Here is a 72,089-nt window from a genome sequence, read left to right as displayed (position 1 = left end):
AACAGATCTGGAGGGATGGCTATGGCTAAGTTCGAAGTGGAGAAATTTGACGGTCAGAACAGTTTCAGTTTATGGCGCATCAAGATGAAGGCTTTACTGCGACAACAGGGCTTGTCAAAAGTATTAGAGGTGTCGATATCCGAAGATTCTCCGGCTCCTTCGAAAGAAGAAGAAGAAAAGGTACACAGTGCTATCCTTTTGTCACTATCTGATGGAGTATTAAGAGAGGTTGCTGACGAGGAGACTGCAACTGGTCTCTGGTCGGCACTTGAGAATCTATACATGAAAAGATCTCTCACAAACCGTTTGTATTTGAAACAACGGTTATACACTCTAAAAATGAAGGAAGGTACTCTTATTACTGAACACCTAGATGAATTTAACAAAATCATTATGGATCTTAGGAACATAGATATTAAGCTTGAAGAAGAAGATCAAGCGTTAATTATTTTATGTTCATTACCCATATCTTTTGAGAACTTTGTAAATTCCATGTTATATGGTAGAAATTCAATTTCCTTGGTAGATGTAAAGTCTGCTTTGAATTCTAAGGAGTTGAGAAATAAATTGAGTGTGAAGAACACAAATGAACAAGCTAGTGGCTTGTTTGTTAAGGGGTCCTCAAGCAGGGGTAGATCAAATGACAGGGGTTCAGATAAGAATAAGGGGAAATCCAGGGGCAGTTCACAAACAACGTTCAGTAAGAAGAACGTCAAATGTCATTACTGCCATAAGTTTGGCCACTACAAGAATGAGTGTCCAAAACTGAAAAACAGAGAGGACGGCACTAGTTCATCTAATGCCGTCAGTGTTGCTGATGATAGGTCTAACGACCTAGACCTCGTTCTAGCAATTAGCGACTCAAATAGTCGCTTTAGTGACAAGTGGGTCATGGACTCAGCTTGCACTTTCCATATGTGTCCCAAGAAGGACTGGTTCATTAACTATGAATCGGTCAACGGAGGCTCCGTTTTGTTAGGGAATGATATGGCTTGCAGAATTGCTGGAATTGGTTCGGTCCGAATTAAGATGTTTGATGGAATTGTCCGGACATTGTCTAATGTTCGACACATTCCAGATTTGAAAAAGAATCTTATTTCTTTGGGCACACTTGATTCGTTGGATTATAAGTACACTGGTGAAGGTGGAGCTATCAGAGTCAGTAAGGGCTCTATGGTTGTGATGAAGGGAGATAAGACAAATGGTCTTTATTTCCTTCAGGGCTCTACGGTGACAGGTGCAGCTGCAGTGTCTGTTTCAGATGATCCGGATTCAGATGTCACACGTTTGTGGCATATGCGTTTGGGTCATATGAGTGAGAAGGGGATGTCAATTTTGAGTAAGCAGGGTTTGCTATGTAATCAGAAGATAGGGAAACTGGATTTTTGTGAACACTGTGTGTTTGGAAAACAGTGTAGGGTTCAGTTCTCTACAGGAGTTCACAGAACCAAAAGTTCTGTGGACTATATTCATTCTGATCTTTGGGGCCCATCTTCAGTTCCGTCAAAAGGTGGAGCTCAGTATTTGCTTACGTTCATTGACGATTTCTCACGGAAGGTTTGGGTTTACTTTCTGAAGCAGAAAAGCGATGTATTTGTTAACTTCAAACAGTGGAAAGCTTTGATTGAAAATCAGACGGGCAAGAAAATCAAGCGACTTCGCACTGACAATGGTATGGAGTTCTGCGGAGGTGAGTTTGATGAATTCTGCAGGAATGAAGGTATTGCCAGACATCGTACAGTTAGACATACTCCACAGCAAAATGGAGTAGCTGAACGGATGAACAGGACTCTCTTGGAGAGAGCCCGGAGCATGCTTTCTAATGCAGGTTTGGGTAAGGATTTCTGGGCTGAAGCAATCAACACAGCCTGTTTCTTGGTCAATCGTTCTCCAGCCACAGCGATTGGTTTGAAGACTCCGAATGAGGTATGGTCTGATACTCCTGCTGATTATTCGAATTTGAAAGTTTTTGGTTGTCCTGCATATTTCCATGTTAATGATGGAAAACTTGAGCCAAGGGCAAAGAAGGGCATATTCATTGGGTATGCCAGTGGGGTGAAGGGATTCAGGTTGTGGTGTACTGATCCCAAATCACCCAAGTTTGTGATCAGTAGGGATGTCACTTTTGATGAAAAATCCATGCTTATTCCGAGAAAGGAGATTACTGGGTCTACAGGACAAGAACAGGATGTCAGAAAGCAGGTGGAGTTTCAGGTTGAAGCACCACAAGGGCTGCCTCGTGGCGCCCAAGATCATGCTATTGCAGATGAGCATGATTCTGATCCGAGTAGCAGCGCACAAGATGAGCAAGACTACAGTATAGCGACTGGTAGACAGAGGAGGCAGATTAGACCACCTCAGAGATATGCTCATGCAGATATGGTGATGTATGCTCTTACTACAGCAGAGAATATTGTCGGTCAGGAGCCTTCCAGTTATTCTGAAGCTGTCAAGAGCGCAGATTCTGCTCAGTGGTGCGCAGCTATGACTGAAGAGATTGAGTCTCTTCACAAAAACCAAACATGGGATTTGGTTCTGTTGCCAAAGAAGGTGAAGACTGTTGGCTGCAAATGGGTCTTCAAAAGAAAAGAGGGAATCCAGGGTGATACCGATGCAAGATACAAGGCACGCTTAGTTGCTAAGGGCTTTAGTCAGAGAGAAGGCATCGACTTCAATGAAGTCTTCTCTCCAGTGGTGAAACACAGTTCGATCAGATTGCTACTTGCCATAGTAGCATTGTATGACTTAGAGCTGCAGCAACTTGATGTTAAAACAGCGTTCCTTCATGGTGAACTTGAAGAAACCATTTATATGCATCAGCCAGAGGGATTCATTGTTGAAAACAAGGAAGATCATGTGTGCAGATTGAAGAAATCTTTATATGGTTTGAAGCAGTCGCCAAGGCAATGGTATAAGCGGTTTGATTCCTTTATGATTGATCATGGTTATTTGAGAAGTAACTATGATAGTTGTGTTTATCATAAGGAATTATCTGATAAGTCTTTCATTTATTTGCTATTATATGTTGATGATATGCTTATTGCTGCTAGAAGCATATCTGACATAGGTTTGTTAAAGACCCAACTCATAAATGAGTTTGAAATGAAAGACTTAGGTGCTGCGAAGAAGATTTTGGGAATGGAAATCATCAGAGATAGGAAAGCTGGAAAGTTGTACTTGTCCCAGGGAAAGTACATTGAGAAAGTGCTTCAGAGATTTGGAATGTTTGATTCCAAACCAGTAAGTACACCACTTGCTACGCACTTTAAGCTTTCAGCTAGCCTATCTCCTCAGACAGATGAAGAGGAACGGTTCATGGCTAGTGTTCCTTATTCCAGCGCAGTTGGCAGCATCATGTATGCAATGGTTTGCACCCGTCCAGACATTTCACAGGCAGTGAGCGTGGTTAGCAGGTATATGGCTAATCCGGGTAAGACTCACTGGCAGGCTGTGAAATGGATACTCAGGTATTTGAGGGGAACCATGAACTTTGGGTTAATTTTTGATAGAGATGTCGATCTCAGTTCCAAAGTTACTGGTTTTGTTGATTCTGATTATGCTGGAGACTTAGATAAGAGAAGATCATTGACAGGTTATGTTTTCACTCTGTGTGGGTCAGCTATTAGTTGGAAAGCAACACTGCAATCCACTGTTGCTTTATCAACTACCGAAGTAGAGTACATGGCAGCAGCAGAGGCTGTTAAGGAGGCCATTTGGTTGAAAGGCCTGGTCAATGATTTGGGTTTGAAGCAAGATAGGATCTCAGTATTTTGTGACAGTCAGAGTGCAATACATTTGACCAAAAATCAAATGTATCATGAGAGAACGAAGCACATTGATGTCAGGTATCATTTTCTCAGAGAGATCGTTACAGAGGGTCTTATACAGATTCTGAAGATTGCTACTACAGAGAATCCAGCAGATATGATGACTAAGCCAGTTGCAGTATACAAGTTCAAACTTTGTTTGGACTTGATTGGTGTTTGCAGTTTGTTATTCCCGTAAGGGATTTGGTGGTGGGGATTGGTTTTGTGATCAGAGGTTTTTTGTGTTTTTTTTTGGCAGAGTTCAAGCCAAGGTGGAGATTTGTTATGAGGTGGCTTGAATCAGATGGAACAGTGCATGTGTCGTAGGTTCGCTCGAGCGAAGGTTCACTTGGCTCGAGCGAAGTAAGTCAGAGAGTGTTCGCTCGACCCTCGCTCGACACCCAGCTCGAGCGAGATCAAGTCAGAGAGTTTCGAGAGCTTCGCTCAACCCTCGCTCGACATGCCGCTCGAGCGAAATCAAGTCAGAGAGTGTTCGCTCGACCCTCGCTCGACACCCAGCTCGAGCGAGATCAAGTCAGAAAGTTTCGAGAGCTTCGCTCGACCCTCGCTCGAGTGTTAGCTCGAGCGAAGTACAGAAAACCTGCGTTCGCTCGACACTCGCTCGAGTGTTCGCTCGAGCCAATGTTCACAGAAGTGAACATTTCTGTTCCTATAAATATCAAACGGCGCCCACTTCTCCCACAACTTCAGAAAATCACTTTTTGTCTTGTTTTTAGTGTTTTCTTGAGAGAGAAGTTATAGAGTGAGTTTTGAGAGATAACTTCCTTGTGAAGTTTTGTTGTATTCATCTGTACTCCATCTTTGTTGATAGTGAAATCTCCGATACCGACCCCACCAGTGGACGTAGGCTCATTTTGAGTCGAACCACTTAATTCTTGGTGTTCTTTCTGTGTGATTGTCATCTTTTCTTTCGTTTAGTTCCGCTACTTTACTTCGAGTTAGTCTTAGATCTACAGTTTTTCCCAACAATACAAAAGATGAAAAGTAAAGAACGAGACATAGAGTTGTGGATATCCAGAAATGGGCTGAATGATAACATAAAACGGGAAATCATGGCCAATATAAAACGGGTTTTAGAGCACAATATAGATGTTGATGCAAAGAATCCACTTCCTCATCTTCCCAAAGAACTTACAAGGGAGATCAAGTGCCATCTTTGCTTGCCCTTGCTTAAGAAAGTGAGTCCTCCTTCTTTCATCTATTCTTCGAATTCCTTTTCCTGGAAAGATCAGCACTACTAATTAAAAGAAGTTACAATTCAAAATCTTATTATTTGCTTGCAAAGAAATTATAAATGTGAAAAAACTAAAAAATGAAAAAAATCTTAATCAATCAATAATTTTTAAAAGCTTGCTTGACTCGATTTGTATATGGACGTAATTTGCATATAAAAGGACCAAACTTAGTCGAACGTACCCTACCTAGTGTTCATACCAGTTTTTTGTATTAGTTGGCAAATAGTCAGATGGGCATGCAAATAGTACTAAATACTACGTCCAGAAGAGTCCTGCTCATAAATTTATTCGTAAGAGATAACCTGTTCTCCACAGTAAATTGAAATTTTAATTTTTCATTTTGATGTTTTAACCATCAAAATAATTAAGCAAATATTGACAAGAGAGTATTACAATGGCTTATTGATAAGAATAAGATAATTATAAAGAAAGTTTTAAAAAATAATACTCAAATTGAATGAATAAACAGTTTAAAAATGAGATATAAGGTGTTTTTAAATTGGTTTGCCCAAATAGAAAGAAGTTAATTTGTTAGTTAAAATTGGGTGATTTTTTTTTTTTTTTTTTTTATTTTTAAAGAAGGACGTTGACGCTCTAACACCTATCTTTCAAGTCTTTAACACTTTTCTACCGTGATCTTGAACGTGAAGAAAAATATCGGGCAAACATGAAACATAAACACATAACACAGCATCAAGACATCATGACCTTGATATAAACATCTCGATTTTTTGTATATATGCTAGGTGCCAATGCTTGAGACAGAAAGTGAAAGACTCTTGCAATCGCTCTGCTTTAGTCTCAAGCCTGTGTACTACAATGAGCGCTCCTACATTGTCCGGGAAGGTGAACCACTCGATGCAATGCTCTTCATCACGCAGGGAATAGTATGTAACTTTGGAACCAGTACTGTTAGGGGCGATGGGTCTTTCTCCTTAACCGCAGAGTGTATTGAAAGAGGCCATTTCTTTGGAGAAGAACTTTTAGATTGGGGGTTCAGAGGCTCCCCCATTACCAACCTTTCCGATCTCCCCATCTCCACAAAAACATTCAAAACCCATACAAAAGTCGAAGCCTTTGCTCTAATGGCCAATGACTTGAGGACTCTAATTTCCTGGTGGCAGACCGAATCAAAGGCAGCTTCTACTTTACAAGCAGCTTGGCGGCGCTTTCGTGTAAAGAAGAATAGTGAGATGTCCACCCATTTGGCAAGGAGACCAAATTAGCTATCATGCTCTTGATGCTTCACAAGACCGCTTGAAAATCTCACAATGCTCACGTTATTGGCGAAAGAACCTTCGAATTATATGTATAGTGACACTATAGGAAAAGCTTTCTAATCTGCGTGCTTTGGCTATGCAACCGAATACCTAGCTTGTTATCTGTAAATATTCCACATTAGAAAAAAAAATCAATATGTTTTTTGTACATCATGTGAAAAGCCAGAGCATAATAATCTCTCTGTACAAGACGAAAAAATTCTGAAGCCAGCTCTGATCTGTCGCTCCAACGTGCATGGGAACCGTAATTAGGAGGAGCCCCTCCTGGACCTTATCTCATTCTCGATCTCATGTTTTGTGCTTGGCATTTTGTTTTGTTGTTTCTTTTCTTCGTCCTCTTCATTCTTTTCCTTCTACCACCACTCTCGATCCCAACCAGCCAATCAATCTAGCAATATCTCGTGGTCGTCTCATTTTTGTATTTTATAGCTAGCTAGCCAACTGGCCATGCATGTGGGCCCTACTTACAGCTCTAGGTCCGGCAGTGGCCACCACACGCCATCTCATCACCCACCCAAAGCTCCACTATGGTGTTGAGTGGTCTTAGGCCTCTCTCAATTTCATAAGTTAGTTTAAGAAGCAAGACTTTACCTCACATGACTTATAAACTCATGATCTCAATAATCCCTTCAACAATCGACGTGGGACAATCTCAATTATCTTTCCTTCATACATTGGGCTCTAGGTCGGAGTAACGATAACCCGTTTTTCTCGCAGACTATTAAACCTAAGACTGTTAGTAAACTTGGACTCTAATATCAGTATTGGATAGTTTTGGATCTCTCTCAACCTCAAAAACTTGCTCAAAAGGTGAGATTTTTCCTCAGACTATTAACTCATGACCACCTATCCCTTCTACATGGGACAACCCAACACGTGGTAAATCTTATTTATGTTTCTTCCTCTGGCCTGTTGGTTTATGTGGATTGGTCTTCAGCTCCTTGGACACTTTGAAATCCACACACCAGCTTGTAGCTTTGCACCGTCCGCTTCAATATTACTTCCTATGAACAAAAGTGCTACCTATATTTTAAATTTTGTATTTTCAATCACACTATATACATCTTAAATAATTTTATATATTAATGGTTAAATGGCAGAAATTTAAAATATGTCACATGCCAGGTGTTATTAAAAAATATAAGATTTAAGATGAGAAATATCATTTCTCTTCCTAAAATCATCAATCTCATTCATTCTATTTGCTCTGGGTGTGTGTCTTATATTAAAAACCCTTGTAATAGTAAACAAATCATGCAATTTTGATGTGTTTTATTTTTGTTTGTATCTCTTAATTAAACTTTCCCACCTCTTATATTGTACAAACCATTGCATTATAATGTTGTTCTCTTGTTAAAGTAAATTTAATTAATCCCCATATGCATCTTTTGACATTTGTATTTTATTAAAGTCAAATTACCATTAATCTTGATGACCACGTTATTTGTTGAGGAAATATCAACCTTGCATTCGGTTGTGATTTATTGTATTATAAATAGGGAAATACAAGTGTAATGATAAGAGGAAACATAACAAACCGATAAGATGGAAAGTTCAAAAAACAGATTACAACTGAAGCTAAGTTCACGGAAACTGAAATACTAGTTTCCTACTTTTCCTATGTCTTCAACTTGATCCTTATCTTCATTAACTGCATTATCCTTAACACGCCCCCGCAAGTCCAATGAAGTGGCAACTACATTGAGCTTGGATCGAAGAGATGCAAATCTGAATGAAGAAAGGGGTTTTGTAAATATATCAGCTAGTTGATCCTTTGACGACAGAAATTTCACCTCAATTAGTTTCTTGGCTACCATATCCCGTACAAAGTGAAAATCAATTTCGATATGCTTCGTGCGAGCATGAAAGACAGGATTAGATGATAAGTATGTAGCTCCGATGTTATCACACCATAAGATGGGAGGAGCTGTTGTTCTAAAACCAAGTTCCTTTAGTAAGGATTGAAGCCATTGAAGTTCAGCAGCTGTATTCGCAACTGCCTTATATTCCGCTTCAGTACTAGATCGAGCAACGGTTGCTTGCTTTTTGCAACTCCATGATACAAGATTTGGCCCAAGAAAAATACAAAAACCTCCGGTGGACCGTCGATCATCACAGGATCCTGCCCAGTCAGCATCTGAAAATGCTTGGAGGGTTTTGTTGCTTGACTTGCTAAATACAAGACCATGATTAATGGTCTGTTTTAGATACCGAAGAAGTCTTTTTACAGACTGCCAGTGAGCAAGTTTCGGTTTATGCATGAACTGAGATAGTTTGTTGACTGTGAAAGCAATGTCTGGCCTAGTGACTGACAGGTATTGTAAAGCACCAACTGTACTACGGAAGAGTGTTGGGTCACTAAAATCTTCACTATCAAAGGCACTCAGATTAGTAGTAGTGGCCATGGGAGTACTAATGGGTTTTGCTTCATGCATTTTTGTCTTTTGAAGGATATCCATGATATATCTATTCTGAGATAGTATAATCTGCCCATTGGACTTGATGGCTTCAATGCCCAGAAAAAAATTTAGACTGCCCAAATCTTTGATTGCAAAGTCACTATGTAGTGAGTGTAATAACTCGTCAATGGCATGTTTGTCTGAGGAGGTGATCAAAATATCATCCACGTAAATAAGAATGTACAGCGAAGGGTCTGAACGGGAGCCATGAAAACCAAGCTCCAAAAGCCGATTACTGAGGCGTGAGAACCACGCCCGTGGGGCTTGTTTCAGGCCATACAGAGCCTTTTTCAATTTGCAAACGTGATTTGGAAATTGTGGATGTGCGTAGCCTTGCGGTTGTGTCATGAAAACTTCTTCAGTCAGGGTACCATGTAAGAAAGCATTATGTACATCAATTTGTCTAATTTCCCAGCTTGAAGAAATAGCAATAGAGAGAACGGTTCTTACAGTGGTGGGTTTAATCACTGGACTGTAAGTCTCTGAGAAATCCACTCCAGCTTGTTGAAGATAGCCCTTGGCTACTAGACGTGCTTTGTAGCGTTCGACATCGCCATTAGCTTTTCGTTTGATTCGATAGACCCATTTCGAACCGATCACATTTCGGGCATCAGTGGGAGGTACAAGAACCCACGTACCATTTCTGAGGAGAGCATCAAATTCCTGATTCATAGCTTGTCTCCAGTGAGAGTGCTTGACGGCGTTGGTATAGCACGATGGTTCGGTAATGGTTGAAGCAGATTCGGCTATTAGGGCTTTTGGAAGGGGGTATCGGATGGTGCCATCTGTGCGTGTTTTGGGTTTAGAAATATTGTGTTTTGAACGGGTGAGCATAGGATGTTGGGACAGACGAGATTGTGAGGTTGATTGAGTGCAGGGGATTTCAGAGGGGTTCGGCGCAGAAGTTTCGAGTGAGAGTGAGGGAGACGGGTTGGAGAAGACGGGTTGAGAAGGGGAAATATGGGTTTGGGTTGGAGCGGTTGGATATGATGAAGGCTCGGGCTGGACCGAAGAGGCTTGGGCTGGATCTGGCAAGACCGACGCCAACGGGGCTTGTTCTGCTGCACGAGACGAGTAGATCGTGGTCTTTAAGTTGGGAATAATGAATGGGACCGAGTGACTGGTTTGATGAGGAGCAGATGAAGTTTTATACGGAAATGTGGACTCTTCAAAAATAACATCACGAGAAATAATGACTTTTCCTGTGAGTTGATTGAGACATTTGTATCCTTTGTGATTAGGACTATACCCAAGAAAAACACAACAAATAGATCGAGGTTGTAACTTGTGGCGATTATATGGTCGAATGTTAGGCCAACAAGCACAACCAAACACACGAAGAAAAGAATAATCTGGATTTGTGTGAAAAAGACGAATGAAAGGTGATTGATTTTGAGAGACTGTGGAGGGCATTCTATTTATTAAATAGCATGCTGTAGCAAAAGCATCATCCCAGAATTGAAGGGGAATTTGACTGTGAGTTAAAAGAGCCAAACCAGTTTCAACAATATGACGGTGTTTACGTTCAATAGCACCGTTTTGTTGATGAGTGTGAGGACAAGACCTGCGATGGGCAATACCAAGAGAGGCCAATAATGTGGAAAGAGAACGAAATTCACCACCCCAGTCAGATTGGACAGATTTAATTTTGCAATTAAATTGTCGTTCCACATAAGGATGAAATTTTTGAAAAACGGTAATAACATCGCTCTTGCAAGTTATGGGATAAAACCACGTGTACCGACTGTAGGAGTCAAGAAAAGTAACATAATATCGAAAACCATTATGAGAGAGAATAGGAGACGGGCCCCAAACATCACTATAAATTAATTCAAGTGGTGCCGAGGCACGATTACATGACTCGAAAAACGGTAACTGACGACTTTTAGAACTTAAACATGCGGAACAAGATGGACTAGACTTAGACACGGTTACTGGTAAGGAAAATTTTGACAAAACATGACGAACAATTTTAAATGCTGGATGACCCATTCGAGAGTGCCACTGAGGAAGAGAAGCTCTTTCACCAATGAGTGCAGATGGAGAAGGATTTTTATTGGTTATGGAGAAAGGATAAAGTCCATTCTTACTCGGCCCGTGTAGTAGAATTTTCCCTGTTGTTCGATCCTTCACAAAAAAATAAGATGGATGAAATTCAAAAAAAGTATTAGTAGATGCAGTGAATTTTTGAACGGAAATTAAATTCTTGGTAATCTGTGGCACATGAAGAACATTGTGAAGTAAAAAAGAAATTGTAGGAGTGGAAAGTTTTGAAGAGCCGAAATGTGTAATATTCAAACCAGTGCCATTTCCAACGCGAATTGTATCTGGGCCAGTATATTCTTCAGCATTAATATTGAGATTTGAAAGATCTGAAGTCAAATGATGAGTAGCACCCGTGTCTGGATACCAGTCCAAATCTCTTGTTGAGGATGAATCAGTATAATACGCTTGAATAGAAGACGGCTCACGTTCATAAGATTCATCATAACGATGATAACATCTCAAGGCAGTGTGTCCCGGTTTGTTACATACTTGACAAACGGGACGAGATTCAGAGGAATTTTGACTGCGACCGCGACCTCGCCCACGATTAAAACGACCATGGGTACGAGCACCAGAAGTAAAAGTAGAACCACGCCCGGAACTGCGTCCACCACGAGACCCACGCGAACGGGAAGTGAAATTCGCACTACCCAGGGTGAGATCATTCGGTGGATGATGATGCTCCAACCGAATTTCATGCGCGATGAGATGCCCATAAAGATCCTCCAACGAAATTGGGTCTACCCGAGTTGTTACGGATGTAACGAAGGAATCAAATTCTGGTCCGAGACCCGCAAGTAGAAATGAAACTAACTCAAATTCATTGAGTGGTTGATCAACAGCGGCTAGTGTATCTGCAATGGTGGTGAATTTGTGGAAGTAGTCTGAGACGGAAGAGCCACCTTTCTTGAGTGTAGCTAATTGGTAATGGAGATTCATGGATCTTGCACGAGATGTGGAAGTGAACATCCTTTCTAGTGTCGACCAGACTTGATGAGAAGTGTGGCATTTTATAACATGAGCAAGAACCGTTTCAAAGAGGGACGAATTCAAGGCGGAGAGAATTAGTTGATCTTGCATAATCCAGTGCATGAACGCAGGATTAGGAACAGTTTGATTCGTTGCAGTGGTAATCATTGGAGACGGACAAACCGACGAACCGTCGACGAATGAGAAGAGATGCTGACCTTTGAGGTATGGCACAACCTGCGCTTTCCAAAGCAGGTAATTATCCCTTGTAAGTTTGATTGGTGTGAAATTGGGAAGAGATGTAGTGGGTGCAGGATAAGTGTTTGTAAAAATGGGTGGGTGAATAAATGGAGAAGAGACATGAGTCTCTGAGACGGGTGGGGTTGAATCGGCCATGACGTTAGTCTTAGGCTCTTGATACCATGTTGAGGAAATATCAACCTTGCATTCGGTTGTGATTTATTGTATTATAAATAGGGAAATACAAGTGTAATGATAAGAGGAAACATAACAAACCGATAAGATGGAAAGTTCAAAAAACAGATTACAACTGAAGCTAAGTTCACGGAAACTGAAATACTAGTTTCCTACTTTTCCTATGTCTTCAACTTGATCCTTATCTTCATTAACTGCATTATCCTTAACATTATTAGTGACAAAATTTGCCTAGTTTTTTACAATAAAGTACTTTTAAACGAAAAAGTTAAAAACCACGTTTCAACAGAAGCATCAATTTTGATGCTTTTTAAACGTGCTATATATTGTAATGGACAAAATGATCCTCATCGTTTTAACCTAAAGACAGCTTTGCCCATGAATATTTTTCTGACTTCTCCTATCCTCTCCTCTTCAAGAATATGTCCTTTTATGTCATTTCCATCTCAAAAAGTACGTTTTTAATTTATTTTCAAATAAGTAAGCATTATATATAAGAGAGGAGTGCTTATTAAAAATTCTAAAGTTGACATGAAACACATGTGTGTCAGTTTATCTTAAGTTTACTTTTATAATATCGATAACATTTCTCCTAAGTTAACTTGTGGAGGCCGATTCCGTTTCCGTCGCAAAAAGAGCTGAAATTAGAGACCCTTTGAAATAGTTCAATGCAATTTCATCGTACGTAGTACTGTGCACACACATAATGGGTGATGAGATGGTGGACGTTAGAAAGGCAGTAGTATTTAATTCCCTTTTTAAGGAACTATAAAAAATTGAGGTCAGTAGAACATTGATCAATTTCTTTGTACAAGGAACTCTGAGTTTGCATTATAAATAGATCATATTCACGCTTAATCAATTTAAGTACCTCCGCCCCAACATTACAAATTTGATTGGCAATTAAAAAGCAGCTCTTGATAGGAAAATTCGTCTTGGATCCAATTTTAGCAATCACAAAACAATTGTACCCTTCCATTTATTTTATGCTCTATTGGGGCACCAAGTTGGTCTGTTGGGGCAATATGCTCAATACAAGTCATAAAATATTGCACCAAGTTAATTCTCAAAACAAAGCATATATCCTCGAATTGTATTAAGAAAATATGTAAAGCCCAGCCCGTGTGAAGCCCAAGACTAATTTTGAAGTGGGTTTCTCTTTCTTTTTTGTGTGTATGTGTGTTTTCTTTGGTGAAGTTGAGCTCTATATGTTGTTTACGTAAGGGTTTCATTTCGAGTGTGAGAGTATTCAAATTTCGGGCTCAGCTCGTGTAAGTAAGTGGATTGCATGGATTGCGTGGATTGCGTTGAAGTTTAAGGAAACAAATCAGTTAACTGGACGGGATGAGGAGATGATTTGTGGATTGAATTTGCAAAGAAAACAACCAAGAAAAGTGGTGGTGAAACAGGTCGCATGGTCTCATCCAAAAATGGGATGGTTTAAACTAAATGTGGATGGGAGCTCAATAGGAAATCCGAGGTCTTCGGGTGTGGGTGGCATAGTAAGAAATGATCGAGGTGATCTGGTGTGTGGATTTGCATATGCTACAGGTATGAGTTCAAATAATGTGGCTGAGGTGATGTGACTGCTTTATGGCCTTCGACATGTTTGCGACTTGGGTATAACAGATGTGGAAATTGAGATGGACTCATTACTTATCATTCAATGGGTAAAATCTAAGAGGTGTGGGTTATGGTATTTGGAGGATTATTGGGAAGAGTTTTGGAAAGATTGGAAGAAATCAATTACTCAATCAAACACGTTTACAGAGAAATAAATGTAGCGGCAGATGGTTTGGCACACTTGGGAGCTAAGGTCAAAATGGATTTTGGAGAGCTTATTCGGATATTCCTATGTTACTGAAAGGAATAATTAGACTAGATAAGGGAGGTTTCCCTTACCTTAGGAAAGCTAGGTAATGTGTTGTATTGGTTATAAGTGGGTTTTATGGTGTTACTATGGTATTTCTATGCCACAAGTGAGGGTTTTTTAATAAATTTGGGTAGGAATCACTATTGGACATGAGGCCCTTACTATTTTATAATAATAAAATAAAATAAAAAATCATAAGCATAAAACAAGGGCCCAACCCCTCCCTTTATGCTGTGTCGTTCTGACCAAGGGAAAAAAATCCTAAATTTCCTTCTTCTTTTTCCATAGTGCTGCACAAGACTCTCCCTCTCTTCGTATGTTTTTTTTCCTTTCTTCTTTTCCCCTCCGTCTGGTAGAGGCTTTATGCCACCCGTGGCATGCAACACCTCTCCCCATCACCACCACCTCAGCTCCACATGCCAACGTCATTCATGCATCCCCTTCCACCGTCTAACCACCGTTCGCTACCCCCAGTCGAAGCCGAGTTCACCACATGCAACACATGGCTTCTTTCGGTCATGTGAGCATCGCCACTCACGACAACGCATGAAGCCTCTTTTAATCATAGAATATATAAAAATATATATATATACATGATAAAAATATATATATATATATATTTATATATATGATAAAAATATTTGCGTCCATCTAATTTTGGTGATAAAAATGAAAAAAACTGATAATTGCGAAAACCTTCACACGGCCTTTTGCGGCGACGCATATATGTTGTAGCGTGAATTGCAGCTTAAAAACCATCTCATAATATGCATGCTCTTAATTACTCTCTACTTCAAATGTACATTACGTCTAGAAATCACAGATCATGATTCATACTATAATTAATGCCTGAACTGGCCGCTCATCTTAAAAATCCTTGAATCTGCGAATAATAACAACCTCTTGATGAGTGCTTTTTCTTTATCTATATAAATTAACGTATGTGGAGAAAGGGCAAAAAAAAAAAAAAAGGAAAATCAAGGTTCCTGGAATATTCATCGCAACTTCTGATATATTTTTTCTTTTTATTGATCATATTAATTACGATATTGCCGGGAAATTAAGGCCCAAAATTATCTATGTAGCTAGCTAGTTTTCTAAAACCTTGTGCTTCTAATTTCTTCTTCAATTTTTCTCCATCAGAAAAATGAAAAATAATCAACCAGCCGGAGCATGCAGCGATCGATATAATAAATATATATATATATATAATAATAATAATAATGAAAACAGTTGATATATAAATTTTAGCTTTCAGATTTATAAAACTAAATTATATTGTATTCTGCATTATTAATATTTTTAGGTACCGATAATATATATTTGGACGTCCGCAAACAAAATAAAATGATATTAATAGATTTAAAAAAAATAAAAAATAAAATGATAATAGGATAATGTAATTTACTTATATAATCCCGTTATTAACTCGTTAGTTGTTCTTAATTAGCTAAAATGAAGAGAAATTGATACTTATCCTCAAAATAATTAAGGAGATCAGGCTCCCCAATTACGCTGACTGTCCTTATGATCGTACTAGCTAGCCAGTAGAAGTCAAGAGACAATTGGTTGGTCAGCAAATTCTAATTAATTTGATCATGATCATCATCTTGCATGAAATTCTACGCGGCTTTGATTTGCTTTATTTGTATGTATGCATATAATTGCTTCTAGTTTCCACCTTTATTTTCTTGAGTTCCCACGTGGTTTTGCATATATATATATATATATATATATATATATATATATATCTGTAAACGCTCGGTCAATAGGCAAATTCATGTTCTTTTTCTTGTGAGTCGCTTCAACCATGTGCTGGCCGGGGAAGTAGCCTACCTTGTTTGATTTGTTCAATATGCATCTACGTACACCATACTAGAAGTTAAAATTTTGTGTTGGTACAAAAGAAAATAAAGAAAATTTGTAATCAAAATAGAATTTTTGTTTATAAAAAAAACCCTCATAAAAATAAATTTAAATTGATATAATTTGTTAATTAAAGTACACTGGATTACAAAAAAAAAAATTATTATAAAAAAATCTAATATATCAAATATATATCCACATTAATTTATGAACATTATTTTTTGTTAAAATCTATTTATATTTGCAAGAGAACGTAAAGAAAAAGAAGTTGGACTTAATGAGAAGTGTTTGAGGGGGTAGACTGTCGATCGGTAAAGCCTGAGAAGTTACTTAATTAATTATTTATAATGGACTTGACTAGACCAGTTCCTTTAAGTAGACTGACTGGACATGGATGTGGACTCATCAGCTTGCTAAAATCAAGCATTCTGCTAGCTGCTCTTTGCTCAGTACATTTCCTGGTCTGCTCGAACGCACAAGTCTATCAGGTTCAATGAGTTGTTATATGAATATACGTTCCTTTTCAATACCTTAGCTTATAGACATTTAGAATAGTCTGTTTTTGCTTCAGCTCCGGTCGACACAACCGCGGAGAGGTTCCTTTTTCTTCTTCTTTTTCTTCTACCGAGTTTGGGAAAATAAGATTTTAATTTCCTAGTGATAATGTCTTTCAGCTGCAGTTTTTAAACGACCTGTGGATGTTGCACTTAGAATGACAGATCGACCAAGAATGTTACGTTTCTCTAATCCGTTTTCAGCTTTTTCAAAAAGCACAATTCACAGTGTACGGCAGGTACATGAGTTAAGTATGAGCTACCGTGGGCATCGGCAAGAGAACGGGGTGAGGTAAGCTTCTTCTTCCTTCTTCTTCTTCTTCTTCTTCTCCTCCTCCAAAACCACTCCTCCTCCTCCTCCAAAACCACCCTTCCTTCTCCCAACTTGTACCGTTCCTTCAACTCCTCGACAATAAGCATGACAAAGACGCCAACTTCGCCGTCTACTCCAACAAAGGCTTCGCCAACTACGTCTCTTCCCGTCGAGGTGGCGGCGAATCGTTCAAGACCTACTGAACAAACCCGGCGACTCGTTCAAGAAGTACAGCCGAGCCTCCACCACCCACTGCGAAGAATTCATCAACTACGCTAACGATGCTGAGTACTCCAGCTTCATGCACCAGCTACGGCTCAGGAGCCATCGGCTGCTCCGCGATCTAGATCAAGAACTTCCAACAATCTCATCAACGTTCTGAAATGGGCTCTGACGTACGACTCCAATACCGACAACATGGATTGGAATCAAAATTTGGCCTGATTTAAAATCAGGATCGGAACTCAAAATGGCCTCCGACCTACGTCGGAAGTCGGAAGTCGGAATTGACTACTCCATCAGCGTTGGAGCTCAGCTCTACATCAATAATTATAATGACAACATTGATGGGTTCTGACAAATATCTTGTCCCTTGTGGAGAAACTGAATTTCTGACCAAACAACATTTATCATGATCAACTTTCCTTTTACTTTTTCTTTTCCTCTAAATGGTGAACTGAAATATGAATTAATTTGTGACCAATGTTCATATCAACATGATTCCTTGCTTGTTATTTTCTATTCAGGGATGAAGATGTTGGGAAGCATGCTTCCCACAATGATGGAGTAGTACTGCGTGTGACAAAAGAAAAGAAAACAACAAAAATGAAAATTCTTGACCCACATGGGCAAAACCTTCGAATCTGGAGGATGATTTTTGTAGTGTCGTGTGTGATTGCAGTATCAGTGGACCCTTTGTTCTTTTACATTCCCGTGATCAAAGAACATGAGAACTGCCTTGCGTTGGATAAAAGATTACATGTCATAGCTATTTGTTTGCGAGCGGTGACCGACTTGATTTATATGGTGAATATCATTTTGCAATTTATATGTCCATATATAGACAATGGCGCCCGTAAAGTTGGAAGAATTAAAGTTGTTACAGATGCTTGGCGAATAGCAAAGAGGTACATGTTCTCGTGGTACTTCGGAATTGATATTCTTGCTATTCTTCCCCTCCCACAGGTAAGGAGTCTTTAATTTTCTGCTTCTAATAATTAAAAGCATGCATGCATGTGGTCATGGTTTCCTTTCAATGTCTAATAGTTTAAAAGCATGCGATGTGTTTAACTTTTCAATTAACTTAATGTTAATTTATATCAATTTCTGTTATCTTTTTTCTACTGAATTAGTTAAGCATTTAAGTTCGCAAGCTACAAAATGATTCAGATAGTAATAACCACATGATTATTAATAAAGGTAGAAATTTCCACTTCGGGTAGGAGACACCTTAACTTTTTATGATTAAATTTTGACTTCACTTACGATCTCTGTACATTCTTATGTTCGATTATATAAGTATTTAATATACCTCGCTTATGGCGAAAGAATACCATATTACAAATAAATCAGGGGTTACAAAAGTCCCCAAGAAAAGTTTCAAAAAATTTCTATACTAGGCATTACAATATTTAGTATTAACTATTAAGTAATGAAAGCAATAACTATCTACAAAGATCAAGGCTATATAACTCCAAAATTGAAGCTTTTATTTCGATCTAAACTTCTGCAAACCAGATTTATCAGTAACAAAGATATTATAAAGTTGTCGAGACAATTGTACAGTAAAAGAAAAAGACAAAGCAATACCAAATGCTCTAAAGTTAGCTAAACCATTGTCATTCTATTTCCCTCTCTCTCTCTCTCTCTCTCTCTCTCTCTCTCTCTCTCTCTCTCTCTCTCTCTCTATATATATATATATATATATGTTGAATATTAAAGATAAAAAAATTTGCTAAAGTCAAGTATATCTTCCCAGAGATGCACATACCAGGAAGGAGGGCTTTTCATATTTTTATATATACCAGCAAAGCATTTAATTCAACAATGAGAGCACAAAAACCCAATTACTAACATAAAGAGAGGCTAGCCATGTATGATGGAAAACCATGTATGAAATGACGTCCATAGTGATCACAAAGGATTATATAACCAGTAAATTCAGGGCTGCCCTTTGAGATTCTGACAATGTTTATCTAATGTAGAGATAGCGCCATGTTTGGATATGCTCTTTGATGGTTTAATCATCAGATTAAGTTCTTGCAACTATTTCACAACTTACCAAATAATGCACGAGACATATTTTATTACACCTCTTGTTGTAATCTTTCCAGGTGTTAGTTCCAATTATTTTTTCAGAGATGAAAGGATCAAGCTATTTGGACAAAAGAAAGGTTCTGAGTGCTATTGTTCTTCTCCAATATGTGCCAAGAGTTATTCGGATCTACATATCATGGAGGAAACTTATCAGGACTGCTAACATAATTGCTCGAATTGTTTGGGTTAAAGCTGCATTCAATTTCTTTCTGTACATCCTTGCCAGTCATGTAAGTTGATTATCAGTTTCCTGTTCCTTTAAGCTTATATATATATATATATGAGACCAGATCGAGCATTATTATGTTAATGTTCTTAAAATCATTTACCTCTTTTGTTACTTTAATTCACGGAAGCATTATTTTTTTATCTCTTATGTGCAGAATTCTCTCTTTCCTGCTTTTATGTTTCATTCTGCAAAGATATCTGCACAAAATATACTAATCGATCTCTAAAGGAAATTGCTGGCCTTTGATCAGGTACTGGGAGCCTTTTGGTACTTATTTTCTATCCAACGAGAGACCGCTTGCTGGTACAAAGCCTGCAAAAAGCAAACTGGCCAATGCCCAAGTTCTTTCAGTTGTAGCAGCAGAGTTTCCATGTCCACAAATCACACATTTTTAGATGATTTTTGTAGCCCCCTAGAAAAAGCAAATGCAACCCAATTTGATTTCGGAATATTTCTTGAAGCCCTTCAGTCAGGTACCGTGGCGTCCACAAATTATCCGAAAAAGATACTGCACTGTTTCTGGTGGGGACTGCGAAATTTGAGGTTTGCACACATCTTTTACCTTTGTCATTCAACATTGAGCTATTCCCTAATACTGCAAGAAAAATTCTTATTCTAGACCAAATGCTTGGGACGAAATAACTTCTTTTTTTTTTTTTTAACTATATATAGATTTGAGCGTATCATATATATCAATATATTCTGTAATTCTGAGACTACCATATATATATAAATATATATATATATATATCTCATGCATTGTGGTTACTGGAATTTTTGCAGTTCTTTGGGTCAAAACCTTCAAGCCAGCACCAATTTCTGGGAAAACTGCTTTGCGATTTTTATTTCGATCTTTGGCTTGCTGCTCTTTTTGTATTTCATTGGTAATGTGCAGGTTGGTACTCAACATTTCTTCATTTCAGCTTCAAGGCCCTCGTTTATAATTTAAGACGAATCATAGTTATTGTGAGTGGCAGACATATATGCAGTTGACAACTGAAAGGTCCGAGGAAGTTATACAGAAGATGAAAATTAAAGAACGAGACATAGACTTGTGGATAACGAGAAACGGGCTCGATGATAATTTAAGACGGCAGATCATGCCCAACATACAGCGGATTTTGGAACAAAATATGGATGTTGATGCGCAGAATCCGCTCCCTCATCTTCCCATAGAGCTTAGAAAAGATATTAAGCGCTATCTTTGCTTACCTCTGCTAAAGAAAGTGAGTCATTTCCTTCATTAATTTTCCCACTCTTTTGGAAATGGTAAAGAAACCAACTCGATTGAAAATTTTATTGCTTTGCTTTGGATGAAATCTGGAATAAAATATGCACAGCAATATGTTTTTTTTAGGTGCAATGGGACAAGCATGTTTTTGCACTTAATTACCCCCAAATATCACCACTTCTCAATATAATCTCCAGACCATAAAAAAATTTCATTCGCAATTCCAGTTGATCTATGTTTGCAATGTGACCTTTAAACTACCAATTAAAGTTGTGATTTGCACCTGAATCGAATCATAAGTTACAATGTGCACCCTTGTTAGTACCTAAATGGATTGAAAATAGGTGATATGGCATACTCTTCTTGGTCAGATTGAAAATAATAGTTTATATATGAATGGAGTTCCTCACATTTGTCTCGATTGTTTGTGAGCTAGGTGCCAATGCTCCAAACAAAAAGTGAAAAGCTGTTGCAATTGATCTGCGACAGCCTCAGGCCAGTGTACTACAACGAGCGCACCTACATTGTTCGGGAGGGAGAACCACTTGATGCAATGCTTTTCATCACGCAAGGCATTGTATGGAACTTCACTACCAGTGTCAGGGCTACTGACGGAACTGTCTCCTTAAGTGCAGGGTGTATTAAAAGTGGCCATTTCTTTGGAGAAGAACTTCTAGATTGGGGGTTCGGAGGTTGCTCCATACCAAGCCTTTCCAACCCTCCAGTCTCTACCAAGACTTTCAAAACCCATACAAAAGTTGAAGCCTTTGCTCTAATGGCAAAAGACTTGCAGACACTCTCCAAGCGGCCAACAGAAGCAACATCTGAAACGGAAGCAGCATCTGCTTTACAAGCAGCTTGGCGACGCTTTCATGAAAAGAAGACTACTATTGAAACGGACACCACGTTGGCAAAGAAACCAATAACTAGCCGTCGTGCTCGCGCTTCAGGATTTCTAAAAGGACCGACACCCGTCGTTGATGGTGCGCGAAAATTTAATAGTGTCTAGTGAAAGTCAAATTTAAGCTTTTGATATCGACCGGGTGCTTGTGGTGTGTTTCCATTCCCGATTTATAAACAATTACAATTATATGAACAATTACATTTTGTGTTCTGTAAATTACAAGGGCCAAAGCAAAACAAGGTAATGGAGTTTGCATTAATCTGGTATGGATGCTTAGGTAGTTCGGTATGGGATTATGCAGAGCCCCTTTCCCTGCTGCAAGGTGAAAACCTTCCGTGTTTGAGGCATGCCTGAAACTTTGTCTGAAGCCACCTCAGTATACTAATAAACATTTCGTTACAAGCACAAGTTTGTTCAGGCAGTTTGTACAAAATGAAAACATCCACATGCAGGTTTACCATTGATAGAGTTGCTAGTTGTTTGGATTCTGAATGGAATGGGTTGGATTAGGGAATGGAGAAACTGTTAGCCAATTTAACTGGCTCTTCCACATGAAGTTTTCACATGGGAGATCATGTTTGAGTCCCCCTCTTAAGTTTGAGGGTGCAAATTGTAAGAAATCGGCTGTTTGAACAGGCTTTCAGAGCACAAGATTCACAATGAGTTAGCTAGGCATGAATAGATCAATATTCAAGCTTAAAAATCGATGCAAGGACCTCAGCGCCAACCTTACAAATTTGGTAGGCCATAAAAGAGATTGTAATGGGCAAATTCAGCTTGCCTCCTATTTTAACAATCACAAATCAATTGTACACTTCCATTTATATTTTTCTTGGGGCACAAAAAACCCCGCAATTAGTAAACTCCACACTAAAATAGACAAAGTAAATGGATAATCACAGAAATGGTAATGTCACAAAGGCATGATACGATAAAAGTTGCCCATCCACAAATTGATTGTTGGAGGCGACAATATCACATGGTAGAATAAATATCCTCACTAATACCTCGAACCAAGGTCATGACCCTATCTACACTTCCTCAATAATCACCCAGTTTCTGCTTTCTAGTTGGAATAATGTCATATATCTGAAAAATCAAACAAGGGCAGGTAATAATTATCTAGGAAACGCAGATTCGTTGTGCCGGGGTTGGAGAATCTTGAAGCAATATCACCTCCCTCTTCAGAAAGGATGGCAAGGCAAAGGCAGCTGAATGCATCTGTTACAACAACAATGCCTTTTAGTGTCGAGCCATATTGCTTGCGTGTATTCCATTGTGCAAATAAGGTTTGTTTTTCTGTTGTGTGAAATTTTTTTTCAGCCAGAGTTTGAATAAGGAATTTAATAACAAGAAAATGTACTCAAATTTGATTCTAACATGCAGAGATTGTATTTTGTTGATAACTATAACAGATTAGAGTGGGGAGAAAAATAGAAATTTTTCACCCAATATCTACGAGAAAGGATTAAAAGTATACATCATTAACAAATAATGTCTGCTGTCTAGTGTGAATCATAATTCACACTAGACAGCTAACTTGCTTTTAAAAAGAAAAGAATAACTTGCAGCATAGCCATAGGCTGTAGAGGAGATATCAGTTGAAGTAGAGTTAAACAATAAGTTAATAAAGAAATAAAAACATACCTCTGAGTTGTAGAACCTTAGTTCTCTTTTATGCTTTACAGCTCCCTCTAACTTCTCAATGGGATTGATGGGATTTACGAAATCAACAGGTGGCCCTTCAGTTGAGCATATAAGAAATCCTATCACACCACTGCATGACACAAAAGCAGTCAACAAGACTGAGGAGGCGAGACGTAACCGCAGAAATTCTAAATGTGAATAATTAGTTGGGAGGATACAGTCGTGTAAATGGTGTAAACCGCTGTGTAGCTGGTCACTTTATAAAATGTCAAAATGTCCAAGTAACTTAAAATAACAAATCTGCCAGACTACATTTTTTTTTTATATATAGGTAAATTTGCCAGACTACATCAAAACTATTCATTAGAAAAAGCTAAACACGCATAAGTTCCGTCAGTGCCAAGCCAAAATGGAGATGACCAAACTTCAGTAATCCCTTGTCAGTTTGACTGCACACAAAACCAAGAAAGCAATAAGCTGGTAGTAAACGGAAAATCGAAAATGTTGCAAAATCAATACCTTGGGTATGTTGGCACATTAGCCCAGGCATAATGAACAGAACCCTTGAATGTCTGACGGCAAATAGAGATCATATCTTGAATAAGATGTGTATGGAGCCACATGCTTTCCGCCATGTTACAGAGAACGCCACCAGGCCTCAATGCTCTAGCTACAGTTTCGAAAAAAGGTTTCTCTACAAGCTCCTGTGCAGGACCTATTTCAGACAAAGGGACCCCATGACCGAGGTTTTGGTTAAGTTTTGGATAATTTCCGACCTAATAAACACCACATTAAGGTTTTCTTTTGTTGGGGGGGAAAAGAACCATCAACCTCAGAAAATAATCTGCAGCAGTGATCCATTATGAAGATATTAAATGAACCATAACAGATCAAATTACTAAGACATACCCACAGGGTCTGATGAATCGACAATGATAGCATCATACTTCCCTTTCGGTGCGTGCCGAAGAAAATCAACAGCTAGTAGGATAAAAAAAAGTAGGATCAACAACAGGCATATAGCCTTATTCTCAACAATTACAAGTGAAAAGTAAATGAATCTATGACACTTTTTTGAACATACCATCACCAATGTAAAGGTGGACACGAGGATCCTCGAATCCAACAGCCAACTCAGGAAAAAACTTTTTAGAGACCTAAAATAAAAGAAAATGATCCAATCACTTGATTAAATAGAAAAACATGACAACAGGCAATCAAATGAAGAATGCACGTTACATCATCCACTTACATCAATGACCATCTTGTCTATCTCGCAGATATCAATTTTTTCCACAGAGCTATGGCGAGAAATTTCTCTTAGAACTCCCCCATCACCACCACCAACCACCAGAACCTGTAAAATGATGTTTAGTAACGCAGAATTATGCCAACACAGAGTAAAAACCAACATGCAAAGTTATTGGTCAAAATGGAAGAATGATCGGATTGAAAAATGTTTTAAAAAGCTATGCATATTTCAAAGTAAGGTGACCAGATAAAAAGATCAAATGATCATACAACAAATGAAATGATGTCTACCCATCCTGCTAAAGACAGACTGATGGTACAACACTTGCATCTGTCTAATGGATTTCAAAGTTTCATTCTGCTCTCTTCTAACCACCACTGTTTACTTTTGGTTCTAACTTCAAAAGGAAAACTTTAATTATAGGTTAAGAAGAAGAACACAATCACGTTTCTTAGCAACATTTCCTCTTAAAAGTTCCAGGATCAGTACGCAATCAACCAGGAGCATTAGAGGACAAACTTCGATTATCACAATGCACTTATTGCTGTGATTTGTTTTCTTCTAATGATTTAGATTTAGTTATATTAGAGATAAAAAAGGGAGTAACGACTAAGAGCATCATGTAACACTACAAAATTGTTTTTATGTTTCAAATCGTTCAATATTCATAGGAACTTTATTCCATTATTCATTACCACATAAAACAAAGACTATGCAAAAGAAAATCATACACAGCAAATGTAAGCTATTAACAGTAAGGACTTCAGGCAATGATTTCCAGATGGAAATTACAGTTTTGGGCGATGGAATTGAACAAAGAGGAAGATGAGCAATCATCTCCTGGTAGGCGCATTCATCTTTCTCTGTCAGCTGAACAATGCCATCAAGTGCAAGCACTTTCCCATATGCTGAGGACTGCAGATAAAAGAGATGGTATCACCAACTCATAAGAGAAAATTATAAGTAACCGAAGGTAAGAATTCCAAACCTCAAAAACCAGGACCTCTTGAAACTCTGACTTTCCCTTGTACAAAACCTTTTCCACTAATAGTGAATGGGCTTCTCCTAAATATAACCAAAACAGCATCAGCTATCGCCATTTGTTCCACAGAAAATATGCATAACGTATATGAAAGTAATGCCTACCAGGCCACATCGGGTTGTTAAAATAAACCTTTTTGCTAGCTTTCCCTGAAGTAGAAAGACATGAAAAGTGGTCAGTGATGTAAACCTATTTATCCCAACCAATTTGCATGGATTTAAATGCATGAACATAAATGAGATGTTGGGAAAATCATAGATAATTACCAGAGCAAGGGTGAGTTTCCGAAAACCACCCAGAAACAACAGTAGAATGGCATTTGGCCTCAAACTCAGGGTCTGACACCCTGGCCTTCAAGCAACAAGAAGGGAGAGCCTTCTCTGAGCCATTCCGGTTACTCGCCTCCCCATCCATAGTCTTCTGGCATTCCAAACGTCTTCCTGTGACACCCTCCATATATTATCTTTTTCTTTTTGGGCTCCAGTATCTAGATTACAAAATATATCAATAAGAAAAAATAACATTTTTATCAAGTAAAATAAGCTTTTACTCAATCAAGTAAATAGGCATAGCCTAAGGACATAGGAAATATTCAAAAGATAAAACCTAGTTACATGTTAGGTGTTAACTATTTCCAAACACAAAGGGAAGCATTCCCCTTGAAGTTCATGCATTGATCTCCACTACTACAGCTCATAAATTCAATTGAGATTACTACAAAAAAGACATTGAAGCTTCAAAAGAAAATCTTTATGTATCCTGTACGTATGAATAAATAGAAAAAAGGACATGGCACAGAAGAATACCAGGCATAATTTCAAATACAGAACTTCCAAGTACAAGGGCGTAATTTTAAACAAGATCCATCGCCAAAAACGGAGGCTTTTACTTTAAAAGTTAGGAGAATCTTTACTTATAGTAAGTAAATATACAGCACAAATTAGTCGCTAGTTCAGCAAATAAAAAACCAAAAAATGGTACAGAAATGACGCAATCAAATGCCCCAAACTTGAGGAAATATCACAAGCTCCATTCCCAAAAGGAAAAAAAAAAAAAAAGCCTTCTCCTTGTGAAAAAAAATTCCCAGATGAAAAAAAAGGCTTCTATTTTTCTACGGCCCCAAATAAAGTTACAAAGAAATAAAAAAATCATAATTCTCTCTAGAAAAAAATAAATAAATAATAATAATAATAATCATAATCATAATTCTTGTTTCTTTACGTTTCCAACGTTTTCTTATCAACACAGGTAATCCACTTTTGCGCAGAAAACAAAGAAAATAAATTTCTTTACGTTAAAATGCGGAAAAGCTAAATGCTAAGCTATATCGAACCACGTGAAACTAAGAAAATAAAGTTCCCCACGGAAGCGTCAGATTCAAATATTTCCAGTTCCAATAATACTTTACCTATTGCATTAAATTGGCACAAAACTTTGTGAAAAGGAACCCGCTTTGGTTTCCGAGAAACTATGGGAAGAGAAAAATATGAAGGGGAATATCTGGCAGAACAGTAAATTACGATCATCTTGAAGACGAACCATTCCAAACAGTAACGAGTGCAACAATCAAATTCGCTCTCAAAATTTCCCCAGGAGCCAAACAGAGGCGCTAGGGTTTAACACAGGAAGGTCCATTAAACAAAGCCCAAAAGCCAAAAGATAGCCTCTGCTTAGAAAACTTAGTAAATGAAACGAAACGAAACGAAACGAAGATCAAAAGAAAATTCACGTGTCATCCAAAACCTGCAGCAGTGTAAGACAGATCATACCAAAAAAAAAAAAAGGAGAGTGGAGAGAGTTGAAACCTTCGAATATATTGAAGAGGAAACCATAGACATAGAGACAGAAGAAAAAGAGAGAGAGAGAGAGAGATCTTGCCTGGCTAAAATGGCAATGATATTGTATTGCTCAAGATGCTTTCTTCTTCTCTTCGTTTGTCTCTACTGAGGGCAGAAAGTGAGCGGGAAAGAGCTGGGGGGCTGGTTCTCTCTCTGTCTCTCTGTTATACAAACCTTTGCAGGATGAAGACTGCGCCTATTTATACACAAACAGTGACTGATCTGTGTTTTTTGTATAATATTTATTTTTTTTTAGAAATAAAATGTTCTCATGCCCACGTGTTCTTTATATAATATATTTATTTAAAAGCTGTATTTAATTTGTGAAAAAAATAATTGTAGATTTTTTAAAAAAATCAAATCATTTCATAATAGTAAGATAACATATATAGGAAATAATATTTAGATTTGTTAATTTATTTCCTTTTAAATCTAAGATATTCAAATCATGATCCAACCAACAAGAAGGAAAATCAAAGCTTTATATATATATATATATAGATATAGATGAATTCTTGGGTTCCTTTAATTTCGTGTTTGAATCGAAGACAATAAGGTTAGTGGTGTTTTAAAGAGGAATATGAGATCTCACCTCCCCAAAAAACAAAAGACTTGATCCCATCTATCCAAAGACTCCAAACAAGTGAGATTCGCACATCTTTGTCTGAGTTGCCTCTCAAGAAATTATCAGGAATCTCCAATCATATAAAATGGCAAATAGGACATGGTACAATAAAAGCCTACCAGGGACTGTGCATATATAAATGCTATACATCAGTCACTACCCGCACATCATATAAATTTTCTACATGCTTTTTGAAAAAAATTAAAAAATTAAAAAATCAATTATTTTATAATAAATTTTTTTTTTTTTTTTATTTTGAAATAGTTCGCACGAGTTCTGTACGCTATGTACTTGTGTTTAGGCATTGCTTCATATTTTGTTACTATTGATCATTTAATTCTTTTCCCATTTCTCGGGTTTTAATTTTGCGAACAACTTCTCAACTAATTTAATCACTAGACCTCGTGTTTGGGTAAGAACTTGAAGGCCTAAGTTATTACTCTTTTGATATTGTCCAAAATATTTATACAAATAGTTATAAATGTTGCGAGCCCACTTGATGAGTCATATTATTGTTATTTTTTTCCATTTGAGCAATTCAAATTCAGGCAACAACTTAAGAAAACATTTATGATGAGAAAGAAAGGTAAGTGACATATTTAATGTGCATAATACAAGGCTTCCCAAGCTGAAGGAAGAGAGACCGGCCAGGCCTTAAACATACACAATATAATTATTATATTTGTGATATTGTCCAAAATATTTATACAAATAATTATTTTTAGATATTTTTATATTAGTTTATTACTATTCACAAATTATTCACTATTATTTCACTATTATTCACAGATTATCTGGAATATTTTTATTATCCAAACGAAGCCTTTAAAACTCGGTTTGGATTCGAATGTAAGTTAAGATGGTTTGTGAATAGTAGTGAGATTTGTGTGTTAAAATTTGTGAATAATAGCGAATAGTAGTAAAATGAGTTGAGATCACCTACGAATCCAAACAAGGATATTGGATCTTCTTCTAAGGGCCCGCTTGGTATTATCATGGGCTTAGGTCATAGCATGTTCCAATAAGTTAATGAATCCAAGGCCTAACCCCATACGATCCTGACCTAGATGGAGCTAGACCACTAAATGCCCGAGCACTTTGGAATGAAAGGGTTATCGGCTCATTTGGAGATAAGATAAGCCCTAAATAACTGTGGGACGATTATCTAATGTTATCCGAAGAAGTCACAAATCTCTATTTATAAGGTCCAGGTACGATTATGAGATCATCTAAACATTGGGCTGGAGAAATCATATTACTCTTTACTGACTTAGGCATCGGAGGCGTTCCATCGAACCCTCAAGCCCCTTTACTCTTTGGTTGCAAGTGATCGTGTGTGAGAAGCTGTGAAACACGTCCTTAACAGTTAGCGTAGAAAGACTTGTTAAGCACGAGGGGGTGTACAGTGTAGAAAGCCTAGGGTACAATCCTTTCCCACTATCTGTTTCGACGACAATGATTGTCGAGGAGTGGTTTACCCGCACAATACACACGTTGGTAGTAACGATGTTGGTGGCAAACTACACCACGCAGAGGATACTAATCCATAACGGGAGTTCAGCATATCTCCTATCTTGGAACGCCTTCACAAGGATAGGAATAAGTGTAGACCAGTTTCGTCCAGTGCTAACTACCTTGAAAGGGTTCACGGGAGAAGCAGTGCAGCCTATGGGGTCCATCACACTACCAATGTCAGTGAGGACAAATCCCCACCTCGCCACCACCATGATGGAGTTCTTAGTAGTGAAGACACAATCAGCGTATAATGTTATCATCGGTTGACCAATGCTGAATGCTTTGAAAGCGATCACTTCTACCTATCACCTAAAAATGAAATTCCCTACAAAGGCGAGGATTGGGGAAGTACATGGCGAACAAGTGCTCGCCCGAGAGTGCTATGTCCAAGAGCTCAGGTTGAGGCAAAAAGACTTAAAGGTAGTCAGATCTCAAGAGAGTGTTGTGGTGGCCCTCTTGCCGCCACCACTTGAAGTATTTATAGCAGAGGCAAAAACAAAGGATGAAGATGCCCCGAGACAAGGAGAGGCAGACAAGCACATGGAGCTTGTTAGCTTTGACCCAGCTCAACCAGAGAACCATGTGAAGATTGGAACCAAAATGGCGAAAGAAGAAAGGCGAAAACTAACATAGCTCCTCCTCAAACATAAAGACATATTCGCATGGAGCCATAAAGACATGCTAGGAATTGGTGAAGATGTAATAGAAAACCAGTTAAACGTCAGCCCAAATGCACGTCCTATCAAGAAAAAAAAAACTTTAGTTCTGAGAAGCACAAGGCAATTGTAAAAGTAGTTGATCGGTTGTTAATGGTGGGGTTCATCAAGAAAACTCAATACTCTGAGTGGTTGTAGAATGTGGTGTTGGTAAAATAATCCAATGGAAAATGGCAGATATGCGTAGACTTCACAAACCTTAACAAGGTCTATCCAAATGATAGCTTTCCTCTCTCTAGGATAGACTTGATAGTCGACGTCACGACAAGTCATAAGGTGTTGAGTTTCATGGATGCCTATTCAGGGTATAACCAAATCAAGATGGACCAGTCTGATCAAGATAGAACGGCTTTCATAACTAATAGGGGATTGTACTGCTACAAAGTCATGCATTTTGGGCTGAAGAATGCAGGGACAACATACTAGAGGCTAGTAAACAAGGTGTTCAAACATCAAATAGGCCGAAACATGGAGGTGTACGTGGATGATCTCTTGGTAAAAAGTATGGATTTTAGACAGCACATGGAGGATTTGAGGGAAACCTTCAGCATGTTACGCCGATACAAGATGAAGCTTAATCCGACCAAATGTGCATTCAATGTGCAATAGGACAAATTTCTGGGATTTATGGTGTCAGATAGACGCATCGAGGCAAATCTCGAGAAGCTACGGGCAATCATTGAGATGAAGTCGTCCACGAAATTGAACGAGTTCCAAAAGTTGGTGGGGAGGATAGCAACCCTCAACAGATTCTTGTCCCGATCAATAGACAAGTGCCTCTTTTTTTTCAAGTACTGAAGAAGGCCCAGGGTTGGGACTCCCAATGTGAGGAGGCATTCACACAGCTGAAAGAATACCTAACTCAGTCGCCGTTGCTTAGCCAACCCAAGTAGGGGGAATCTTTGTCATTATATTTGGTTGCCACCTCAGATGTCGTATCAGCCGCTTTAGTCAGGGATGAAGGGAAAGAGCAAAAAAATATGTAATATGTTAGTAAAGCTTTAAGAGGAGCCAAGAAGAGGTACCCGAAGATAGAACTTAGTGCTTTCACGCTTGTGACATCTATGTGGCGATTATGCCCTTATTTTCAAGCCCACTCAATAAGAGTTGTTACCTTGTCGCCCTTACAAAATGTGTTGCAAAGGCCCAACACCTCGAGACGATTACAAGCGTGAGTACGACATGGTCTAAGGGCTCGTTGGGTATTATCATGGGCTTGGGCCATGACATGCTCCAATAAGCTAATGAATCCAAGGCCTAACCCCATATGAGCCTGATCTGGATGGAGCCAAACCGCTAACTGCCCGAGCACTTCGGGATGAAAGGGTTATCGGCTCATTTGGAGATAAGATAAGCCATGATATCCCCAAGGCTTGAATTTCAAATAACCATGGGACAATTATTGAATGTTATCCAAAGAAGTCACAAAGCTCTATTTATAGGGTCCATATACGATTATGAGATCATCTGAACATCGAGTTGGAGAAATCATACTACTCTTTACTGACTTAGGCATCGGAGGCATTCCATTGAGCCCCCAAGTCCCTTTACTCTTTGGTTGCATGTGATCGTCTATGAAAAATTGTGAAACACGTCCTTAATATATATCATTCGATGAGATATGGTAATTCGAAACGTGATTAATTGATCTTCAGTTGGAGTAAAGATAAAGTTGTAAGGAAGCCTTGGAATTATATTTAACAAAAGCCGAAACGTGCTACACGGTTATGGAATCATGTGAATAAGGATTTGACTTTAATTTGTCACCACAAGTATGTATAACCACGTAATGTTTCCCACAAGCATCAATTTGTTAAGTAGATATGATAAGATTATCATGTCCTTAATTATTTAAATTTTAACACGTGGCTACTTGTGACTCACGATGAAAGTAACAACCAAAAAAACAAAAACAGAATTTCTTATGACTTTTACCGCCAACTCTAAAATTACCATACCGAGAAAGATGACATAAAATGTTGGTGCTAGGATTGGTTTAGATGATGAATTGAGATGAAATAAATTGAGATGACATGAATTGAAATAGTTTGTAAATAGTTGAATTGTTTGAGTAAAAATGTTTTATAGGATTTTTGTTTTAAAATTTTAAAAAATTGAATTATTTTTTGTGCTTTATTTAGAAGTTTGAGAATTTTGTAATAATTGGATAATAACTAAATAAAAGTTGAAAATTTAAAATTGAAAAGTATTTGTATTTGTGGTGTTTATATATTGAAATAAGATGAAATGAGATGAGATTGAATGAGATGGAAGCATCTCTTTATCCAAACCAAGCCTTAATCAAAATATTTACCGAATAGATGTTTAAAACTAAATATAAACAAAAATAAATATAGTAACACCCACAAATTGTATTATTTATTCTTCACCCTAAATTTATAAACATAACAAAATAACTTAGGCCCGGTTTGGATACGTATACAAAATCATCTCATCTCATTTTATTATTACAACTTTTCCAAACTCTCACACATACAAAATATAATAAAAAATTTAATTTTTTCAAATCTCAAAATAAAAATTATATTAAAAAATTATATTTTAACAATATTTTATTCAACTTTCAACAAAACATCTCATCTCTTATCATCTGAGCTGCGTAACCAAATGAAACCTTAGAAAGATCCTAATCTAAGAGCATTTTCATTGGCTTGGCCAAATGCATTTTCAAAATTTAGCCAATATCACACTTTTTTGCATTTGTCCATTCCATTTAATTCAATCTCTACATTGAATTAGACATTCAATCACTATATAATAATAAAATATTATTAAATTAATAATTTTTTATATAATTTATTTGTATCACATTTTATAATTCTACCAATTTAATATTAATAATAATTTTATTCTAATTAAATTAATATTAAAAAAATTATATTTTCAAATGTCATTTAATGCTAATAACAAAAAATTGAGATTAAACTTATCTAAATTCTATCTAAATTTCTTATTCGCTAATCAAATATCTAGCAACATACTCATTTGATCAATATCAATAAAAAATATGCACCTACATAAACATCTACAAGTCGTTGGAGTGAGAAATTAATTTTTTAATATTTAGTGAATCAATTGTGATTCTTCATATTTGACCAATCATTGTAGCAAAAATTTAAATTGTTTTAAAGATACTCAATCCAATGTGGAGTTTTTTTTTTATATAAATTATCTAAATTTTAACCATATTTTAATTTTGGTTAAGTCAATGAAGATGTTCGAAAATAATATGTATAATTTTAGAATTTACAAGCCTAATACACTCCCTTCTAAAAAAGTATGAACAAATTTATGACTCACAATATATTTTTTCAAAAAGAATATATGAAATTTACACAATCTAAAATTATATCCAAGGTTACTCGTCTAACAAAAACTTATCATTCATCAGTAATTTCTGAGTCGTTACAATTTTAAAAAGAAATAGTCGACTTATATATCGGAGTAAATATGGGAAATGCCGCGCGCGGCTAAACGTATATGCTCAAAGCTGGGATAGATAGACTTATCATGATCATGAAAGACGTCATTTTCTCCCTTCTGTCTGATTCTTTTATAAGTTTTTATCATGTAATTCTATCCAGATCTTCAAAGATCAGGGTTTTTTGTCACATAGTCGGAAAGAAAATCAATAACCACCATTCGTTTTGGGTTGGAGAATAGAATCATGATGAAATTCTGCATGATGATAGCGCCAGTAGTCGTGCATGTTCATTTTGTAGACTGCTTGGCTTTGTAGTTTTCTTCCACAAAAGCTGTAACAATCCAGATAATTAGCCACTTTCTTCCAATATAGAAAATTAACAAAATATGTAAGTGTAGTTTAAATAGTGTGATGAAATAAAATAAATTATAAAAAAAAAAAAGTTAAAAGTTAAATAAAATATTATTTTTTAATATTATTATTATTTTAAAATTTTAAAATATTAAATTATTTATTATATTAGGTATAAAAATTTTTAAAAAAATTATAATAATAAAATAAGATAAAACATTTCTTACATATAAACAGTATATAACGTGTTAAACAAAAAGGTATAAACCATGAAAGTTGTATGAACGTACAGTAGCTTAAATTATTGTTTAAAAAAGAAAAGTAGCGACTTAGTTGTCAGAAACAGATATTTTTCTGCAAGTATTCCCATGCAGAATCTGAGAAAGAGATTTGAGTTAATTGGCGGACCAAAAGCAAGCTATAGCTAGCAAATGTCATTTCTTTCTTATCAATTTCATAGCAGAAATGGAGAAAGCGTGAAATTGTCACCAACGTAGAGAACATTGTACCAATTATCAATGAATTCGATGACTCAATGAACAAAGATGAGGGTGGTGGGGCCAGGAGGGTGGGTTCCCAAAAAAATAATAATGGCCAAAAGTAATAAAAAATCATTAAATCATGGACCATGGAGCATAATATATACAGTAAAATAACATCAAAAAGAATGGTGGACACGAATGTGGAGGTTCTTTCTTTCACTTTTCGATTGCTCGTCATTTAATATATAAATATATATAGATTTATCGGACACGTGGTAGATGATTGATAGACCCCCTTCTTTTGTATAGCTTAATTAATATTTTTTTATAAAAAAAATATCTCTCATCAATTACTATTTATCACCTTACATCCTACTTTTTATAAAAAAAACATTCTTATATTTTATAAAAAATATGCTCGTATCTTATAAAAAAAATTATAAATATAAAATATAAAAATAAATCCATAATAAATTCTTTTCTATAATGTTTTTTTCTTCGGGCCCTTTCTATAATGTTTATTGTTGAAGGACAAATTATTTGTCAGTACTGAAATGTCGCTAGCCCTTACTGGCCCACAACTCGCTGGATCCTGGGGCCACGTGGTATCCATGTTTTAAACGTGGTCGTTGAAGAATATATATAATCATCTTGTTCAGCGACGCATATATACCACGTATTTGACAGAAATAAAAGAGCAGTATAACTTTATATGTTTAAGGAGATTATATATTTGATTACTTTTCTGAAAGGAACTCGCGAATCCAATGCCATGTTCGGTTCGTACGTGCAACAATCGAGATGCTTAATTTTTGAGTAGCGATTGAATGATAAAGTGATTTCGGATGATTTATGTTGATATTTAAATAATAATATTTTATAATCTCATTAAAATATATTTAAATGTAAATAGATTGAGATATATGTTTAAATATATTAAATACGTAGAGATGAATTTTTAACTTTTTATAAAAAGTTAAAAAAGTAATAAGTACTCTCATCAATAAATGGTATGAAATGAATTGAGATAATTTCATCTTCCAAACATATCTTAAGAGTTTTAAATAAATTTGTTTGCCTGGATATGCACGAAATAGGATAATCTCGTAATGAAAATAAGAGAAAAATGCTTTAATTATAAAGAAATTTTAGGAGAATAAACTCATAAATTAATTGATGTAATTTGATAAAGTACGTTATATTATAAAATTATTTTTATTACAAAATAAATTTAACGTATTACAAGAAATCATATCCAACGTTTCTAAACTTATTTTTATGAAATATTTTTATAGTTGTAAACACTTCTCGAATAAAAATAATTCAAATAAAACCATGAATAAGTTATTATGATACTAAAAAATAAATCTGAACTTCAAAAATTATTTTAAAAAAATTTATAAAAATATCATTACCAAACTGTAGTACTGTAGTCTGTCCCACCTCTACGTATAAGGCCATGTTTCATGATCTTTCATCCATGTTTTAAAGTTTTAAACGTGGTAATTAAAAATTAGAAAAGCAGTACGTAGTACCATATAAGTTTTAATTAAGAAGATATATATATATATATATATATATATATATATTCCATGATATCGAAATGTATCTCTTTTCTAAAAGTAGAGGAGCTCAAGACTTCCATGGCATGTGGCGAAAGATGCTGGGGATTTTAAATAGAAAAAAAATCATGTTCTCGTGTGCTGGGCGTGTGAATCTCTCATTGCCCTCACAGGAAATTGAAACTCTATAAAGAAAGGCAACGTGCATGTGGTACTTGCAAAACATGGGCCGCCCATGCATAATAACATTCATAGAATTTTACAAATAAATCATACACAGCAATTAATATATATAGTGATTAATTTTTATTGGAAATTTTACTCTCGTCCTCAGACTTCCGATATCAGGCAGCAAATAGCAAGTTGCAAAACTATAAACTCGCCAGGTGGCAAGCATTTAAGGATTGCAATTCATGATAATTTTAAAGGGACAGCCCAAAAAGATCTCCGTCTTGATCTCTCCATATATATGATTCACTTTTTTAATTAAGTGGCCACAAGTGATCTTCTAAGATCTCACGTATTCAGATGAATATTTCTTGACTTTCATGAGAAATGGGACTGTTACAAAATTTTCAAGCATCATCGGAAGTATAGGTAGTATATTTAGATCCAAATGAAACACTTTTATGTTGTAATTTCCCTCCATAATGGATAACTCTCATGTAAAATTCCCTAGTTTCTTAACGTGACATCATATATATGGCCACATAATAACTTATAAAATGCACACTACAAGAAAAAATAAATATTTGTGACGAGTTAGTTATGACGAGAATCACTATTTACGACAAAAATGAATTCATTTTCATAAGAAATGATTATTCTCCTAACAAATGACCGGCAACAAATAAGTATTTTTTTTTATAGTAATAGGTTACAATATACAAATTAAATTATATGGGGGATGAAAAATCGAAAAAAAATATATACAAGCTATCGCCTTTGTTTATTTTTAAGTTGAAGGACGCCTGCATTTTTAAGAAAAATAAAAGATCCACGCAACGTGAGATAATCTTCTTATCATACTTATCTTTCGGCTTTGAAAAATAATTTATTTACACCTATTTTGCAACTCTATATTAAATGAGAGGTAATTTTGAAAAATTAAGATTTACTTTAATGGAAATTATTGAATGCATTGATTGATTGCAAACTAGATTGTAAAATAATTAAGTTATATGTATATTATTATCAAAAAAATATATATTTGAAATTTCTTTAATTTTTGTTTTGAATAATATGCTATTATAGAGTTATAAAATAATTATGCCCATACGCACTCTCTATTTTTATTGCGTGCTAATGTTTAGAAAACCAAATTGCAGCTCGGCCAGGCATGATATTTATAACGAGGATGAATGATATTACAAATTTCAACACCCTTTCTACCTTCCTAGTTCCTTAATCATCAATTGGCCTTTTATCATAAACAGTAGCAATCTATATTATCAAGGAACCACAAAGCAAAAACCCTGACTGATTGACTGGTTTCGGCTTGAAGGCCTACCACAACATGCAGAGAAAACAAAGTAAAAGCAGGACCAATGCAAAAAGAAGCCCATCAAAAAAAGAAAACATACCACCACAGCAAAGCCAAACCCAAAAGAAATGGTAGAGAGAAAAAACAAAAATGGTGAGCTCCGTTTCCGAGTCCTTGTAATAACCAAGGAGATGATTACAAGGATGGTGCATGTTGTGGTTAACAAACCAACACAAAAGAATTTATTGTAGTATTGAGTCTATGACACAGGTGTTTCACAAATTTATATATATATATAGCTCCCATCCGGCCACCATTTCCCGAGGCCCGTTCCGATTTCCTCATCCAAATCCTTGGTCAGTTTCCAGATTGAAAGCTTTTTGCATTCGGAAAAGCAACCCAGAAGAGTAAATGCCATGATGATCAGGTACTAAATGTAGATTGAAAGGTAAGACTATGAACCGACAAAACCTCTGGGTTTCCTCATCTCAACTACAATAACACTAATGTTATCTTTGCTTCCCCGAGCCAGTGCTAGCTCAGCCAATAATGCTGCTGCCTCGGCCGGGCAGCATTCATTCTCAACCTCCTGTATAGAGCTCCTCCTCATTTTTCCATCAAGACATCTCTTCACAATCCGGCATGCAAGTTCATTAGGAATAACGTCCCACAAGCCATCACTGGCTAGTATGAGGAATTCATCTTTATCGGTTCGCTTGGTAATGGTCACTTCTGGTTTGGAAATTACGTACGGTCTAAGGTAGTGATCACCTGCATTCAAAATTGGGGTTTAAGAGAGACCCAGAGTTTTGAGACTCACAGATTGAGAGAGAATTTAGAGACCGAAAGATCTAAGCAAATTGCTTAGAAATGTCACGATGTAAATCTATACAAAAAGCGATGGTGTTTTTCATACTAAATTTAGATATCCTTATTCATACCTGTCAATATAACATAGTTTAAGTGAATATTGTCTACTTATGCAAATGCAATTACATATACAAAGCCATTTAAAAATTTTGCAACAAAACATGTATAATTAATCATGACAAAACTTAAGTTGAAGAGTGACATTATTCTTATATGAATTATAAGAACGCAATAATTAAAAATCTCTAAATTGAATTTCTCTCCATAAACAAAATAAATTAACTTTCTCACTGGAGTGACCCTTTTTTGCTTTGTAAAATTGCATTAACATATACCTATCAACTTTGTTAGAAAGTTTTGCTTCTGGAGCATCTTCATTAATGAGTGGCAGAAGATGTCATGGAAAATTTTATGGCCACCAGGAACTGGTGCAAGTTATTCATGTTTTAAGGCTTTTGTTCTTTAGCTATGTAAAATCACCATTTTGTTTCCTAAGCTAGAAATTTCATTCACAAGAATACTATTCTGAAAAAACTAGCACAATTCCAAGGAAGAAACAGAAATAAAGACTACTTATAATTACATACCTATTGATCTTGAAGTGGCAAGAACACCAAGAACGCGTTGCCCATTCCAATTTATGACCCTTCCACCAGCAGATTCAATTCTGTTCAACTCATCTGGTCTACCAGGCTATATGCACACAAATGACATAACTCGTATGATTTAGGTATTGTTGACATTAAACTCAATTCTTATGACAGAAAGATTGATCTCCTTGTTACCATAATGCAAGTGAATGGTACGAGTGGACCATGTAAATATCAAGTTGATCTACAACACGCAAATCTCACCATGAACGTTCAGATAAGGCAAGACTTATAAACAATCCAAAAGATAACGCTGAAGTAATTGAAAGAATGCATGCTATCACCACCTTCGTGACACATTCGCTAAGATTGACCAACACATAGAGCCAGAAAACTAGACTTGGACATAAGAATTCTATGACCCAGATTTCCCACAGAGAGAAACATCTCTACATGGTAATTAGCAAACACAATACTGTGTAAATATCATAGGGTCTGAACACTACAAGAAAAACGGACTTTGGTGGCCATTTAATTACAATAAAAAGGCTATTTGTGACCAAAATAGACTCATTTTAGCTATAAATAATCATTTTGCTGGAATTAACTGACCACAAATAAGTAATTTTCTTGTAGTGGAAGCGGTGTTTATCTGACTCTTGATTTAAAGAAAAGAAATGATATTTGCAGGTACACTCGTTTTGAAATAAGTGAGTAAATCTAAAACCTACGTAAATAATAATTTTTTAATAACAAACTCTACTTTTTTCAATGGAGTGCACGTGACTTATACAGACTGATGTATATAGCATTACTCTTTAAACGAATAAATATTAAGAGCATCTTATACCTAACGCTCGTTTCCTTTGTTCATCCATCCTCCTCAACTTACATGTGAAGAAATAAAATACAAAAATTGGGCTGCATGTTAACATACCGCAAAATCAGAGAAATATGGTGACAGTTCACAAAGTTAAAAGTATTGTCTAGTAGCTACAGTAGATGAGAGTAACAAAATGACTGGCCGGTAAATAGTCCCTTGGAATGATTAGGGGATTTAATTAATTGACAAAGTGCATGCATGCCTCCGGCCTCAAAACACGGCTGTTCTAGACAAGGTTGCCCTAAATAAAATTCACGCCAAAAGAAAATAAGCGCTCCCTGGGGAAAGAAAATTGTGCAGAACAGAAGAAATAGACAACCCTGCAATTTATTATTCTCGAAACCTCAATACATGGCTCTCAAGAGTTAAAGCATTCCATGAAATTTCCTCTGAATGTTCTCCTAAAATTTCACAGGAAAATTCGCAAATAACATCAGCTTCAAAATTAAGGTCACATTCATCCCCCTATTTGTAGTCTAAATTGCAGCTGGGTGGAAGGATGGGAAGAACTTAGGGTCAATAACCATCATTTTTGTAAGGTCAAAGTATCAATTTCGATTTTTCTGTACCTAATTATAACTGTAATTAAAGTGTGCACCTATCCTATATAAACACTTTTTAAAGCCTTCAAAATCTCATTCTTGTTACTTTTGAGAATTTGGGCACTAACCAGATGTCTATGTTCTAAGTTGCCTTGTTTTATGTTTTTCGAAAACCATCAGATTTATTGCTTATGACTGACTTACAGCATTTCACTAATAAAAGTGGAATGTATACAAGCTGGCTAATCTTCCAGTACATATAAATCTTCCTCAGGGGATAGAGCATTTCTAGCTAAAATGTGGGCAGTTTTGTTTCCTTCCCTCTCGACATGGGAAGCTGACCATGAATGCAAGGTATTAAGTATCTTTTTGGTGTCTGCAATTAGGACTCCTCCTTGACTTAAATCAGAAGTTTCTTTGTTCAGAATGTTGATGACTTGGTGTGCATCACCCTCCATGATAACATCCTGTATTCCCATGTCTCGACAGAATATAGCTGCTAACATTAGTGCATAAGCCTCTGCAATGAAGGGGTCTGCCAGTAGGTCTCGGTGGGCTTGGAGAGTGCCATTAACTTGACCCATAGGGTCCCTTATGACAGCACCAATCCCAACTTTACCTTCCTCTCTATGTTACCTTGTTAAGCTTGAACTTGAAGTCCAGACATCCCTTATAGAAACTGTTTTTGTCTTTTGTTTTGGTTGGTTGTAACTTTCTATGTGGCATGTGCCTTACGGGGAAAAAACGCATTTGGAAACAGCCACCGGTAAGTTTGGTTTTCTCAAGTCCTCTCGATTAATTATTTAAATTTTTTTCAATTTTTACAGAAATAAAATAAAATAAAATATTCTAACTGTTTCAAATTATAAAATAAAAATAATATTAAAAATAAAATATTCTAACGATATATTATTTAACACCAAACAGCTACAACAGATCAAACAACGTGTCGACCTCAAAGCCCCCAAGCCGCTGCTTCTAATGGCGATTTTTCTTAAATTTTCTGATACGAAACAAAGGAAATGCAAGAAAACGTACGTACCTTGTGATCCGTAGACAAGACCAAGGCCACACCACCACTACACATCACCGCCCTGCAATCCCCACAGTTTGCCACCACCACCTCCTCCTCCCCCACCACCGCCACAACAGCCGTCGATCCCACCGTTCTTCCCAACCCGTTATCCCTCACCTCCTCGTCCATTTTACCAAAACACGCATCCATCACCCTCTGCCAATAATCCATCCCTTCATCCTCACCTTGAACATGATCATCTCTCTCCTCAGCCAGAACCCCATGCAACCTCTCCTCGCACGCCGTCGCCACTTGGGGCCCTCCGTGCCCATCGTAAACTCCGAAAAAATCGTACTTTACGGCAGTCTTACTCTTTTTCATGAACCCTAACTCCGCTCTCACCGCATCTTCCATCTCTCTCCTCCTCCCTATCAAGGACACCGAGCCGTAGGTAGTAAAACTCTCCGGACTTTCTCTACGGAAAGACAAAACCTCGTCGTTTTCGTAGGAAGATGTCAAAGATAACGATATCTTCTTCTCCACGCTGTGGTGATAATCATCCTGATTCTCGTCTAGTAGTTGTTTCTCTTTCTGTGGCTCGACGTGGATCTTCGATCGATACGTGTACTTTAGTCGCCGGACTTTCAGCCTCTTCCGACGTGTATTCTTCGTTTTTGTCAAGATGAGTTGGCTGAGCTCTTCGGCATCTAACGCCATTTGCACAGAGATGTGATCGGACGTCGGCTTCGGTTTGGGTTTCATTTTCATTTGCTTGGAAAGCAGGAGCAAATGTCGCAGGAGTAGTATATAAAAAAAATACATGAAATCCTGGCCGTTGGTTTTACGTGGCCGTTAGATTGGAGACAGATGGGTATGCATGACCACTGACTTGGATTTTTCAAAAACAGAGACGTGGACGGTAGAGATGAAGATATTGGACGCGTGGAGAGACGATCGGGCAGTTAGTGATTCGGTACTGGGAAAAAGAAAGATTTTAATATTTTATGAGTGCTGGTGGGGTCCAACAGGATGGTGGGTGGCTAGAAATACCAATACGTGGCGTCTCGTGTGTTGGGTGCCACTTTTTGCTCTTCTTTCTTTCCTTTTATGTTTGGTCCTTCCCGCCTCTGACAATGAATGTTCCATCCAAGAAGTCACATGTCTGTGCTGGAAGAGTACAGGTGTCGTGAGATGCAGGATCGCGTGCCCCACTCGGACCTCGTACCTCGTGTCCTGCTGATATTTCGTGTCCAGTTCTCTTTTGCCTTTTTATCTTTTAAATAAATATTTATTTTATATTATATGATTTTTGGATTAAATTTTAATTAATAAGCCATGAATTTATTTTTATCTATTTTATTCACATTTAATTTTCACATTAAATTATTTATATATTTTTTATATAATAATAAAATAATTTTAAAATTTTAAAATTATTTTATTTTATTATATTTTACCATTTTATTGATTATATGTTAATTAGTAGTAACCAAATCATAGTAGGAAATAAGGAAAAAAATATTTTTTTATTCTTTTTAATCATGTTACAGTAACTATCAAATTCAACCCACAACACTAAATTACTGTATTAAATTAAAATAAATTATTTTTTACATTTGCATAATCTAATATAACAAATTTTGAGATTCTATTAGCCAAATACCCATAGGAGTGCTCTAAAGGGTGTGAGCATTGTTAATATAAAAAATCGTAAGAACGTGTCGTAATGGAGGAAAAACTTATTCGCGATTCATAATGGTAATTCAAGTTTTGATATAGTATTCTTTATATTCATCCATAAAAATAAATAATAAACAAAAATAAATCTAGAAAAACACAAAGATTTACACAATTCAACGTAATGAATATGTCTATGAGTTATTTAGGAGTGAAAACCACTATAATAGGTATAATGAACCCACAAATTCCTTCTACTTATACTAGATAATTGTAGTGCAAAAAGATATATATATATATAGATATTAAATATATATATAAAGAGAGAGAGAGATTAAAGAATAATTGCTTATGAAATGATCATCGATGATCTTTCCTCATTTTTCCTTTAACTGTATATTCTTTCCAAACGGCAACATATTACAATTACAGCTAAACGCAAAATGCAACGTATTACTTAAACAACTAAAGATGACATCATATCAACTCTCTATTACAAATTATAAATGTAAACGACACCGTTTCACTTATTAAAAACGACATTGCACAACAAACACAATTTTCCCTCATTCACAAAACTCTAGCACTGCATTTTCCCAACTTAACTACTTTAACTACCACTTCCCTGAAACCGCAACATTCCCGAACCTTTGAATTCCCCTTTTAACATAGTTAGCTCTCATTATGCTCCATAACTCGAGCTACCCTCAACCCATGACATACCCCTCCTTTTTAAAGCGCCCACAAGATGAGGGTAGGTCTTTCTTAATTGACAATAAGACTCCTAGTGGCTTCTTCCTCATCCATTCCTTTTCATTTCACCAATACTTCCACCAAAGCTCGATTGTTCACTTGCTTGCTGTGATGCTGCAAAATTTGCTAAGGTTTAGGTCTCAACTCACCCAATACATCTGCTCGAGGAAGGGTATATAAATGTGAGATATGTTAGCCCTATTTCTTCTTCAAAGCTAATGCATGGAAAACATGATGAATCTGAGAATGAGATGGTAAATCAGTTCTGTAAGCAACATTCCCAATTGTGTGAGTTACTAGAGATCGGACAAAAAATTTTGGAAAAGGCTTCATATTCCTTCTTACTGCCACTGATTGTTGCCTATAAGGTATCAACCTCAAGTATACCCAATCCCCAACTTGAAATTACCTTTCAATCCTATGCTTACCATGCTGCATCTTCATTCTCTCTTGAGTAGGTAGCAAATTTGTCTTCAAAATTTATGCTATATGTTCCCTTGTCTTCAACACCTCATCCACTGCTTGGTTACTAGTTAGGCCTGGCACCTAAGCTTGAAGTTTAATAGGTGCAACACCATAAATTGCTTTATAGGGAGTCAACTTAGTGGGGGTGTGAAAACATGTATTATACCACCATTCAACAAGTGGTAACCAATCAAACCATAAACGTAACTTATCACATAAAAAACATCTCAAGTACTGCTCTAAACACTTATTGACAGCTTCTATTTGTCCATTACTTTGAGGATGGTAAGCAGAAGTATAGGAAAAATTCACTCCTTGCAACTTAAAAAATTCCTTCCAAAAGGAACTTGTAAAGGTAGAACCCCTATCTGAAACAATGCTTTTGGGCATCCCATGAAGTTTGAAAACATTTGACAAAAACAATTAAGCAACTGTAGAAGCTACAAATGGATGCTTAATAGCCATAAAATGAGCATACTTCGATAATCTATCTACCACCACCATTATAACAAAATACCCTCTAGGTAGACCTTCCACAAAGTCTATAAAAACATTAGTCCAGATCTTTTGTGGAATTGGAAGGGGTTGCAACAACCCAGTTAGGTGAATACTCTCCACTTTATTCGATTGGCAGATATCACACTCTCTAATAAATTTGTTCAGGTCACTCTTCATTCAAGGCCAATAAAACTCTGCCCTTGCCTTTTGTAATGACTTGTGAAAGCCAGAATGGCTTGCAAGAAGGCTTGAGTGGATAAACTGCAATATCTTCATCTTTAACTCAATGGAATATGGAACATAAATTCTATTTTATCTAACCAAAACCCCATGTTTAAGAGTAAGATTAGATTTTTGAGAATCACCATTTAATAAACTCATTAGTTTCATAAGCCTTCTTCAATTCCTGCAATCAAGAAGGATTAGGAAAGGAAATAGAAAGGAAATAGCAAATAAGGATAAGTACTCTTCATTTTCACCTCTGCTTGACAAAGCATCAGTTGCTTTATTTTCTACACTTCTTTTATATTGAATTGAGAAGTCATATCCAATCAACTTTGAATTCACTTCTACTGGGCAGGTGTCGCAACTTTATGTTCAAGTAAAAACTTTAAATTATGATGGTTAGTACGTATAACAAATGACCCCCCAAGCAAATAAGGCCTCTATTTTTTTTTTTTTACTTTTATCACCAGAGAAAGTAAGTCCTTCTCATATGTGGACAACTACAAGTTTCTACCTTTCAAAGCTTGGCTAAGAAAAGCCATTGGTTTATGACTCTGCATCAACACAGTACCCACTCCACTACCACATGCATCACACTCAATCACAAAAGTTTGATTAAAATCAGGTAAGCTTAAAACTGATGGTTTTGTGATTGCCAACTTCAACTGCTCAAATGCCTCAATAGCTTCTTCAGACCATAGAAAATTATCCTTATTCAACAAGAATGTTAAAGGGGCTCCAATCTGACCATAACCCTTTTTAAATTTTATATAATAATCAGTCAACCTTAAGAAGCCCCTTAATGACTTGATATTCTTAGTTATTGGCTAGTTGATCATAGAATATAATTTATTAGGATCTGCTCTCACACCTTCCTTTGAAATTAGATGGTCTAAGTATTCAATTTCTTTGCAAGCAAATAGACACTTGGACTTCTTTGCATATAACGGATGTGCCTCTAATGTCTTCAAAACAATACTGAGGTGTTGCGAATGGGACTCAAGATCCTTGTTGTAAACAAGGATGCCATTAAAAAAAAAAAAAACAATGACAAATTGTCTCAAAAAGGGCCTAAAGACATCATTCATGAGTCTTTGGAACGTAGAAGGTACATTAATATGTCCAAATGGCATCAAAAGGAATTCACAATTATCTTCATGAGTTCTGAATAGGGGTGATAAACGGTCTGGTCGGATCGAACGGACCGACCGGGCCGACCGTTTCAGTCCGGACCGGACCGGACCGAGACTTAGACCGGTCCGGTCCGGTCCATATTTTAGAGGATCGAAAACATTCGTTCCGGTCCACGGTCCACGGTTTTTTCGGACCGGACCGGACCGAGACTTAAACCGGTCCGGTCCGGTCCAAATTTTAGAGGACCGAAAACATTCGGTCCGGTCCACGGTCCACGATTTTTTCGGACCGGACCAAATGAAAAATAAAAAAATATATATTTTTTATATATATTTTATATATAATAATTGTACAATTAACAATATAAATTTTTAAATATATTATTAATACTTGTTAATATTCTATAAATTAACAATATTTTATATATATCTTCATCTAACCTATCACTATTAACAATATAAAATTTTAAATATGCTATTAACACTTGTTAATATTCTATGAATTAATAAATATATAATATCAATTAGTTAATTATATAAATTAATAATATAATTTTCATCTAATTTATTATCATTGACCATATAAATTTTTTTTTATTGAGTTTGTTACATAATCCACATTAATAAGTCACTTAATTTAATTTAGTATTTTAAATAAAATCTTTTATTAATTATTTAAAAAATTAAAAAATTTTTTTAAAAAAAAGGGCGGACTGACTGGACCGGACCTCTGTATATTTTCATTCCTCATACGAATTTGGTGATAACCATTTCTCAAATCCAATTTAGAAAAAACTGTTGAACCAAAGAGTTCATTCAACAGTTCATCTACAACTGGAATGAGATACTTGTCTTTAACAGTGACTTGATTAAAAACTCTATATTCGATAAATATCCTCCATATACCATCAGCCTTTCTCACCAACAAAACAGGAGACGAAAAAGGAGATTGGCTAGACCTGATCACCCCAGATTGCATCAACTTCCCCACAATTTTTTCTATTTCAGTCTTCTGAAAATATGAATACCTGTATGGTCTGGCACTGACAGGTACAGTCCATTCTTTCAACTGTATCTTACGATCACGACTTCTTCTAGGAGACAATCCTTTAGATTCCTCAAAGACTTTCTCAAACTGAGTTAAAAACTCAAAAACTTATTTACAATCAACCAAACTCGACTCCTTAAAGTTAGCAGAAATTTATTGCAACAAAAGGCCCTTATTCTCCATAGGAGAAATTTTACTAAACCTTCTCCACATGCATCTTTGTAAGAGGCTGAGACTTAAGAGTTTCCAAGATATAACTACTTTGATTAGATCTGAGCACATTAGTGCCCTTGTTTTGCTGAGTATTGTCATAACCCTCATTCCTCCACTGCTTCTTAGTACTCCAGATGTATTGTTCTTGAATCCTAGCCAACCTAAATGCATCATTAAGGTTGGTATGATTCAACATTCTCATTGGCAGTTTGATCTCATCTCGTGACCCACTCAAGAAACAACTCAGTCTGTTTCTTTCTGAAATTGCTCTAACTATGTTGGAAAGAACTTCAAAATCTGCTTTGTAAGCTGTGACTGTGCTGACTTGATTCAACCTTTTAAGTGCCTCCATTGGATCATCATATGGAGATGATCCAAATCAAACTTGTACTGCCTGAATGAATTCCTCCCAAGAACGAAAGACCCCAGCTTCACTAGCATCCTAAAACCATACCAATGTCTCTTCATCCATATGAAAAGAAGCAATAAAAATTCTCTGACCAGGTGGAACTTGATGATACTTAAAATATTGGTTTGCTCTATATATCCATGTAGATGGATTCTTTCCAGTGAATCTTAAAAAACCAACTTGATTCTCTTGACAATGCCTCTATCAAAAGTATCACGATGATTTACTTCACCCATACCTTCATTCATATCTACATTCTGCCCAAACATATGGTTATCCTGATGGTTCCTCCTAGCTCCATCATTTCCTGCCGATACATTCATAGAAATTCTCGAGATTTGTTGAACCATGTCATTAAATCTCTTATTTTGATTTTTCTTGTCAATTATTGCAGTTTCTTGCTATTGAACTAAAATGGAAATGGTATCTTCAACTTGCTTCTGTTGCTGATCTTGCTGCTGCCAACAATGGTTCAAATAATCCAACACCAATGCATAGGATCGTGTCCCCTTAGCTTTGGTTATTGATACTAGTTTGTAATGGACCCACGAATTCCTTTCACTTATACTAGACAATTGTCACGCAAAAAGAGAGATATAGAGAAAGATATATATATGTATATTTATATTTATATATATATATATATAGAGAGAGAGAGAGAGAGAGATGGAACAAGAATTTTTTCTGAAATGATCATCAACGATCTTTCCTCATTTTTCTTTAAACTATATATTTGTCTCAAACGACAGCGTATTACAATTACAAGCTAAAGGCAAAATGCAACGTATCACTTAAACAACTAAAGACGACATCATATCAACTCTCCATTACAAACTACAAATGTAAACAACACCATTCAACTTATTAAAAATGGCATTGCACAAAAACTACAATTTCCCTAATTCACAAAATGACAGTGCTACATTTTCCTAACTTGACTACTCTAACTACCACTTCCCTGAAACTGCAACCTTCCTGAATTGCTGAATCACATTTTTAACATAGTTAGCTCTTGTTATGCTCCATAACTCGAGCTTCCCTCAACCCATGACAATAGGTGATTTTATAATCACTTATGGTTTCACATATCTCACAATACAATGGAGGAATTCAGGATTTCATAAGGTTGAAGACGATGCCTCCCTTGAGAGAAGATTTTCTTAAAGTCATTATGCATGGAGTTTGGGTGGGGAGAGCAGTCCTGTCTGATTTGTTGGAATCTCCTCCTTATATAGAGATCTATTTCTTTGGAGTGATTGAGTCCAACTTGTCTTCTAAACCCTCTTTCCTTTTAAGAGTCCGAGTATCATTCATTTTAGAAGTCTGAGTCTCTTTCATTTTAAGAGTCCTGAGTCTCTTTACTTATCTCTTCTTAATCTTATCTCTTAACTTGGTTTTTGGCTTTATCCTAAAACTAAATTATAGGCTGTTGATTTGAACCTATCAATTAGATTCCAAAAAACACTATATTCTAGCCTGTGTCAAGGTTTACGTGTTGTGTCTAGCTTTTGAATATTATAATTACACCATAAATCAACCAGACAACAAGTTTTTTTTGCAGACAAGCATTTTGTAATGAATATATCGATGAAATATATAAAATTTGATTACAAAATAAAGTAGTTTAATATAATGCATTAAATATATTTTAGAATAATTTTTTTATAATTTTAAAATTACATTCAAATATGTAAGTTTATAATTTTTCTTTTTTGTATAAAAAATTTCTATTTAAACTTGATACATCTTTATTTTAAATAGTTTGAGGAGCAATCAATTAATCTCTAAACACTAGTTCAATTACTTTGCCAAGAATTGAGGCCATTTTTATTGAATAAATGTTGTATTGAGAATAGTAAAAGTAGTTGGTAAGAGTTAAAAGTTGTTTGAATATAATTTGTACTTTAGGTTTATAGAATTTGTATAGATTTTGAATTTATGACTTTTCATTAAAAGTTGAAATAGTAAATTTTGTTGATATTGAAATATTTTTGGTTTTGAAGTTAAAATGTTTTCTAAAATCTCTTGAAAATGGGCCTTAACCAACTAGTAGTATATTAATATTCGCTTAACAACCTATTGATTGGAAGCGATTGCCAATAGTTTAAAGATGCATGCATGACAACAAAAATATGAATGCAAATTGTGATCATAAGTATTATGATATGACTTGACAAATAACATGGTACGTGTTGACATGACTTGAACTAACATGAGAAGAACTGAACTGATGTGAAATATACATGACATAAAGCTGAATTTAAATTTGAACTGAACGTGAACTGGCTGAAATTGAATATGAACTGAATTGAACGTTAAATAACACGAACATGATTGTATAATATATGAATTTGGAATCTTGTTTACTAATTAAGCATGATTAATAAAAATGATCATATGGGTACTACACGGTTCCCCTAGACTCGTGTGCTTCTGTCGATTACTGCATCACAACATAGATAACTGCACGAGTTGTGAGTGCATTAACATACGTACTAGTTTATAGATATCTTCACCTATTATGAAAAACATAATGTACGTATCTTGTGATAGGTATCTTCACCAGCACGAATACATATAATATGAAATTGAAAGCATGGAGGCACCATCAACGTTAGTACCTGACTTCGCTCCGGTGACCAGTTAATTAGGCCTTATTCGAAATCTGTTGATCTTTACTTTGTCAACCTAGAGATTTTTGCACTGGTATAAATACTCCAATGTAAACAAAAGAGTTCCACTAGGATATTATTTCATCCCAACACTTAAGGTCGTGGTAAATATAAACAAACTAGACTAACATGGAAATACTATTTTCGAGATACAAAAACTATACTTGAGACATAAAGTGACCTAAAATGAAAAGACAGATGATCTAACATAACATAATGTGACATAAATGTGAGATATATGACATGACATAGCATAAAACAAACAACCATTTATTGACATGGCATAACGTGAAATAGACATGTTTTGTGACATGGCATAACATGAAACAAATAGAAATTTTGTAATATGGCATAACATGTAACAGATAAACATTACATGACAAAATATATTGTGTGATAAACATTAATTTCATGACAAAATATAATATGTGACAAGCATACATGTAGTGATGTGACATAGCATGACATATATGATAACATAAGTACATATCCACTAGTTTCCTTACCAACATACATACATAGTAATTTGACTAAAAGCTAACTTGCAGTGATTGTCATGTTACGAAGTAAAATGTGTGAAATACGAGTAATTGTAAGTAGCAATTTCTAAACATTAGTAATTTTATCACAAATAGTTTACAAACATGAATATATTGTCTTAGAGTAAAATTACCATTTTACCCATCTACATATGGAAAAATGACCATTTTACACCCTAACTCCAAAACTCACTAATAATTAAATTCCTCTTGTAAAATTTGTCATAAATCCAAATATCTAATTAGAAAAAATTAAAACACATGACAACCATATATAACAAACTCATCAAAGCCGAAACACACATATACAATTTTTCTTGATTTTTATTGCAATTCTATAAAACTTCATTTCTCATGCTTAAACCAATATATTGCAATATAGACAATCATATCCTACATCCAAAAATCATACTAAACAAAAAAAAAAAAAAAAATCCACTTCACAAAATCGTAATCCTTTTTAATAAAAAACTTCAAGCTTTTTAACTAAAAACACAACCCTTAGTTCTCAAAATTTTGTCTCTTTTAAAAACGCCTCCAAGATCTTTGAAAGTTCAAAACCTTTCTTCCAATATGATCATAACACACTTTTAAGAACTAACATACTTTGAATTATCAAGCAAAAATCACAAAAGCTACAAAACCCATTTTGAAGTACTCGGCCTCAACACTTTCACCAAAACCGATTTCCTCAAGGTTTGGTTTTTATCAAACAACTTGATCTAAAATATTTCATGAAAATAATCATAGACGAACAACATCATAGGGTTTAAAATCATGTCCTAGAGTAGATCGAAACATCAAACTCAAGATCACACAACCAAAAATTAACCCAAAACATAAATCTATCCAAAAACCTCAAATTTGTGACCTAATTGAACCTTTTCAAGTATAAAAATCATATCTTCAAAACTAACACAAATAACCTTAAAATAACAACCTAAATGTAAACCAAAGTATCAAGATCATCATATAAAAACATCAAAGTTATTGGGTCAAGTTTCCTCATCAAAAGACTCAAGCTTACATAAAATAGAAATTGTTTTACTCCTTCTAGTTTTCAATTTCTTAGATCTAAGTAAAAATTTCATCAAAAGCTTATAACATGCAACACATTCTCATCACAATTTCATATCATCATGTTAGCTATACTACATAAAAAAATTAGACAAATAGCTTGCCAGTGATGTGGTCAAAATCATCAAAATATCATACATTGCCCAGTTTATCACCCAAACTGACCTTTCCAAGCTTAAATAAACTTTTGACTAATTAAATGACACAAGAAAATAAACATAAAATATCTCCAAAGAAGCTAGACGCAAATAGGAACAACTTTCGTGAAGGTGACTATGAGAAAATGCATACATTTGCTTCGAAAAGATCTCACAAATTGAGACAGAAACTCAGCCTGAGAGTCTCTCTAGTTTGCTCTCCAAAAAAAGAGTTGGACAATGATGAAATGAAGTGGGAAGAGACTTGGAATCCTTTTGAAATTTTGAAGGGTGATGCGAGGCTGTGAATAACACTTAGAATGATGGTTATGTATGCCAAAACAAGGGGCAAAACGAACCCATAGTTTTATACTTTGGACCGTCGAGTGAGAGAGAGGAGTGAGGTGGCCTTTTGTCTTCACATCATGTACTATTTGGGGCTGATTTGGGCAGTGTTTGGTCAGTCATGGCAGGGGAAAACCTCCTAGACAAGCCTTGCCAATATGGCTCAATTTCGTAGGCCTTAACCGAATGAGCTTCCATCTAGGGTTTCAATAGGGTTTGGTTGGGGTCTAGGTTGCTATGAAGCCAAAATACAAATTTTCTTGACCTAATAAAATTTTAAAGATTTAAAAGAATAAACAATGATGTTATAAAATGAATTTGAGTGGTTAATACCACTTGAAAGTGATTTAATCAAGTAATTAAACACTAAACTAAAATCAGGTCCATTTAAGGTTTAAAGACAAACTTTGGGGTTTGAGAAAACCATTTAAGGGTTTTGATTTCAGTCAAACTTTTGGGGTTTCAATTGGATTCTAAGTATTTAGGGTTTCTCTAGGGTTGAAACCCTTTTTGGTTTGGCATAACTTGGATTGTTGGATAGAATAAAGTTTTACTTAGGTGGCATTATCACAAAACTTGATTTCCTTCACATTTCTTTCTCATGATTCTTTTGGTGCCAAGTGTCCAATAGTATTCACCAAGTGTGGCTAAAATCTTGCCAAATGTTCAAATAAAAATTTTATAACTTAATTTAGACATTTTACACTGTGATTTTGAAAACACTACTCTATGTGCTACTATCAAGGTTATTATTCACTCTAAAAAAGTGAAAAATAAACACTGAACTGTAAAATACTAAATAATCATGCCAACCTCAAATTGCAAATCGTTTATTGAAATTTGACTTTGAAGTGCCTCGAAATAATCAAAAGGCATTTTTGAGTAAGTGTTTGGTCCAAAAATTACAAATGGTTTTATTGCACCATAAAATCACAAATATTCAAACGAAACTAATAGCTCAGACCGTATCTCATTCGAATACTTCTAAATACCTCAAATAAATAAAATCACACTTCTGGCACCATAGTGAGTGACAATACTGACTATACTGACAAATTAAAATCTATGCGATTGAGTCGATTCGTGAAAACTTTTAAATTTTCACGAGATTCTTAAAACCTAAAAGAATTCATCATTTGAATTTCTGGCAAGCTGTTACAGATACTGCAGTCGATTGTTCTGGTTCTTTTGTATGAGAACTTTACTTCCATAACTTCCATGAACTCATTCCGAAAATTAACATAATAGGATAACTAGATACGAAAAGCCATAGTATCACCAGCAACATCAAATGAGGATTGGCAACTATATTGGCGTGTGGCTCTGCATGGCGATGTGAATAGGGTGGGGTCAGACACATTGTAAAAATTTAAGCACAAGGACTCCCCTGATGCCGTTGTGTAGTCATTGGAGTGTTCAAGTAGCGATGACGCTTGGAACTCATGTGCAACTTTTTGTGCCGTGTGAGACTCATGTGCAAGTTCAACGACACCATTTCTTGGCCCACGTAGTAAATCATTTCCTCGGGAGGGCATTGTTTTGGAGCTTGTACAAATTTGGTGACCAAAAGGCATTATATGAGATATTTTTTGACCTAGTAGAGAAAAAAGTACAAAAAATAAGGAAAAAACACTATAAACATAGATATTTGGAGAGATATAGACTTCTCTTTACAGGTCAACCTTAGTTTTTCTTATATTATAGTTAAAAAAAAGCAAATGTGGTAAGAAAGAGAAATGATATTTACAGTTGTGATTGTGCAAGCGCTGCACAATATTTTTTATAAAAGTAAGTAAATAGGGGACCTACATGAAAAATAATCTAATTTTTTAATAGCAGACCCCACTCTTTTTTTAAAATGATTGTGTAGTGTTTACACACTCCATTACTATATTAAACATTATTTAGTAAGAAATATTAGATTCCACAAATAAGAAAGTCTCTTAAGAAAAGAAAAATTATTAAGGGAGGTAGCATTCTGGATAATGGATCATCCAATATAATAGGGATAGAACCAATATATAACTAGGAAACAACTGCATGATAAAATATTGAAAAATAGTTTATTTACAACTCTATATTAAGCGGGGGGGTAATATTAAAAATTTAAATTTTATTGGAATGGTATACTAGCATTGATTGATTGTAAAATAATTATAAAAGAATTATAAGTATATTATTATAAAAAATATACATTTTAAATTTCTTTAAATTTTGTTTTGATTTTAAAAGAATCAATATTGTATTATAGAGTTGTAAAATAATTATGCCCATAGCGATTCTCAATTTTTATTGCGTGCTAAAGTTTAGAAAACCAAATTGCAACTCGGCCAGGCTTAATATTTATAATGACAATGAAAAATGTTACAAATTCCAGTACCCTTCCTACCTTTCTTAATCATCCATTGGCATGATATCATAAACAATAGCAATTTATATTATCAAGGAACCACAAGCAAAAGCCCTTGCTAATTGACTGATTTTGACTTGAAAGTCCACAGCACATAGAGAACACAAAGTAAAAGTAGGCCCAAAGCAGAAAGAACTCCATCAAAAAAAGAAAAACGCACCACAACAAAAACTTTTTTTTGTAATACCCTAGGAGATGATTACAAAGATGGTGCTGTGGTTAACAAACCAACACAAAAGAACTTTCCAGGGTCCATTTTCCTCGTTGGTAATTGTTTTTTTCGAGCCCACAGGTCAAATTTTGTTGTCCTACGATGTGTCAAGTTGAAAGAAAATTCGTTAATATTTTTCAGAAGCTTCTCTCAAGTGATTTTTTCAAAGAAAATCCCTATTAAATTATTCATTTAATATTGTCAATTGAACATTAAATTTGCAGTAGGTTTGTTCTCATGGTCTTCGTGATCTTCATTTGTGGTTATGTTGCCTAATTTTAGTTGCCTGTTTTTAGCATGGATACAAATAAACCAATATTTAGTTCATCATGCGCCACTTCTATTAAATGTGCGCCATTTTAAAAGTAATTATTAGATAGTTTCAAAATATGTACAGATGATATTCTTAATATATCTTAAAATGCTATGCATGTCATAAGAAATTAATGTTTATACAAGCAATTTTTATGTTATGGCATGTCATAATAAGTTGGGAGTATCACCTGGCTGTATTTTGTGGCTAAATAATAATTTTCCTTGTTCAAGATTAAATGATCGTATCTACAATTTCTTTTCATGTGTTTGAGAATAAACTATACTAAAATTGGAAAAAAAGACTTCATAATTTTAATTTGTTATGAAACTTGTTACTATACAATATATATATATATATATATATATATATATGGACCAAATTAGTAGCCTTAATTTAGCCTCAAGATAAGGCCAAAAATCAAGCTAAGAGATAAAACCAAGAAGAAATATGACAAGTTGACTTATATTCCTAAAATGAAAGAGACTAAGACTTCTAAAAGGAAAAAGCTTCACAAGGTAAGTTGAACTCAGTCACTCTAAAGAAATATACATCTATATATATGAAGAGATCCCCCACAAAATGAATGGACTCTCAGCAAACTCCCTACGCCAAACTCCACTACAACGCCAAAGGATCTTCCCTAAATTCTCCTATTGTATTGTGAGATATGTGAGGTTTTGAAAGATTGTAAAAGCACCCATTATAGTGGTGTAACGCCCCGTTCTCGGAGATCTGGAGGGTTAGCTCTTAATACTTAAAATTAACTTAAATAACACAACTATAAAATCTAGAAAATCCCATGAAATATTAATCTACTTAATCAAACAAAAAATCTAAGTTCCTCCATGGCGACAATAAACAAATCCCCAATAACATAAATTAAAAATTCTCCAAAAACTCGAAAACATCCTCAACTCATCAAATCAAAAACTCGAAAAATAAATCAGTTTGCTAACTACGACTCTCAAATAAGCATTTGTACCCTCAGACACTTATTCCACTATGATCATCACACATTTATAAACTTTCTACTTTTGTTCTCCAGCTGAACCATCAAAATTATCTGAAAAATATATGGAGATAAGGGGTGAGTTATCAACAACTCAGTAAGCAGATGACATATACTAGTGTGTAAACATGAACATTTACAGAAATCAGAATGCAGAACAAAATATTTTCATTTTCAGAGTGCGGAAGCAAAACATGTTATCAAAATATCAGAGCGAAGATTTAGAAATAATTTCATTCAAAAGTATTCTTCGGCATAACATAAATGATCATCATCATCATCAGAACATCATATCAGAACAGAGGCCATGTATAACCCCCATGGTAGAGTTGTGCATCTGCGGATAGCCAAGCAGAACATAAAACACTCTGTCATCAAGGTGTGCACTCAAAACAGAGACCACTACTCTAACCCGTGGCAGGGCCGTATCCACTATTATTACCTGTGGTTGGGCCATATCTACTATTATAACCCGTGGTTGGGCCGTATCCACTATTATTACCCGTGGTTGGGCCATATCCACTATTGTAACCCGTGGTTGGGCCGTATGCTACTATTATCATCCGTGGCAGGGCCGTAACTGAACAGAGCGGAAACATAATCAAATTCAGAATTAGAGAGTCATGCCAAAGGTTTTAAGAAATCACGTCTTATCCAAACAGAGTACTGAACAAAATCTTCAGAATAGAACAAAATCATATCACAACATAATTTATGCACAAAATTTTATATTAGCACTCTTTTTCAAAATTCAGAAACAGAATATTAAAAATAAGCTCATGTCTACACCAGTCATGACAGAAAATACTTTCTTCTTAAACAGAATCTCATGAGTAATGCAGAACAAATGATTGAGGTAGTTCAAATTTCTTTTCATAACAAAACATGCATATTTTTAAAAAAGGATCTCAGTTCATTTTATTTAATGCAAAGTCTAGCATAAGAACCCTGTTTACATGAACTTCTTAGCTTTTTTGAAATTCTTAAAAAATGTCGAACAATAATTAATCATAACCTATAAAATAATCACATAATTCTCGTAAATTCTCAATTAATCTCTTATTTCTATATTCAATCCTACACTTCTAAAATAACCTATTAAAATCCTTGAAACCTAAAATTTCAAATCATTACCTTCTAAAATCATCACTATTGATTTAATAACTATGACTAAAACATATAAAAGTCAGACCTATTTATTATTGAAAACCAACTATAAAGTTTAATACTGGATAATATAATTATCCCAAAATATTTTAAAAATAACCATAACTATATTTTTCAAATAGAATAAATCATATCTAAAGTGTAAAAATAACATTACACCAATATTATTTACCTTATAAATAAAGCTTTACTTAATAACAAGTTAAAATACTTAAGTGATTTTCTGTAAAATTCTTATACTTCCTACAAAGACCATGAAAAAAAAAAAACAGATTTAATATAAACATAATACTAAATTGAAACCACCCAATAATAAGGGTAATATTGTAATTTCATATCCAAAAATATGAAATAACTAACTTTACGTAAATTCTTTGAGAAAACACTGAATGAGTTTACGGTGCAACAGTCGGCGACTCACCGAGAAGAGAACGAGCGACGCAACGGTAGAGCTGGGCGGAGGTCGAAGGTGGTCCATGCGGCGGCAGAGCACTGAGATTGAGAGAGAGAGTAACACGGTGAGGTAGACGGAGAGTGAGGGAGAGACGGAGAAAGAGAGAATGAAGGCTCACCATGATGCAGCGAGACGTGCGACGGTCTGAAGCTGGGCATCGACAAGGGCAGCGTCCAATCACGGGTGGCTGTGGCGTCGGCGTCGCTTGTAGCTGCGGCAACAGGTGGGGTGGTGGCTTACGGGTGGTGAGTTGGTTGAGCCATGACTGCTCTGTTTCGATTGTCTAAAACAGTGGAATTTCGTGGTTTGCAACGGAGACTGTGGGAGGCGTTGGGCGGAGGCTTCGTGTGGCTGGGCACGGTGGCTTATGGTTCCACAAGGGGCTGGGCAAAGGCCCGAGGCTTCCGTCGTGGTGAGGATGCGGCCTGGAGTTGAACGGCAGCTTGGTGGTCACGGCTAGGCAACCCAAGGCTGGCGGTTGGATGTGAAGGTGCAAGCAAGACAGTCTGCGGCAGTACTATTATGAGAGTTTCTACAAGTAGGAGGTATAAATGTATGTGTGTATACGTGGTTGAAAAACAAGAGGAAATGCAAAGGAGAGACAAGAAAGAAAGGGGTGCGCTGTTTGCAAAGAAGAGGAATTGCTAGGCCACAGTTTTGCATGGAGGGCAGCGGCGGCTTAGCTTCAACATGCACAAGGGATAAGTGTATCTGTGTGTATATATATATGTGATGAGAAAACCCTAAAGGGAAACACTGGGATGAAGAAAAAAAAAACATGCAAGCCACGGACGTGAGGAAAATAGAGGATAAAATACATGGAAAAAAAAAAAGAAGAAAAGAAATAAAAACGTGCGTGGACTGCGAAGTTAACGTGTGAAAAAAAAATATAAAATAAAAATAAGCTTTTTCACACATAGTTTTGAAAACATTCGCATTGGGACCGGGTGTTACAAGTGGATTTCGGCCCCAAATAATTAGTAGATGTAGGCATTATACTGAATCACGTAAATCCCTGTGTCTCTTTTTATTTATTCTTATTTGCTATTTATGTTATGGATAAATGCAAAGAACGCTGTATCGAAATCTGAATCATCTCGTGAGTCGGAGATGATTCTTTCCTCCCTTCCGGTCTATTATGCAAATTAAGGTTTTAACAATTGATGTCGTCTGTGAGATTGACTAATCTTCTGCACCAAAATTGAAAAAAAGATATTCTTCGACTCACGAGATCGTCTTCAAAAAACCAGATAAGAGAAAGAACATAGGACATGTGAAGCATGCACAGCGCACCTAATTCCTTCAAACTAGCAGCAACAACATATGATATAAGCAGCTGGGCTTAACTAACACAATCTTGGTCCATATAATGCCCATGGCCTCTATCTAGCTTTATATATGTAGGGAGTTGGAGAGTGTAAAAGGGTATTCTAGAAATCTGTTGAAACTGATATTTTTCATCTGGCGGAATTGGTAGCCTCGAACATCCCAAGGCATGGTCAAATTTCATCCATCTTCTGCAATTCATCTCCATTTCTATCTACACCATGTTCTTAATTCTCAGCTTTATTTCTCCTTATTTTAATTTCTCATTTGGGATTCATAACATCGAGATGAGGAATTGGGTTCAAAGCCAAGGTCACCATTCGGGTAAATTTTTTGTCTCTTGGGTCCTCTGATTTTTCAAAGGAAAATAGGACTTTCTCACCTTCCAAAGAGAACCCAGAAGAGAAAAGGGGTTCGGCGATAAATTTGAAACATGCAATGCCGCCTCTTTCATGGATTTTTCTGAGAGCTCTCTCTCTCTCCCCTGCAGAAATACTTTTTCACCACCATAGTGAAAGTTCTCTCTCTTTCTCCAGCCGAAGAAATTTTTCACGCCATAGTGATTTGTAAAGTTCTCTCTCTCTCTCTCTCTCTCTTCCTTATCTTCTTCTTCGTTGTTGTTGTTGTATTGCTCTCTCTTGCTGGCAATTTTGCTGCTTCATTGATGAGCAAGCCGTGCTTGTAGCTCTTTTACCCCTCTAGATCTTTTGTTTAACTTTGATCATGTACAGAAAATCGATGAGTTTTATATTCTACCATGCTTCGTGTTTGGAATTTTTATGTGCCTCTGCTTGCTTCGAATGGAACTTATTACAATATACAGTATTTTACATGGGTTTTTGCCTTTCGTGCTTCCTCATCGTGGTCTGTTTGGTTCTTTGAGGACCAACTTTGCTCCTTGTTTCTATTGCGGGAGGATAGTTTTGTGTTTTGTGATTGTGATAGGTTTCTTTGTTATGTTCGTATTGTAATCGCATCAAGGCTAGTTTCAATCTGCAAGTCTCTCCCTCTTTCGTTTATTGTTTTACTGTCTACAGTACGGTTTTTTTATTCCATTAGGATTATTCTTAATTTTGTGAATCTGATGCCGAGGAGGTGAGTCTTCTATTGTCTTGTCACTGAAAGGTTTTTTACTTGATGGGTAATTTTTTGTGACGATTTTTTCTTTTTAATCTGCCGGTTTGGTTATGAATATTTTCCTAAATTCTATAGTTGGTTATGGTTATTCTCCAAAATTGGTTGACTTTTTTCTTGTTTGGTTATGGGTATTTTCCAAAGTTGGTCTATTGTGTGAGTCTAGAAATGTGGGCGAGGTTCTTTGTTAATTTGACTTTGGGTAGTCTGTACTTGTGTTTATTGGCTAATGATGAGTGGTTTTATGTTCCTTGAATTGCAGAGGAGTTTGCATGAGACTAGAAAATGATGGCTCTGAAGACTTTGTTGCTTCTTCTTCTTTTGAATGTGATCTCCTTTGTGGTGGTAAATGAGCTCTCTTTGCATTTTAGACTCCTTACATTCTGTGATTATAACTTTTAAATCACATTCTTCTCTTATTTTGGGCTTGGTTTATATCGCATGCATATTGCAAATCCACCAACATGTCCAGCTGGTCTTGATAAGGAATGTGGTGATTCAGGTGAATAGAACGGCGAATTCTTTCTTGAGATTACCAACATTAGTATGAGGTAGCTAGAGCTATGACCATTTTGCCCATCTTATGTTCATCTGTTTCACCTAGAATGTAGAACTAGGAAACTTTTATTATCTTAATGACCATCACACCCTAAATCTTGGTTAAGTTTATGAGTCTCTTTGTTACTTCGTTAATCTTAAATTAACAATGTCTAAAATCTATTTGTTATGGAGGTTTAATCATAATGTCTCAGTTTGGCTTCATAACGTACCTTGGGGCAGGGGGTGGGGGGGGTGAGGGTGAAGATGCCATGGCAGCCCCTGATGCCAAGGTAAAATCATTAGATCACTGAATCTATTGTTTGTTCCTTTTGGCCTTTTTAGTTTTGCTGTGCTGCAAGCTTTTATCATTACCAAACGAAATTAGCACATTACATGTTGCTTCCCCTCCTGGTTTATTCTACATTGGATCAACCCTCAACAATTTACTCCTGGTTTGCCCTTGCAAGTTGATGCAAAAACAATTGAGAAAAGTTAATTTTTGTATTCACCTGTATGATTTTAATAACATTACCAAGTGAACATAAGCTCAGTAAAAAAAAAAAGAAAAAAGAAAACCAGCCATTGAATATTTGATGCATGTGTTCAAAACCAAATCTAGGAATTACTTGAGTGGCCATGTCGAGATTGGCATTCAATGCCCTTTGCTTTCTTGGAAGAATTCAGGTGAAGGGATATCTTAAGAGAAGATTAGGTAGAGGCCCATCTTTACTGGTTTCAGGGGAGGCATTTGTGGGAATATAAAGTATTGAGAACCATGTTCTCACTTGCATGACTTTCTCACTAAATTGAGATTTTTATGAACATCGTGCTTAATAATGCATGCATATTTTCTCTTCCCTTTCTATTTTTTTGCACACTATAAATGCATGAACTGTGTTAGGCCAGAGCGCGCTATGCTCAAGATGAAGAATGAGAGTTATCATGTGGTCTCATGCACAAAAATTGGTTGTTTTGGAGCCTAACAATTGCATTTTTTCACTGGATCAAAGTTTTTGTGTCATTATGAGCATAAATGACCATTTGAGTTCTCTTTTGCACGTTGATGTGCAGTTCTCATATTGCTATCTGGACTTGATCCTTATTAGGGATTACCCACAATTACCCTTGCTATCATTGATGATTGAATTGAAGAGTGGAAATCATGTCAAATCACCATATGTCATGTACCTTAAGGTGAGTCATCAAAATAATAAAGAGAGATCTTGTTTTCATTATATTTTCTTCTTGACCCTTTAGCCGCTGTTGTAAGATGTTAAAGAATTCTCCATTATTGCTAATTTTGTGGAGACAGAATGTTTTTGACAAAATATATTCAAGTTTTTTTTTTGTTTTTTGGTTTTTTTGTTGTTATTTGCACCTTCTATATCTTGCAATGAACTATAGGTGAAGGCATCATCTTGGAATATGGTCCCCGAACTCATGACCCAACAAATGAAGGAATCATGGACTCCGATGGCGAGGTACTGGCCAGAGGGAAAGGAACATACAAATGTGACCAGACGCTAATGACCTATGATAAACTTCAAATAAATGTGGATCAAGGTTTAGCAATCCGATTTTCTCCCATAGAGGACTAAATTTTTTATTTCCTTTTTTCATGAACTTCATTTGATAGAGAGGTTCAAGCTCCTCATCTTTTTCTTCTCATTGGTCCGACTTATGTGAGCTCATCAGCAGAAGATGAAACTTCAACTCCATCATTACCATTTGCATTCTCATTCTCATCGAATCCTTCACTTTCAGCTGCAGTTCGATAATTTCTCCTTCCTCTCAGATGAGCATTTCGATAGCCCTGTGATCTCTTAACAATTGCAACTGTTGTGGCTTTAGTTGTTAACCACTTCTTACCCAAAGCTTTTGCTTGCTGTCAAGAAGTTTGGGCTATGGAAGCTTGTATCTATCCAAAAAACGAACTCATAGCGATCAATCTTACTTCTTCTCTTGGCCATGTCCACTGAATTTGTTCCATCTTCCCATGGCCAATACTGATGAGGACATCTTTTTATTACTGTTATTTTGGTTATTTTACTTATGTTTTCTTTATTTTAATGGGCTTGGGCTTGGGCTTTAGCCCATAACCTTTTTTAGGTTTACTTGTGTTTTGTTATTTTCCTATTTAAATACTTGTAACGAAATACTGAAGGGCAGTTGTTGAAGAATTAAGAATTGTGTGCTTGTGCAGCCGCCTCCTTCCAATCCCCATTTCTATTGCTTTCGGCTTCTTCTCTTCTCCTTCTGGTTCTTCTTCTCTTCTCTTTCTGATTCTTTCTTCTCTATTTGCTATTATTCAACGCCTATTTCTATTCTCATTACTACCCTACATCATATTGGTATCAAGAGCCAGTTGTATTGTTTTCTCAAACAATACCGAGCCACGCTGACAAAACACCTAGCGCCATTCGTTTCATCTCCTTCCTCCGAAAACCAGCGCCGAAAACCCACCCACCTGAGTTCCCTTCGATCCAAGCCAAATCAAAACCCGTCGAAGACCTTGCCGAGAACTGGGTTCTCTTCAGTGATTCGGCCCTCTCCGATTCTCCATCTCGTTCTCTGTGAGCACACCGCCGGTAAGCCTCTCGACCTCCCCGTTACCTCCGTCTCACCCTCGGCCTCTCCCGAAATACCCAGTACTGAGATACACAGAGACTACAGGTGCAAAAAAAAAAAAGAGAAAACAGTACAGACCTCGCCGAAACCACTAGACTTGAGGCAGACGACGCCGGAAACACAGCATCTCAGCTCCGGTTCTTCTCCCTCGACCAGACGTCTAACTCTCCTTCGGTCTTCTCCTCTCGCGCGACTTCCAGCACAGAAACAGCCGAATGCAAAAGAAATAAAGAAAGGGAGTCGGAGTTCCGCGCGTGACTTTTCAACGAGTGTGCACAGTTATCAACACGAGGGAAGTTTTACTATCTCTTTATTTGGTTTTATACAATCGGTTTATTTTTAAAATTGTATCAATTGTTTTCTCTGTGCTGTGCTACCAGTAGTAAATTTTCCAGACCCACTTGATTGAATCTTTTGTTAATTTAGTTTCCGTGGTTACTTTTATTCCCATACTACTTGCTGCAGCCCAATTTAGTCAACTCTTGGATTTTATATTCCCATTCTCTCATCTTCATAAGACCAAACTTTTGTTCTTCGTCTCTTCATTATCTATTCAAAAAAAAAAAAAAAATCCTATGTGATTGGATTTTCTTGATTAGTATTTGGTCTTTGCTTTGTCATTTTAAATATCAGCATTAGTTGCTTGCCGTATTTGGATTTACGTAATCCCAAAAAAAAAAAAAATTGCTCAGGTTGATATTTTCATTGCTTGCATTTTTTGTTCATTGATCTCCATTGCACTTCATTTAGTGGGTGTTGCATTGCATGCAGTTGCGTAGTGGTCGTCTTGTCACCTCTAGTTCTAGTACCTTTACCATGGATCCTTCCCAATTTGATGCCCTCACTCGACAATTAGCTCAACTAGCCAATAACCAGCAACATGTTCAAACTCAATTAGCGGCTGTCCAAACTGAGATGGCTGCTACTCGTGAGGAGAACAGGGACCTAGCTGCTAGGTTGAACAATTTTGAGGAACTCCCGCATTAGTCTGACAACTCTGAAGTGTCCCAAAATAGACGCTATCGTCGTCGACGAGGTGATCGACAACATGTCAGACATGATCGTGGGGGTAGGGATTATGATCGTGAGCGAGGACGAGACTATTACCGTCAGGGTACTCGGTCTCCTACTCGTCATGAAGAGCGCTTATTTAGAAACATCAAGCTAGATGCCCCTACTTTTGATGGTTGTTTAGATCCTCGAGTTTTTACTCAATGGATTAAGGATATGGATCGTTACTTTACTTGGTATGGGGTTCCTGAGGATCGGAGAGTTGAATTCGCTAGCTTGAAATTAATTGGCACTGCCCAACTCTTTTGGGAAAGTGTAGAGGATCTTCTTGAGAGGCGTCATGCGCTTCCTGTTGGGAGTTGGGAAGAAATGAAACGCCGCCTTCAAGAGAAGTACTTACCCCAATCTTATAGGGGTAATTTATTGGACCAATGGAATGCCCTCACACAGGGCAATCGGCCAGTGACTGAGTACGTTACTCAATTCGATGAGTTACGAATGAGATGTCATGTAGTTGAGGATGAGGCCATGACTTTGAGTAGGTTTAGACAAGGCTTAAAAGATGATCTTAGGCGCGAGCTTGTCCTTCGGGGTGTCACTACACTTGACCATGCTTACTCTTTAGTCCGAGACTATGAGTCGGTTATGAGGACTCCGTATGTAAGGCGTGGTGACAACCGCCCTTCCATCACCCCAGCGCCCACCCTTTCCTCTAAGTCTCTCCTAGGACCTCCACCATCTAATGTTTCTCCCGCATGGGAAAATAAGGATAAAAGTCCTGAAACTCCAAGGACTTCCTCCCGCTTGCAGTGCTTCAAATGTAAGGGTTTTGGCCACATTTCTTCCAATTGTCCTAGTCGAACCCTAGTCATTGAGGAGCATGAGGGTACAGTTGATGAATCGTTAGAAGATCAAGTCTATGAGCCTAAGCTTGAGGAGTTTGGTGATTTAGGTGATGATGAAGATGCCTTCTTAGGTTGCATTCGGACCCTCCCTGTGGGTCTAGGTTCTATGCCCTTTGTTCCCGACACACTCCGGTTAAGTGTTGTTCGTTGTACCCTTACCCAGCCCAAAGATACTGATGATTGGCGTCGTCATGCCATTTTCCATACTTATATCAAAATCAATGATAAGGGTTGTAAAATCATTGTGGATAGTGGTAGTTGCATTAATGCGGTTTCTGTGGCTACTGTGTCACGTCTTAGGTTGAAGCCAGTTCTTCACCCTCAGCCGTATAGTGTCTCTTGGGTCGATACTTCTTCCATAGCTATAAAAGAGCGTTGTTTGGTGCCCATCCAGTTCCTAGAGTATAAGGATCATATATGGTGTGACGTCATTCCTATGGATGTCGGTCATATCATTCTTGGTCGACCTTGGTTGTTTGACTTGGATGTAACCATCCATGGTCGATCCAATTCATGTTCCTTTGTGTTTAATGGGAAGAAGATTCACCTTAATCCGTTACCTCCAAAACCTGTTGGTTTACAGCAAACAAAAAAAATTGTGGAACGAAAAGGACTAAATATCATTAGCCCTACGGAGTGTGAGCATACACATGTGGGTAACTATGTTGTGTTTGTTGTGGTTGTTATGGAGGTCCAGGACAATCTTCGGGATTGGGCTTTGATCCTCCCTACCACTCACTTTGCACGTAACATTTCTGTGAATCGGTCTTTAGGCATGGGTCCCTTTGAAGTCGTTCATGGTTATAACCCTAGGAAGCTTTTAGATCCTATTCTCATGTCCCTACATGCTAGTGTGTCTGCATCAATTAAGGCATTTGTACAACATTTTCATGATTCGCATATTGAGATCAATAAACAACATGAAGCCAGTAATGCATCATATAAACTTCGAGTTGATTTGCGTATTGAGGATTATGTTGTGATCCGAATTAGATTGAAACGGCGTCCACCTGGATCCGTTCCAAAATTGCAAGCACGTAGTGCTGGTCCTTTTAAAATTTTAAAGCATGTTGATCCAAATGCCCATGTTATTGATCTTCCATCACATTTTGGTTGCCACTCTACTTTCAATGCTGAGGACTTAGTTGCTTACAAGGGCCATTTCAATTCCTCCAATGATCTTTTTCTACCTCCATTTGTGAACCTTGACCTTGACTTTGACCTTGATCCTTTCGTTATTCCTACTCCAATACCATCTATCACAGCACACAAAGATAAAATTGATGCTATTTTAGATGAACAGATGGTATTGACCAATGATGGAGAGGTTCAGCGTTTCCTTGTTCGCCGGGTAGATCCCAGAGAGACACTTCAGCAGCTTGATTCAAATTTATTGGAGCTCTATCAGAGTCAGCTAGATCTTCCCCTGCCCGGATCACCGTCCACCCGTTCCGAGAGCGTTGATGGGGATACCAGATTCAGGCCTCCTCTCATTCGTGTTTATGGACGTTGGAAGAAGCTTGCTCAACCACTTAGCTTATGGTTGGATGATTGATTGCAGCCTTATTGTGTTTTGTTCACTCGACGGAGTCGAGTTTTCCCCACCCCGGGAGAGTTGATGAGGACATCTTTTTATTATTGTTATTTTGGTTATTTTACTTATGTTTTCTTTATTTTAATGGGCTTGGGCTTGGGCTTTAGCCCATAACCTTTTTTAGGTTTACTTGGTTTTTGTTATTTTCCTATTTAAATACTTGTAACGAAATACTGAAGGGCAGTTGTTGAAGAATTAAGAATTGTGTGCTTGTGCAGCCGCCTCCTTCCAATCTCCATTTCTATTGCTTTCAGCTTCTTCTCTTCTCCTTCTAGTTCTTCTTCTCTTCTCTTTCTGATTCTTTCTTCTCTATTTGCTATTATTCAACATCTATTTCTATTCTCATTACTACCCTACATCAAATACTTTGTAGGTGCGTGAAATGGGTCACAACCAGCCCCACAGAATGTGTGCTACTAATTGCGTTTGCTACTAATAGCTTGAAGGATAACATGTTGACGTTCAAATATTTGCATTTATCTGAGCACTTAAGTGTCTTGATGTTCCATTTGAAATTCAGATTATCTTTCTGTGTTTAAAACTGAATTAAGGTTCATTTGTTTTCTCACTTTGTTCATCTTCTAATCTTGTCATGTCTGGACAAGTTAATATAAATAGTGACGCACTCATAAGGAAATTGTATTCTTCTTAGATATTGGAATTTTGAATGTGTTGATTCTAATCAAGGGCTTATCTGAAAGCTCTAATAGTGACCCCTGCAAAATTGTGGTTAGAGGCATATGCGACAGATGAAAACTGGCAGGTAATTACTGGTTATGATTTTTAGATAATTTATTGATTAGTTTCTTCTGTCAAAAACTAATTTAGCAACTTATCCTAACAGGATGTAAATCTTAAAGAAGAGCGGGACTTCGCCAGTAACAAAAAGTACATATATGTGTTCAAAGTAATATGCTCATTATCAATAACATGATAACTGACACGTATATCACTGTGTGCATTGTGTGGCTTTTTATTTTTCTTCATTTCCTTTGTCAGGATCAGTTTCTTTGGGGGTGGGGGGAGGGATTTCCTGCTCCCTTCGTTGGAATTTGAATTGATCTACTTTTTCACAATTTATTCTTTTAATGATTATAATTGATCCGCTATTTCATGGTCAGTTTCTTTGTCTATTGATCTTCTGCCTCACCCTGATCTGTTCATGGATGCCAATTTAGCTTTCTTCCGAGAGGGGGGAAAACCAGAGAGATGATGATGGTGCAAAGCGAGTTTTCTTTGGTGAAGAGCGCTTTATAGGAGTATCAGGACAAGCTTATGTAATATAGATCTGACTTTTTAAGTTTATTCATATATTTTGCTGATAAAACTATTGCTAGAATATCTCCAGTCTTTTAGTTTCCATATTACTCATATACCGCAACATTTTGGTTATCATTATTTATAGATGCTTGTTAAAATTTGCATTTCTACTCCAATTCATTAAACTATTGACTAATCAATTTTATATAAAAAATCATATTATTTTTGCCCTTTGTGGACATTTTTTAATCTCTACATTTTTTTTCCTCACAACTAGTTACACGTGCCTTGCACGATTCTTCACAGCTAGTATGTATATGTATATATATACAAATACATAAATGAGCCTATGACAGGGAGTCTTCTACAACATGGCAATCAATCAATCAGTAAGGCTGGTACCATGCCTGTTAAAATATATAATATGTTCGGTCTTTTAAATGGAAGAAGTTTGCTTTCTTTCCTTGCTATTGATGTTAACAATCTTATCAGAAATTTCATGAATGCGAGCTTGTTTTCTAGATAAAAAAATTTTAAAATTGAAAAACACATAATAAGTGCAAAACTATAAGTATGCATTGTTTTGTAAAGAACGATTTCCTCTCTGATTATTAGGAGTCTGCATGTATTTATAAATGATCATATACTAGTATTTGATTTCATCGCTAACTCTACATGTTTATCAAGATTATATAGGGTTAGTTTGAAGGCCTCTCACCTTGCTTGTTTCCTTCAATCTTAGCCTTATCACTTGCAGGTTGTTTGAGTTGTGAGTTATCTTTATCATGATCTGATTTATCAAGGAGAGAAAAAAAGTAACATAATAAAGGTCCTCTCATAAAGCACAAATCACTCTAGAATCCCAAGCTGAGTGAAAGCTGTATTGTATATGTAGGTGTTTTCTCCTTCAAATTATTATTTTTTGCTTAATGTGATAGACATATATGAATTTATTTAAAAATTAAGCTTGGCATCTATCAAATTTATGTTTAAATTAATCAAGTCCATTTTAGTAATTGAAAGAGACAGCAAGTACTAATGTGTCTCCGTCCGGATAAGTGTAATAATCTTGTTAGGGAAGTGTTAAGTGACTAAGCCCATCAATTTTCTTCAATAAAGAGTAGTGAAGTCCATGTCTTGGGGGGGTGGGCTTTGAGAGAGAGAGAGAAGCATCAGGCTTTGAGATTTTTCCACTCTCTTTGGGATGGGCTTACTTTTTGTCCGTAAGATATGTTGACATGGGTCTAGGCTAGTGATGAGCTATCATCAATTACTAGGTACAACCACGATAACTCATCTCTCCAACTTGCTCAAAATAAAATCTCAAAAAAAATGTTTGCATACGAATATTTTGGAAAAGGAAATGACAAGATTTTAGTTTATTCAACTTTTACAGGATGTGTGCAAAGAGCTCTCTAATCTTCTAGAAATTGATAATTATAAAAAAGATTTTTTCGCATCAAGGATGTATATATGTGTTACATATACTAGAGGTAATAATGTTGTTGTGTAGGGTACAAAATTTGAACACAAAATATAATTAACATGGCCGAAAAGAATGAAATTATATGCGCATCATGAAATTTTCATCAGCTGTAGTGGCTGAGGACGATTTCAAGAATTAATAGGGCATGCAACCTTCACAAAAAATGGCTTATTCTTTTTTTTTTCCAAGAATTATGCAGAGGAGATTGTATAAAATAAAACTCTGTTTTTTTATTTCTTTTTCTTTTTCATTTTTACTTTTTTCGTAGTTTCAAACTCTTAGTTGTTGTTTTTATAAAGTTATAGAGAGCTCTAGAATGTTATCCCCACTGTTTTCTTTTAGGGACTCAAAACAACATAGGGCCTTGGTACCAATTGAACGGCCTCGTGACCTTTCAGGAGCTCTTAACAATGAGTTTTATATGTGAAATTCGAGAAGCAAGTGGAGATCATGATTACATTAAAATTGAATAATCACACTGTACCTTGCCAAGTTGAAATCAAATTTGTTACTGAAGTATGAGCAAATAAAATTTCCAAGTAAAAGATAATGGGAATAAGGAAAACAATCATATGTTGCATGTCAAATATTACAAGATTTTCTTCTTGGTTACAACTAATAGGTTCCCCATGTAAAACCAACAATCAACATATCAATTACTTTGGATCGACGATTGAGTATATTGACTTGACAGGAAAGTTTGATTTGAATTGTCTTCAATATCTTCTGGTTGTCTCTCCGGTGATGATAGAAAAGGCTTGGGAGGTATTTGTAACCTTTCAATACCCCCTTCAAGCATTTCTACAACTTTATTCATTGAAGGACGATCGTTTGGTTTCATCTGTATACACCATAACGCAACTATAATAATCTGCTTGGCTATTTTCTTTTCATCTTCCGTGGCATTTTCTATTTTTATGCCATTTTCATCTTGCACTTCCTCATAGACATAAGTGGGAAAGTATTTACTTGATTGGTCTGCAATTGCATTCATGTTCTTTCGCCTACCCATCATGTCCATCAATAACATTCCAAAACTATAAACATCAGCTTTGTATGAGATGCTTCCAATATTTTTGTAGCACAACTCAGGAGCCATATATCCTAACGTTCCTCTTACAGCAGTTAAAGAAATAGTATTGTCATCCATATGATACAATTTTGCTAGACCAAAGTCAGAAACCTTAGGAGTAAAGTCTTCATCGAGCAGAATATTGTGAGGCTTGATATCAAAATGCAGAATCTGCATTTGACATCCTCGATGCAAATACTCAATACCATGAGCAACTCCCAAAGCAATATCATGCATTTTCTCGTAGCTTAGAAGAATACTTCCTTCTTGTGAAAAAATGTATTTATTGAGAGATCCATTGGGCATGAACTCATATATAAGAGCACGTTTTGATCCCTCAACACAAAAGCCAATTAGTTGCACTACATTAATGTGATGAATCCTTCCAATTGTTGTAACTTCACTAATAAACTCTTGCCCGTTAGCTTTGGACTTACCTAACATCTTTATAGCTACAAGTCGACCACTTCGAAGTGTTCCCTTAAAGACAGTGCCATAGCCACCTTCACCTATTTTATCTTTAAAATTTTTAGTCATTTTCCTAACTTCTGAGTACGAATACCTTATTGGCATGAGATTGTTGTTATTTTGTAAAAATTCTTCAATGATGTCAAACGCTGATAAATGTCTCCTGCGCCATTTATATATCAAGAATGCAAGCACAAATGGGGTCCCCATTATAATTTTTGCTCCATGGTGGCATACTCCTATGAAAAAGCATCACCGAATGAAATAGATTGTTAGAAAACGTATCTATTAATCGTTAAAAGTTCTAGTACTTGAGCAAAGTAGTTGTTATTTTTCTATGTAAATTTCATCAAAATGAAGGGTACATATATATGATGAATTTCACGTACAGCCTCCTAGATATTCAATACCACAAGCTACTACTCCTAGAGCAATATCATCATACATCTTCTCTTAGTTTAGAAGGATCAATGCCTCCTTCGTGTGAATAAAAATGTATTTATTGAGAAGTT

At 36.2% G+C, this 72,089-nt stretch overlaps 5 protein-coding genes across 13 annotated transcripts in view; 2 read left to right on the top strand and 3 right to left on the bottom strand.

The window, feature by feature from the left end:
• Positions 1-16,387: 16,387 nt before the first annotated feature.
• LOC108983561 (cyclic nucleotide-gated ion channel 1-like) lies at positions 16,388-22,159 on the top strand. Of its 2 annotated transcripts, XM_035684661.1 has the most exons (9): positions 16,388-16,478; positions 16,562-16,586; positions 16,665-16,836; positions 17,604-18,042; positions 19,191-19,403; positions 19,653-19,945; positions 20,186-20,297; positions 20,380-20,628; positions 21,070-22,159. In XM_035684661.1, exons 3-9 carry the CDS (start codon positions 16,703-16,705, stop codon positions 21,640-21,642), a joined length of 2,013 nt encoding a protein of 670 aa, XP_035540554.1. In that variant the 5' UTR covers positions 16,388-16,478; positions 16,562-16,586; positions 16,665-16,702; the 3' UTR covers positions 21,643-22,159. The 2 variants fall into 2 exon arrangements, with proteins under 2 accessions (XP_035540554.1, XP_035540553.1); XM_035684660.1 differs by lacking the exon at positions 16,562-16,586 and having other exon boundaries at positions 21,070-22,158.
• A 250-nt stretch (positions 22,160-22,409) lies between these two features.
• LOC108983562 (spermine synthase-like) lies at positions 22,410-27,498 on the bottom strand. 3 transcript variants are annotated; one of them, XM_018955238.2, is made up of 11 exons: positions 27,357-27,497; positions 25,745-25,965; positions 25,583-25,627; positions 25,425-25,501; positions 25,229-25,351; positions 24,437-24,541; positions 24,269-24,341; positions 24,094-24,165; positions 23,704-23,899; positions 23,185-23,314; positions 22,410-22,758 (listed from the first exon to the last, which is right to left on the bottom strand). In XM_018955238.2, exons 2-11 carry the CDS (start codon positions 25,932-25,934, stop codon positions 22,660-22,662), a joined length of 1,110 nt encoding a protein of 369 aa, XP_018810783.1. In that variant the 5' UTR covers positions 25,935-25,965; positions 27,357-27,497; the 3' UTR covers positions 22,410-22,659. The 3 variants fall into 3 exon arrangements, with proteins under 3 accessions (XP_018810783.1, XP_018810784.1, XP_035540555.1); XM_018955239.2 differs by having other exon boundaries at positions 25,745-25,918; XM_035684662.1 differs by lacking the exons at positions 22,410-22,758; positions 23,185-23,314 and adding an exon at positions 23,321-23,633 and having other exon boundaries at positions 27,357-27,498.
• Positions 27,499-37,433: 9,935 nt separating this feature from the next.
• Positions 37,434-42,370, bottom strand: LOC108983560 (protein phosphatase 2C 51-like). Its single transcript, XM_018955236.2, has 3 exons — positions 41,423-42,370; positions 38,953-39,058; positions 37,434-38,266 (listed from the first exon to the last, which is right to left on the bottom strand). The coding sequence occupies exons 1-3, from the start codon at positions 42,215-42,217 to the stop codon at positions 37,950-37,952; spliced, it is 1,218 nt and encodes a 405-aa protein (XP_018810781.2). The 5' UTR covers positions 42,218-42,370; the 3' UTR covers positions 37,434-37,949.
• Positions 42,371-59,571: 17,201 nt separating this feature from the next.
• Positions 59,572-68,680, top strand: LOC108983558. 6 transcript variants are annotated; one of them, XR_004797960.1, is made up of 4 exons: positions 59,572-59,803; positions 59,970-60,045; positions 60,876-62,347; positions 67,944-68,680. XR_004797960.1 is itself a non-coding variant. In XM_035684228.1 (4 exons), exon 4 carries the CDS (start codon positions 65,009-65,011, stop codon positions 67,250-67,252), a length of 2,244 nt encoding a protein of 747 aa, XP_035540121.1. In that variant the 5' UTR covers positions 59,578-59,803; positions 59,970-60,045; positions 60,876-60,958; positions 62,260-65,008; the 3' UTR covers positions 67,253-67,493. The 6 variants fall into 6 exon arrangements, 5 of the variants coding, with proteins under 5 accessions (XP_035540121.1, XP_035540120.1, XP_035540118.1 ...); XM_035684228.1 differs by lacking the exon at positions 67,944-68,680 and having other exon boundaries at positions 59,578-59,803; positions 60,876-60,958; positions 62,260-67,493; XM_035684227.1 differs by lacking the exon at positions 67,944-68,680 and having other exon boundaries at positions 59,578-59,803; positions 60,876-60,958; positions 62,225-67,493.
• Positions 68,681-70,556: 1,876 nt separating this feature from the next.
• Positions 70,557-72,089, bottom strand: part of LOC108983557 (LEAF RUST 10 DISEASE-RESISTANCE LOCUS RECEPTOR-LIKE PROTEIN KINASE-like 2.3) — a 4,512-nt gene continuing 2,979 nt past the window's right edge. The window contains exon 7 of the mRNA XM_035684229.1: positions 70,557-71,816. Coding sequence (XP_035540122.1) covers positions 70,690-71,816 — 1,127 coding nt within the window. The 3' untranslated portion in view covers positions 70,557-70,689. The remainder of the gene's footprint in view (positions 71,817-72,089) is intronic.

The sequence above is a fragment of the Juglans regia genome, chromosome 13, assembly GCF_001411555.2.
Source record: "Juglans regia cultivar Chandler chromosome 13, Walnut 2.0, whole genome shotgun sequence".
NCBI classification, from domain to species: domain Eukaryota; kingdom Viridiplantae; phylum Streptophyta; class Magnoliopsida; order Fagales; family Juglandaceae; genus Juglans; species Juglans regia.
The sequence above is the reverse complement of the archived record's forward strand: the minus strand, read 5'-3'. Positions and strand labels throughout refer to the sequence as shown.

Bases quoted from the DNA above. Each gene is read 5' to 3' on its own strand.
- LOC108983561 (XM_035684661.1), top strand. From the start codon at position 16,703: ATGACAGATCGACCAAGAATGTTACGTTTCTCTAATCCGTTTTCAGCT. The intron at 20,298-20,379 runs GTTGGTACTCAA...TGTGAGTGGCAG, and splicing joins ATTTCATTGGTAATGTGCAG to ACATATATGCAGTTGACAAC. The intron at 20,629-21,069 runs GTGAGTCATTTC...TTTGTGAGCTAG, and splicing joins GCTTACCTCTGCTAAAGAAA to GTGCCAATGCTCCAAACAAA.
- LOC108983560 (XM_018955236.2), bottom strand. From the start codon at position 42,217: ATGTATTTTTTTTATATACTACTCCTGCGACATTTGCTCCTGCTTTCC. The intron at 39,059-41,422 runs GTACGTACGTTT...GTGTGCATATAG, and splicing joins TCTTGTCTACGGATCACAAG to CCTGGTAGACCAGATGAGTT. The intron at 38,267-38,952 runs GTATGTAATTAT...TTTTGAATGCAG, and splicing joins TGCCACTTCAAGATCAATAG to GTGATCACTACCTTAGACCG.
- LOC108983558 (XM_035684228.1), top strand. From the start codon at position 65,009: ATGGATCGTTACTTTACTTGGTATGGGGTTCCTGAGGATCGGAGAGTT.
- LOC108983562 (XM_018955238.2), bottom strand. From the start codon at position 25,934: ATGGAGGGTGTCACAGGAAGACGTTTGGAATGCCAGAAGACTATGGAT. The intron at 24,166-24,268 runs GTATGTTCAAAA...TTATCCTACTAG, and splicing joins CCACCTTTACATTGGTGATG to CTGTTGATTTTCTTCGGCAC. The intron at 22,759-23,184 runs GTATGTTTTTAT...TTGTTGTAACAG, and splicing joins TAAGGTTCTACAACTCAGAG to ATGCATTCAGCTGCCTTTGC.